At 33.4% G+C, this 72,089-nt stretch overlaps 5 protein-coding genes across 8 annotated transcripts; 2 read left to right on the top strand and 3 right to left on the bottom strand.

The window, feature by feature from the left end:
- The first annotated feature begins 20,758 nt into the window (after positions 1-20,758).
- Positions 20,759-23,862, top strand: LOC18612252 (UDP-Glycosyltransferase superfamily protein). Its single transcript, XM_018129968.2, has 2 exons — positions 20,759-21,581; positions 22,907-23,862. Exons 1-2 carry the CDS (start codon positions 21,095-21,097, stop codon positions 23,803-23,805), a joined length of 1,386 nt encoding a protein of 461 aa, XP_017985457.2. The 5' UTR covers positions 20,759-21,094; the 3' UTR covers positions 23,806-23,862.
- Positions 23,863-24,367: 505 nt separating this feature from the next.
- Positions 24,368-32,378, top strand: LOC108661232 (Cysteine proteinases superfamily protein). The gene is made up of 10 exons (XM_088807227.1): positions 24,368-24,684; positions 25,353-25,521; positions 26,571-26,644; positions 27,141-27,195; positions 27,422-27,496; positions 28,815-28,888; positions 29,002-29,050; positions 30,543-30,627; positions 31,961-32,017; positions 32,137-32,378. Exons 2-10 carry the CDS (start codon positions 25,354-25,356, stop codon positions 32,178-32,180), a joined length of 681 nt encoding a protein of 226 aa, XP_088663353.1. The 5' UTR covers positions 24,368-24,684; position 25,353; the 3' UTR covers positions 32,181-32,378.
- Positions 32,379-32,787: 409 nt separating this feature from the next.
- LOC18612251 (putative UDP-arabinose 4-epimerase 2) lies at positions 32,788-34,886 on the bottom strand. Its single transcript, XM_018129967.2, has 9 exons — positions 34,758-34,886; positions 34,386-34,499; positions 34,180-34,287; positions 33,981-34,072; positions 33,742-33,883; positions 33,561-33,655; positions 33,341-33,470; positions 33,114-33,258; positions 32,788-33,026 (listed from the first exon to the last, which is right to left on the bottom strand). The coding sequence occupies exons 1-9, from the start codon at positions 34,884-34,886 to the stop codon at positions 32,788-32,790; spliced, it is 1,194 nt and encodes a 397-aa protein (XP_017985456.2).
- A 5,922-nt stretch (positions 34,887-40,808) lies between these two features.
- On the bottom strand, positions 40,809-48,831 carry LOC18612249 (Topoisomerase II-associated protein PAT1). Its single transcript, XM_018129496.2, has 5 exons — positions 48,502-48,831; positions 47,987-48,138; positions 46,900-46,956; positions 45,215-45,287; positions 40,809-43,542 (listed from the first exon to the last, which is right to left on the bottom strand). Exons 1-5 carry the CDS (start codon positions 48,551-48,553, stop codon positions 41,480-41,482), a joined length of 2,397 nt encoding a protein of 798 aa, XP_017984985.2. The 5' UTR covers positions 48,554-48,831; the 3' UTR covers positions 40,809-41,479.
- Positions 48,832-50,200: 1,369 nt separating this feature from the next.
- Positions 50,201-60,744, bottom strand: LOC18612248 (uncharacterized). 4 transcript variants are annotated; one of them, XM_018114189.2, is made up of 18 exons: positions 60,517-60,741; positions 59,485-59,557; positions 58,459-58,502; positions 58,103-58,145; positions 57,790-58,011; positions 57,544-57,666; positions 56,581-56,652; positions 55,185-55,229; positions 54,939-55,018; positions 54,570-54,634; positions 54,418-54,484; positions 54,164-54,277; positions 53,456-53,529; positions 51,819-51,916; positions 51,668-51,727; positions 51,476-51,544; positions 51,301-51,354; positions 50,201-50,882 (listed from the first exon to the last, which is right to left on the bottom strand). In XM_018114189.2, the coding sequence occupies exons 1-18, from the start codon at positions 60,618-60,620 to the stop codon at positions 50,826-50,828; spliced, it is 1,464 nt and encodes a 487-aa protein (XP_017969678.1). In that variant the 5' UTR covers positions 60,621-60,741; the 3' UTR covers positions 50,201-50,825. The 4 variants fall into 4 exon arrangements, 3 of the variants coding, with proteins under 3 accessions (XP_017969678.1, XP_007049004.2, XP_017969679.1); XM_007048942.3 differs by having other exon boundaries at positions 57,544-57,660; XR_001926240.2 differs by lacking the exon at positions 51,819-51,916 and having other exon boundaries at positions 50,840-50,882; positions 60,517-60,744.
- Between the last annotated feature and the right edge of the window lie 11,345 nt (positions 60,745-72,089).

Below are 72,089 nucleotides of genomic sequence, written 5' to 3'. Positions count from 1 at the left end.
GAGAAATTCACATTCGCAAATTCAACGAATAATTCTCATCATCGGGGTTATCGTACGTTTTTCTTTAAAAATAATGTTTTTGTGCATAATGAACCTAATACGAGTCAAAGCCTTTTATTAAAGATGTTTCTCGAGCCCTCCCATCATACTAGTGGGACCCAAAACACCTTTTCACCTAAGGAACTTTTCGAGGAATACCCGTCTTCTCAAGATCCTCGGAAGATCCCATCATCGGGGCTTAAACTCGAAAACAAAAATGTTTATATGCAATGATGCAACATATGTATATGCTATGCTGATACAATTATCTACTTTCTTTTGTCATTTTTTTATTATTTAATTATTATTTTTAATTATTATTATTATTATTTTTACATTTTACATTTTTTTATTCTAAGTTTCTCTTGTATTTCCTGTTTATAATTAAATAAATTATTTATGGTTCCATGTTATTTTAGTGGACAAAAATTTTATTATTTTTTACATTTTTTTATATTTTTATATTATTTATTATTTTTATATTTTGATTATTATATTACTATTATTATTTTTTTTGTAAGCAATCTTTTATTCGAACCTAATGCCCAAAATTTTATTTTATATATCTATATTTAATTCTATTTTTTCTTTCTACCTTCTATCTTTTTTTTTTATTTTTTTTATTTTTTACATAACATGTTGTTAATCTATAGTTTATGCCATTAAATATTTAATGTTTAATTTTTAAATTATTTATTTATTTGGAATTTCTTTATTGATGATTTATACTATTTGTCTATTTATTTAATGTCATGGATATTAACATTTCATAAATTTATATATATATATATATTTGAATCATTGTTATTATCATTTTATTTTTTATTTATTCTTTGATTTTTTTTATTATTTGTCTATTTTTTATTTTTATTATTATTACTATTATTATTATTTTTTTGAAGATTTTGTGTTGTGATTTTTTTATTTTTATAAAAAATTTCGGGATCTCAAAATCGAGGCCCTCCCATTGTACTGGTGGAGCCTTAATTCGAATTTCGAACCTAGGGAATATGGGTTCGGGATTACAACTTCTCGCGTCCCGACCGATCATCCCATCCTCAGTACAAATTTGTATTCTTTCCGTGATTAATATTATGGTACCTTAAGGCTCACTTAATATACTATTAAAACTATTAATATTGTTCTAAAACAAATGATTTGTTGTGGTGTCTAAAAAAAATAATTAAACCTTTTTTTACGACCTTCTATTATTAACATTATTGTTTCACATTTTTCTGTCAATTTAAATCCTCTAAAATCCTTTAAAATATTATTAAAAGGATTTTAAATATCATGCTCCAACCTTTTAATTTTACTAAATACAAAGCTTAATCAAATAAAAAATGGGCTTGCCCCAAAACAACTAGTCCATCACAGATCCATACAAAAAATAAGGCCCTTTACCTGATCAGGCTTGGCTAGCCCATACTACCGCTGGATTTGACCCGTGGCCCGCTCCAAAGCCCACCGTTTGGTTCCCTGCCTAGTAGCCTCTAAATGCCCAAAATGATGTCGTTTCAACGCCTGCTTCTCCTTTCCAAAACGGTGCCGTTTAAGCTTATATCTGAGTATAAAAACATTCTTTTTTATTTTCTCTCCATTTTCTCCCTTTTGTCTCTCTCTAGAGAATCAAACGCTCTGACCTCTCTCTAAAAAAAACCTTTCTCTCCCTCATCACCTGCCGACGGCTAGTGGGGCTTTCTGTCGTCGTCGGTGACTCGACCCAACTGATCGAATTTCTCTCTTTCTTTACTCCGACGCCGGCCTGATCTCCTTCTCTCTCTCTCTCTCTCGCTTCAGTGTCGGCGTCCTTCTCTTTCTCTCTCACCTGCCGACGACTTCTCCCCAAATCTTTCAACTACCGCCGGTTGGCTCTCCCTCTACCAGTAATCGCAACCCAAAAGCCCTCACTCTCTCTCCCAAACCTCCAGCGATCAGCTCTTTCTCTCTCTCTATACTCGCTGGTCGGCTGTCTCCTCTCTTCCTTCCTTCTACTATCGCCGGTGGTAACTGAGCTCCCAAGCTTGCAGCGCCGGCTCGGTCCCCTTCTCTTTCTCTCTCTCCTACCCTTTTGCTCGACAACTTTAGATCTCTTTCTCAATGTCGCCGGTCAACCTCTTTTTCCCTTGCGCCGGCAGTTACCCGAGACCCAGCTTTGCCTTCCTTCCACCGGTAGCTAACCTTAAAACCTTCCTATCCTACCGATCCTAAAACCCTTAACTACCCATCGACGACAGTGCAAGTGCCCCCCAAAAGCCAAAAAATCAAAAATCCCCCCAAAACCCGGTTACTATCCCTTTTCCATTGTGTTCTTTCGACTAACCTTTTTGTATTTTTTTGTGTATTTTTTTTATTGTGGATGGATTTCTTGGCTGCTAGACTAAGGATTTGATTTTTGATTTATGGGTTCTGTGGCTACAAGGATTTTTTTGGTTTTCAAATGCTTTGAGGGATTTTTGGGTTCCTTCCCTCTTTTCTGGTTTTCCCCTCCGGATCCCTCTTTATACTTGATTTTTTTGCTCCTGTAGGGGTGTCTTCCTACTACTTTGCCAGACGCGAAATTCACGTTTGGCAGAGAGGAGGTGGTGCCTGGCAGGGTGCGCCCGCACCCTGCCAGTCGTACCCCTCTCTTTCTTCTATTTTTTTTATTTCATTTTTTCATTTTCATATTTTTTATTTATTATTTATTTTCGTTTATAAAATTTTATTATAAATTTTTTTAGTATCTACAACTGCCCCTCTTTGCGCATTTAGGAAATTCGAAATAGTGCAAAGACGTAGACACTATATTTGACTAAATTCTTTTAATTCTCTTTCAAAGTTTTTTTCCTCTTTGTTGTTTTTTTGTTTTTGTTTTTTGTTTTTGTTTTGTTGTTGCTTTCTTGTTGTTTTTTGTTGTTTTTTTTTTTTGAATGAGGCTCCTCAAAGTTGAGGTAACGTAACTTTAAAAACCTTGAAACTAATTACCCGGAGGTTTTAGAAGATGCACCCGAAAGATTTAAGAGAATAATGTGCCCGGAGGTCTTCAGAATGTACCCGGAGAATTTAGGAAATGTGGCTCCTCGAAAACTGAGGCAACGTAACTCAAAACTCTTGACACTAATTACCCGGAGGTTTTAGAAGATGCACCTGGAGGGTTAAAAGAATAATGTGCCCGGAGGTCTTCAGAATGTACCCAGAGGGTTTTGGAAATATGGCTCCTCGAAAACTGAGGCAACGTAACTTAAAAAATTTTGACACTAATTACCCGGAGGTTTTAGAAGATGCACCCGGAGGCTTTAAAAGAATAATGTGCCCAAAGGTCTTCAGAATGTACCCGAAGGATTTAGAAAATGTGGCTCCTCGAAAACTGAGACAACGTAACTTAAAAAATCTTGACATTCATTATCTGAAATGTTTCAAAATGGTTCTCGAATTAATCAAAGCTTGATGTCTTTGCATAATTTTTATGTTGCATGGATTTTCACCTTTTCCAATGCATAGAAATATGTGTAAATGTTGACTACTGCACGAAAAATTTTCAACTTCACTGTTTCATGGTCATGTGCATGCATGCATGATTGCATGTCAGGAGGAAAAATTACCTTTATCTCATCATTTCATTTCAGTGTCTTTCTCTATTGAAAGCCATTCTTCCTATCTTTGCACACTCTTCTATGATCTTTTCGTGCAATTGTCAATCACTTTATCACATAAGAACTTTCTTGCTAGTCTTGTCATACCATTCCCAATTCTTGCAGTTACTTCCCGAATATGGATATCCCTATGAGATCGTGTATCAATTCAAACTTGATTTCAAAGATTCCATATATCTTGATCCATGAGAAAAGATTCACAAAAATGCTTGTCTCATCTTTTAAAACTTTTGATCTTCATAATAACAGAAGTTACTTTACAAAAATGAAGAACTCTCTATTACTTTCAAAGCATCTTGAATTTTGATGAAATTGCTCCACAAAACCAAATTTTATGACTAAAGGTAATTAAAGTTTGGATCAAGACATTTTCCAACATGTGATGCTTGAATCTTTTGAAAATTGATGATTGCTGTTTGAAATGATTTTGGATGAGCCAAATGATAATCTGGTCTTTCATATGGGTTGGATGGTTTAACACATCAAGGTCTTGGTAAACAATAAAGATTTTCACCATTTCATGAGGGAAAGAAGAAAAGTTGAAGTTTCTCTGTCTAAGCTCACAAAGGTATATTGATTTTTTTTTTTGCAAAAAGATTCCTTTCAAATTACAATCAAATTCGACACTCTCTAAGCCTCATGATGTGTGGCAAGATGAGAAATGTCAAGATCAGCTGTTGCAGGCTTAAAATTGTAGAAGGCTATTTTGACAGAGATATGCTCAAAATTCAGTATGGATTTTTTTTCAAATGATCTTGAATCTTTAAGGGTGCTTGAGAGTCTTAAACCTTTAGGAAGGTGTCCAATGCATTCAACTGCCTTGGAATGGTTTATCTTTAGTGCTTCTTGTTATCACCTTAGTTGGAATCATGAGTGGCTTCATAAATTCTCATCTTCGCTCTAGACTGCCCTTTCGGGTTTTCACCCTAGAGCTTCATCTTTTTCACTCACTTTTTCTTTCTTTCTTTTTTTTTTCTTCGCTCTAGACTGCCCTTTCGGGTTTTCACCCTAGAGCTTCATCTTTCACACTTGCTTTTTGCTTTTTTTTTTTGATTGATTGTTCCATCATGCACTTGAAAAACTCAAACTTAGTCCAAAATGACTAAAGGGATTCAAGAATGTAATTTTAGCGAAGAAAAGAAGTCAAAGTTTCATCTTTCATGTGATGGTCTCTTTCTCTAAGATAGCTTTTCAATTTAAGAATCCACACTTTATCAAAATGGACTTCTTCAAGCACGTAATGTAGGCTATGGTTAAAGGTTTTGAAAGAAATGGATACACAGGCCCAAAACATGTATTTAAAGGTGATTAAACTAAGGATCATTCATTACTGCTCTAAGGACTCTTTTAAGACATTTGTCTTTTCTCAAAGCATGTTTTTTCCACCATTTCTCTTTTATGTTTTTTTTCTTTTTTTTTTAATTTTAATTTTAATTTTTTCTTTTTCATTCATTTTTTCAATCTTCATGTTGATGGATTGAGTTCGAAACTTTCAAGAACTCAACTTCGCATCTGTTCCTCATATAACAGATGTTCGTTTTTCCCTCAAACTGAATCTTCTATCATCCATGCTTTTGACAAAAATTTTCTTCAATATTGCCCCCCAATGTGGGAGGTGATCCTTGATTGAGGTGCATTTAGAGACAATGTAATAGGCTCAAAGGGGTAGCAAGTGGATAATTTCTCATTTGTGAAGGGAAAATGAAACATGACCATTTATCCTCTCAACTTTGGTTACTTATATTGAAGAGCAAATCCCTAGAAAGGAATATTTTTAAGATCAAAGGTTGATTTTTTTCTTCAATTTTTTTTTTACTCCATTCGAGTATTTCAAGTGCATAATGTCACTATCAACTTTCTTTACCATTCTCTCACTTTCTTTTTTTTCTTTTTTTCACTTCACAACTGAAGATTGAATCAACCTTTCCAAAGTGAAAGGATTCATCAAGAATGTTTTCTTTCAACCACTCAAATGAAGGCTCAGGAGACAAATCTCGACAATAAAGGTTCCATAGAAGCCTTCAAAGATCTAATATTAGAACACCTTTTCATGATAAACTCTTTCCAGAAATACTTTTGCTAAATGAAAGGGGGAAAAGAGTTATTTTTGAAGACAAGGCATCTTGGAGGTATTGGGTAATCTTGTTCTTTTGATCATCATGCCCCAAAGTAAGATCAAGGATGGTTTTGAAAGGTTCACATTTGGCATACAATTGAAAGAAATTTGAGAAGTTTTGGCATATTTGAGACTTTAGCATTGTCTTGACATTTATTAACCTTCCACATTCAGAGTCTTTACAAGCGTGCCTGATTTGCTTGATTTTTAAAAAATTTTTTTGCAAAACAATCAATTATAACATTGGTCATTGCCTAGACAAAGATCATTGTCTTTTGGTATCACATGATAAGGTTAAAAAACCTTCAAAACTTTGTTTCCTTTTGGATTCAAGTTCTTGAATATCCTTATTTGAATGGTCTTGGGCTCCAAAGTGTTTGAAGAAATGGTTAGAAAATGTTTGTAAGGACAAGTTTGTTCCAAACAGTAACCATCAATTCTTTTGAGATCATGTGCACATTTTATTGCCTAAAACCTTTTTCGTTTATGACCATTCTTTCTTTCTCTTTTTGTGAAATTTTTTTTCTCTTTTTTTTTTATGATCTTGAAAAGATGTTATAAAAACCTTTATTGAATCAATTGTATCACTTCATAAAACTTCAAACACTTTCATTCAACAAAAACATTAATGCTTCAATTACAACTCTTAACAAAATCCTACTCATGTCATGCATCTAACTACAAAATAAGAACTCCGAATCATCCATTTTTCTTACAAGTAATTTGCTTGAGACATGAGGTTTTTTCAACTTCCGAACAAGAGCCCACTCTATGGCACAACCGATTTCCAACGTTCTATAAGCTTAAGAGTCAAACTGCCATCCTTGATTAGATTTTCAATTTTCTCTTTCAATTGCCTACATTTCTCTGTTGAGTGTCCAATTGCCCCCATGTGATAGTCACATTTAGTATTAGGGTCATAATTCCTTGCCGATGGGTTTGGAACTGTCTTTACTGGCATCAGATTGAGGTATCGATTCTCAATTAGTATAGGCAAAAGTTTCGAGATTGGCATGGGCAATTGGCAAAGGTTGGGTTTTGGCAATGATTGAGGCATAAGTGGAGGTGTGGGTGCTCTTAGATGAAAAATTGGTTGCGAAATTGGTTGATAGGGACATAGGCTATGGGAAATATGATTTTGAGCGGGGTAGGAAGGTTGATATGTAGAATGAAGATGGTATGATTGATGCCCCATGGTTGCTCTTCACATGTGATAACCCATGCCTCCCCTCTCATTTTCTTTGAGGCATTACAATTTTCCATGCTATTGACACTATTCTCTTTGATTTTACCCTTCTTAATTGCATTCCCAATCATCTCTCCTGAAATCACTATGTTAGTGAAGTTCCTGATAGCATTTCCGATTAGCCTATCATGGTATGGTGGGGGTAGAGTACCAATAAAAAACATTGTTGTTTCTTTTTTAGTGAGAGGTGGTTGAACCTGTGCAGCAACATTTCTCCATCTTTGAGCATATTCCTTAAAACTCTCAGTGTCTCTCTTCTTCATGTTCTGCAAAGAAAGCCTACCCGGGGCCATGTCCAAAACATGTTTATACTGAGCTACAAACACCCGAGCCAGGTCCTTCCATGTATGGATTCGATTATGATCCAACTGGACGTACCACTTTGCTACAGCACCAGTGAGGCTGTCTTGGAAGCAGTGTATCAGGAGCTTATCATCATGTGCATGTGCAACCATCTTCTGACAATACATAGCGATATGAGCTTTTGGGCATTTGGTTCCATCATATTTCTCAAAATCTGGTACTTTGAACTTAGGTGGGATGATCACATCAAGTACCAAACACCAATCTATTGCATCAATAGAACCATAGATGTATATCCCTTAAATAGCTTTAAGGCGTTCATCCAAAAGGTCATGCTTTTATTGCATTTGCAATTCTTTCTTTAGCTCAGAAGATTCTCCTTTCAATTTTTCTTACTTTCCCAGGTTATCTAAGTCAGGAATAGGAGTTGGGTTAGAGAAATTTACCCCCGGAAGTGACACAGTTTGCCTTTTCATCGACAATTGACTTTGTCTTTGCAAACTTGATGATCCTTCAAAAGACCTATCCTCTTTACTAGTGATCATCTCCATTAACCTTTCTAACTGTTTCTTTATCTCGTCTTGGCGCTTCTCGATCTCGTCCAATTGTTTTGACTGCTCATCTCCCATGATTCTAATTTGAGTCCATGTATCACACAAACAGCCAAAGGGCTTTCTCGAGCTTTTATATTTTCACAAAATGGAAACAAATTAGATTGAGTGATAAGTTCTTCCTTACTAGAGATCTTCCTAGATGTACTCCTTCTTTATACAAAACTTGAAAAAGATCTTTCATTCCATGAAACCAATGATATTGCTGCCTTTCTTTTCATTGTATGTAGCAAAGTCAAATGATAGTACTTACAAAAAAAATGGATGAATGATAAATGCATGGGTGTCAAAATCAATGGATGCATGACAAAATGACTTATGAGTCAATAGATGATGAATAATTTGGGGCACTCTTTATGCATGATGAGATTACAACAAAATCTAAGTTGTGTAAAATATTTATTTTTCCATTAATCATCATCATTTTTTTTTGGTTTTTTTTTAATTTTTTTATATTTTATTTTATTATTATATTTTATTTTATTTTTTTTGGTGAAATCCTCCTTGTTGTTATGAAACAAAATTCAGAGTATGCTTAAATGGAATCTGAAAAGTCAATCATTGACACATTTGATCCAAATTGTGATAATTTTCTTGCATCATTCAAGGAACAAATTCATTTTCTAATAATTGTTCACTAACATAAATCCAAACTTCAAAAGAAATTAAGCACAACTATGTCTAAACATTAAATATCCTAAAACCTTAAAAACTTTTACTCAAGAAGAAAAAGTCCTAACAAAGTCCACTTCTGCCACCTAGACGCCTATTTGGACACCTCATCACGCTGCCCGACCATCTTTGCTAGATTAAACCACTTTACATCTATCAATGCTTGTACCTTATGCTTGAATGCAGTACAATCTTCAATGGAATGTCCCATGACTCCACCATGATAATCGTATCTTGCATTTGGATTGTACCACTTTGGATATGGAGGTTTCAAAGGTTCATAGGCATAGTAGCAACAAGGTGATCCTGAACCAATTGGTGAAAAAGTTCTCCATAAGAAATGGGAATGGGATCCAATTGCTTATGTTGTTTCTTTTTGGATTGTTTTTGGATGACACCTAGGCTAGGAGCAGGGGTGATAGGTGATGGTGTGAATAGTTAGGCTCGAGGAGCTTGTTGAGAAGGTGGTCGAAAGGTGCTTGGGCAAGGGTGCAAACTTGGGCCCAGACCAATGTTCATGGATTGAAAAGTTGGTTGAAAAGTGGTAGGTTGGAAGTATGTGCTCGGTGGCAAACCATTGTTTAAAGGTGGTGCATGGCTTAGAGGTCCCATCTTGGATATTGACCTCTTCAATTCCATCATCTGCATATTCAACTCGTCCATCCTTTTCATAACTTTTTTCAAACCTTGATCTTTACTTGGGTCACTGAGTGAAATGTTGGTCTTATCAATGACAAATTGGCCTTCTTTCAATGGCTGCTTGATGCGTGGTTCGGTTTGAAGCGATTGGAATTCTTGAGGGTGAATCCCATTGGTTCTGTTGAGACATTCAACCATTTCCATCAATTTTGTAATCTGCCCTTTCATCTCTCGAAGATCATGTCCAAACTCTTCTTGGTTGCGCTCTAATGCACTTATCCCTGTTTCCAATTGATGTTCCATATCCTTCAACCCCATTAACTCAAATAAATCAGAAAAGGAATTTTGAAATTTGACTAAAACATTTCTAGATGTTTTCCATAAATGTGGATTTATTCTATTTCCTTCAAACCTAATAAAACTGTGTGATTCTTTATTATGGGAATAAATGTAGCTAGAAATAAAGAAAAGATGAATGTATGGATTATGGATGCAAATATGTTATGTGTATGAATGCATGAAATGCAATAATGCTTTGATGAATGGATGAAATGATATGCAATGAAATACCCTCAAAATGTAAGAAAATTAAAACACTGTACATGCAATGTGAGTACAATAAAAACTATTTTATTAAAAATCATGTAAAGTGAGAATTGGAAGATCTATTCAAAATTAAAATCCTTTTTCCTTTTTCTCTTTTTTTTTTTGAATGTAATGAAAGAAATGAAAAACCCTTTTTATTTCTTTTTTATTCCTATTTAAATGGATGATCTTTGTTTTTCCTTTTTTTCAATTAATTAATTTTTTTTAAAGAACAATAAAAATAAAAGAAAAAACTTTGTTTGTTTTCCTTTCTTTACTTTTTCTCTTTCTTCTTTTTATTTTTTATTTCCATAATGTTATGCAAGAAGTCAAAATAGAGAGATCGAGAAATATTCCTTCATGTGTTCCTATTTGAGGGTACCTCATTCACAGTATGTTGGAATGGCTCTACCTAAAGGAAGGCTACTCACGATATTATATATGCTGGGTTGGGATTATAGACAGAGCTAAGGTTCCCAAATCGTTCCTCACTGTCGTCCACGAGGACTAGTAAGGCACCCCGGTCCTCACCCATTACAAGCTTCAAACGGACTAGATTCGATTTGAGTGGAAGTCTTCACTAACCCGTGCGGAGGTTATCACCTCACGAGAGCTAGCTACTGAACTCCCTCCTAAAAAGGACATAACTCGGGTGGAGGGTTTATGCATGAATGCAAAAATGTGCTGTGTGTGTGAAGGAAAACATCGAGTTCGGAGTAACATTCTCACATCCCTCTATCCTAAACCCCCACAATTATTAAAAGCAATAAAATAACAAATGCGAAATAAACAAATGCATTAAACAAAATATGCAGAACAAATCAACACTAAGGAAACATCAAATTATTTAAAGCCTTGGATAACCTATTATTATTTAATGGTTCGACTCTCGGGAGTCCGCAGTGGAGTCGCCATCTGTCATAACATGCGGGTCCAGGAACCCGACCGCCAGACGCGAATGTGAAAACTCTAAATAAAACTAGAAGTTGCCACCAATCTTTTTTACTAGGTGCGATTGGCCATTTATTGACTCGATTCTAATCGATGAAACCTTAAATTAATTTTAAGTCCACCGAAAAGAACCTTAAACTGGTCTACGATTTTCTAGATCTAGGCTCGGGAGTACGGTTACGCTCGGAGAAGGAATAACACCCCCGGGCTGCCAGTTCCATGAACGGTACCATTCTTAGATTATCCTTTTAGGCTTTAATTTTTTTTGAGTTCATTTTATTTCCTTAGCTATTATTCATTTATTTTATCTCCTATTCAACCTAGAATGGAATGCAAATGTGAGGCATGTATGGCGTGAGATAGAAATGTCGGACGAATAACCTTTTATCGAGGATATTTTTCGGATTTGCCCATCATACCGGTGGGATTCGGGGTATTCTCATCATCGAGGTTATCGTATGTTTTTCTTTAAAAATAATGTTTTCGTGCATAATGAACCTAATACGAGTCAAAGCCTTTTATTAAAGATGTTTCTCGAGCCCTCCCATCATATTAGTGGGACCCGGAGACACCTTTCACCTAAAGAACTTTTCGAGGAATACCCGCCTTCGCAAGATCCTCTAAAGATCCCATCATTTAGGCTTAAACTCGAAAACAAAAATATTTATATGCAATGATGCAACATATGTATATGCTATGCTGATGCAATTATCTACTTTCTTTTGTCATTTTTTTATTATTTAATTATTATTTTTATTTTATTTTTAATTATTATTATTATTTTTTTACATTTTACATTTTTTTTATTCTAAGTTTCTCTTGTATTTCCCGTTTATAATTAAATAAATTATTTATGGTTCCATGTTATTTTAGTGGACAAAAATTTTATTATTTTTTACATTTTTTTATATTTTTATATTATTTATTATTTTTATATTTTGATTATTATATTACTATTATTATTTTTTGTAAGCAATCTTTTATTCGAACCTAATGCCCAAAATTTTATTTTATATATCTATATTTAATTCTATTTTTTCTTTCTACCTTCTATCTTATTTTTTTTATTTTTTTATTTTTTACATAACATGTTGTTAATCTATTGTTTATGCCATTAAATATTTAATGTTTAATTTTTAAATTATTTATTTATTTGGAATTTCCTTATTGATGATTTATACTATTTGTCTCTTTATTTAATGTCATGGATATTAACATTTCATAAATTTATATATATATTTGAATCATTGTTATTATCATTTTATTTTTTATTTATTCTTTGATTTTTTTATTATTTGTCTATTTATTATTTTTATTATTATTACTATTATTATTATTTTTTTGAAGATTTTGTGTTGTGATTTTTTTATTTTTATAAAAAATTTCAGGACCTCAAAATCGAGGCCATCCCATCGTACTGGTGGAGCCTTAATTCGAATTCTGAGCCTAGGGAATATGGGTCCGAGATTGCGACTTCTCGGGTCCCGATCGATCATCCCATCCTCGGTACAATTTTGTATTCTTTCCGTGATTAATATTATGGTACCTTAAGGCTCACTTAATATACTATTAAAACTATTAATATTGTTCTAAAACAAAGGATTTGTTGTGGTGACTAAAAAAAAAATAATTAAACCTTTTTTTACGACCTTCTACTATTAACATTATTGTTTCACATTTTTCTGTCAATTTAAATCCTCTAAAATCCTCTAAAATATTATTAAAAGGATTTTAAATATCATGCTCCAACCATTTAATTTTACTAAATACAAAGCTTAATCAAATAAAAAATGGGCTTGCCCCAAAACAACCAGTCCATCACAGATCCATACAAAAAATAAGGCCCTTTACCTGATCAGGCTTGGCTAGCCCAGACTACTGCTGGATTTGACCCGTGGCCCGCTCCAAAGCCCACCGTTTGGTTCCCTGTCTAGTAGCCACCAAATGCCCAAAACGACGCCGTTTCAACGCCTACTTCTCCTTTCCAAAACGGTGTCATTTAAGCTTATATCTGAGTATAAAAACATTCTTTTTTATTCTCTCTCCATTTTCTCCCTTTTGTCTCTCTATCTAGAATCAAACGCTCTGACCTCTCTCTAAAAAAAACCTCTCTCTCTCTCATCACCTGCCGACGGCTAGTGGGGCTTTCTGCCGTCGCCGGCGACTCGACCCAACTGACCGAATTTCTCTCTTTCTTTACTCCAGCGCCGGCCTGATCTCCTTCTCTCTTTTTCTCGCTTCAGCGTCGGCGTCCTTCTCTTTCTCCCTCACCTGTCGGTAGCTTCTCCCCAAATCTCTCAACTACCGCCGATCGACTCTCCCTCTACCGGTAACCGCAACCCAAAAGCCCTCACTCTCTCTCCCAAACAGCCAGCGATCAGCTCTCTCTCTCTCTCTCTCTCTATACGCGCTGGTCGGCTGTCTCCTCTCTTCCTTCTTTCTGCTATCGCCGGCGGCAACTGAGCTCCCAAGCTTGCAGCGTCGGCCCTGTCCCCTTCTCTTTCTCTCTCTCCTGCCCTTTTGCCCGACAACTCTAGATCTTTTTCTCAATGTCGTCGGCCAGCCTCTCTTTCCCTTACGCCGGCAGTTACCCGAGACCCAACTTTGCCTTCCTTCCACCGGTAGCTAACCTTAAAACCTTCCTATCCTACAGATCCTAAAACCCCTAACTACCCACCGACGACAGTGCAAGTGCCCCCCAAAAGCCAAAAAATCAAAATTCCCCCCAAAACCCGGTTACTATCCCTTTTCCATTGTGTTTTTTCGATTGACCTTTTTGTATTTTTTTGTGTATTTTTTTTATTGTGGATGGATTTCTTGGCTGCTAGACTAAGGATTTGATTTTTGATTTGTGGGTTCTATGGCTACTAGGATTTTTTTGGTTTTCAGATGCTCTGAGGGATTTTTGGGTTCCTCCCCTCTTTTCTGGTTTTCCCCTCCGGATCCCTCTTTATACTTGATTTTTTTGCTCCTGTAGGGGTGTCTTCCCACTACTTTCGCGTCTGGCAGAGAGGAGGTGGTGCCTGGCAAGGTGTGTCCGCACCCTGCCAATCGTACTCTTCTCTCTCTTCTATTTTTTTTATTTCATTTTTTCATTTTCATTTTTTTTATTTATTGTTTATTTTCGTTCATAAAATTTTATTATAAATTTTTTTAGTGTCTACATAAGGTAATGATGTTCACCCTACTTAGCCTAACAAAAATCCCTATTAACATCTTCCAACACAAAACATACAAATCAAGGTGAAGAGACCCTTTGTCTTTTGGAATCGCGCTTGCTTTGCCTCTCTTCTAGAAGCTTTAGCTTGGCTTTAGTGCTTTTGATTTCTTCCTTAACTTCAACCTCTTCCCGACTCTCAGCCACCAAGTCCTTAAGCCATGAAATATCTAGACCAGCAAACTCCAAATCCTCAATACCATCCTCCATATGCTTGATATCCTCCAGGTGCACTTCTCGCGTTCTATGGTTGCCATTTTGTAGACCTCAGCCAATGTGTTCATGAAGCCATTTCTTGATGCTAGGTCGCAAACTTGAAGGCTAGATGCAATGTTAGGGTACTCTCTGAATATCTCTTGGATCATGGGGGAATTTTCCTTTAGTATCCTAAAGCCCTCGACATTCACGGTCTCATGCAATGGTGATAGCTTGGCTTCAGCAATGCTAGTCCCCCCGCCAAACGAACAACCTTCATGATTCCCAACAACCTCTAAATTAGGTTAACATAAGACATAAGCCATATGGTGAAATATTATGGTTACAAAAGTAAATACAAAAATAATTATCCTGTCAAAAAACGTTCATATCACCCACAATTATTTTCAACATACTATTAAAAGTAATACCAAAATAACAGTTACATATGCCTGAAAACATTAGAAAAAACATCTTATTATGATTAGAAATCTCAAATGTCTAATGGTGGGGTTCAGATCCTCACCAATATTATCTAATACACACATGACTACCATTCAAATATATGGAATTTATCCATAAATTGTAGATTTTAAGTAAATAATCAATAGAATTGTTATATTATTACTTCTAATGGTTTATATATTATTCCTATTACCAAAATGTTTAAAATATATATATATATATATATATAAAAGGCTTTGTCTAAGAGGGCTTCTTACTTGACTATCTAGAAATGAGTCTTTGATATTTCAAATCAAAGGAACCTTTAGTTAATTAATTCACAAATTCTTCCGGTAGCACATACCTATGGTCTCACTCCACAATGGATCTGGATAATTGGTGAAGTCTTCCAAGTTCTCCAAATTTTTGAACTAAAACAATAATTTGAAAAAGAATCACATCACCATCCAATAACACATGAATTAGTGCACAAAGCAATGAAACGGAATACCAAATCGTAATCAATTGCTATATTATTGGATTCCAAGTTCCTCACGTGGGAGTCCTGCAAATTAGGAAAATCATCAATTGCAGTGGCACATACCATCAATTTTAGAACTCCAAAGGGTGGAAGAATTACATGCTATTATTCTTGCAACTATATATGACGATGGAGGCAGCTATCATTTTAATCAAAGACTGTGTGGTATATAAATATTTAACACTATGATGTTGGATATTTTAGGCTAGAAACATAGATAATGAGTTATGAGTTGTTCCTCAAAGGTGTTAATCTGTTGAAAGGCAACAATATGTGGTATTTGAAGAGTCAAGTGCATGTGTGGACTAGCTTCAGAGTAATGTGATAAATTTGCTAAGGTCTTTAAACAAACGTATTGCAGGATTTTTAAACTCCCAGGAATGCTTTAGGAGCCTTAAGTATATAAAAAGAGGATTAGGTAACAAGGAGAACTGGAGAATCCTACCTAAGCTCCATGGCAAGTATTTACGAGATGAAGAAGGCAACAGAAATTTAGGAGGTTGAATTTCAGGTGATAGAGTGGATTACCAGGAAAGTTCAACAACAAAAGGCTGGCAGATCTAGTACTAGAAAACCCGGAGAAGGTGGTAATAGAAGGCTGACTATAGTAGTAAGAAGTCAGGAGAAGTAATGGTTGGCTGTCAGAACTAGTGGGAAGACAAAGGGGCATGATCTACATGGTAGCACTAATTTGTTAATGGTCCAGATCAGATGTTGTCACTTTTCAGTAAGTAGAGTATTAGCCATACGGTCAAGCTCTCCTGCACTAAAAAAAATGAAATTAATCAGAGTATAATCTTTTCTTGAAAAGTAAAAGAGCATTTATTAAACAATATAACAGAATTGTATGATGTTATATATGAGCCAAAACAAGGCCAATAACAAAGAAAAGGAAAAAGGCAATTAGGCAAAAATAGTGTAGGCGGTCAGTAATCAAAACCAGCAGCAAGCAGCTACAAAGAAATAGTTAAAACAGGGGTATGGGCTTGGACATGATAGAAATTTGAAGTCCATCATTGAAAGAACCATCACTTGGGAAGCAAACTTCCCGTTGACAAATCAAGACAAAGTGTCAATAAATGGTATGAAGCTTTTGACAGAAAATAATAACCTTGTGATTTGACGATAGCTATTTCCTTAAAACGAAAGAATTTGTGAGTTTGGATTTGAATGATAATTATATGAGAAAGGTGCACTCAACTCTGGTTGCATTACACAGCCAATGCATTTAAAGTATCGAAAAAGAAATTTTGACACTTGAAGTTTAGTTTGCCAAATAAAATTAAGTGGTGTGATTAGTTCACTATATCTTTGATGCCTGTGAAATAAACCAGAAAAGTTGACTTTATTAGTCGAAGAGAATCAAGGAGAGATTATATAGTTCATAACATCATTTGTATATGTGTGTGTGAACTTAATTGCTTGAAGGGTATCTACATCAAGAATGATAGTCATTATATGGTATATGTTCTCCTCCACTAGCTAAATTGATAAAGTAAAAAGCTTTAGTAGGCATGAGTACCAATATACCATAGTTAATCAAAACTCCTATACGGCGTTTGCATACCTGAACATCCTGATCGAGAAAATCTTGTTGCAGCTGTCGCATCCCAGGTTTCAGTGCTTCATTTGCCATTTTCACCACATTCATGATTTTGGATTGATCACTCAAATCTGTCTCTAATTTATTGGCTCGAGCTTTAGTCTTTAATTTGCATAACATTAAGCAAAAGTTAGAAAGGAGAAAGATTGGAAACACAGAGAGAGAGAGAGAGAGAGAGAGTGGATTGGTCTCTTGCCTCTGAAAGCTCCTTGTTCAAAGAGTTTATCTCAGACTGTTGCACCTCCATCTTAGACTGTAGCACCTCTATCTTCTCTTTCAAACTTTTATTCTCTGCCTCTGATCTTTTTGTACTCATCCTTCGTATCCGATAATTTTTGCAACATTTTATTTTATTTTCACGTTTTTTGATGTTCGCTTAGCATCGGTTTGCGACCTCCCTTTTTCGCAGGTTTGTGACCTGAAGCCTCTGCCTGCTCTTTAGCATAAAAAACCTCCATATTCATGGACATTCTTACAAAATACAAATTGACATTCTTACAAAAGCCTTTAGACGCACCTACCATGTTTCGAGTAAGAATCGCGACAGATTTATCGTCTCCATTGAAATCCTAATCTACGTGAATTAAAATACAAAACATAATGATCAGTGATAATTTATAAAATAATTACTTTTTGATGTAATTATTGTGTGTGTACTGTATATATATATATATATATATATATTTTAACAACGTATTATTAAATATATTTTTATATATTAATTATAAATATTTTATAATCTATTAATATAGTTTAATTTTTATATGTCTCAGTTATAAGAAAAGAAAGAGCAAGAGCAAAGAAAATGCATAAAGGGTTTATATTAGTGGATTAAAGCAATATAGAACTTTATTGTTGAAATTTATCAACAAGTTAATCAATTAATATATGTTATTAATCATCTAAACTCGGGTCTCAACTTCAAAGTTTGCCTCTAGAATAAGTTAATGGATTCATCGATTAAGTGAACATTAATTTTTAAAAAATATGAATTAATGGATTAAATTTTGCGTGAACCAAATTAAAATGTGAATGAATTTATAAAATTTGAAAGATTAAAAGGACTTTTTATTTTTTAAAGTTATAATTTTTGAGAAAAGATGTATTTATTTATGAACCGGGTGTCTAAAGCACATTTTGAATCCTATAAATGCTTCCTAGAAGCTTTAAAAACAACATGTAACAATTAAATCATTCAAAAACTCTTGCATTCATCATCTTAGCATATATTTTTTTGAATTATATTCAATTAAGTTAAAGAGAATGTTATAATACAATTTTTGATTTCCTATTCTTTTTAACATTTCATCTTGAAGATAACAAATTTAAGTGTACATTTTCATCTTGACAGAGAAACTAATATTTTTAAAGGCAATTTATTTAGGAAAAAAATTGTCATTTAACCTTATATTCTTTTCTTTTACCCATTTACTCTTTTTTTTAACTATTACCAATGCAAAATACTTACACAATTATATTTATCTTTAACAAAATATTTAAACTCTACTCAACATTTAATTTCAATAATATGCCATATAAATTTTGTATCACAAATTCAGTATTTGAAATCTTTCGAATTAAAAATTCAATATTTAATTTCCCATCCTTAACTTTTTTTTTCAATTTATCGAACATAATATCTTGATGTATAAGGTTCATGGAAAAAAAGTTGATAGATTTTTTAATCATTATTTTTTTGGTACATGATGTTTTAATCATTATAATAATAACGTAATATATTTTAATACTACTCTCAACCTTTAAAAAAAAATAATGTAACATACATATTATTCCAATAAAATGAACATACCATTATAATTGAATGCACGTGTCATTTAAATTAAATTAAATACAAGGTACATGAATTCTCAAAGGGTAATTTGGTCTTAACAGCTTGAACATGATTATACAGAAGTAAAAGTTATCCTCTTACACTCAATCCAATTTATTTTTTTAGAAAACCGCTAATTATTAACTATTATGATATGTTGCATTGAACTGTAATTTTCCCCTTTAAAACTTTAAAGTAGGCTTCCCGTTTGGAAATATAATTGGAAAGAATGTCATTATCATGTTGGGTAGGGCAAATTCTTAGTAATGTTTAGATTCTCATGGTATCACTTTCCCTTCACTCGTGTCATCCTTATGCGGCGGTGGGAATTTTACATTCCCTGCTACTTCGGGAAAGTAATTATTTTTTTTTAACTGAAAGATTAAGTATCCTATGATCCATAATTATATTAACTAAGTACAACTTACAAGTTTTAGTTTGAAAAGTTAACATGGATGGTATTAATAAACATCCCTAATACACTGATCACTTTTCCAAATTGGCACAAACATGATTTATTACTACTATAGTACTAAAGCCATTTTATAATTGATAACGATTTTTTACTATTTCATGAATGCCATATTCATATTTAAACTTTATTTAGAGCGAAAAAGAATTGAAAAAAAATATATTCGCAGATATGTAAAACTTATTCATAAATTATGAAGATGGACTGAAAAAGAATGAACAAAAAACATAATAGAAGAAGCCGAGCCCTCCTTCCTCTCCTTCTCCATTGCCTCTCCTCCCTTGTCTGTAATTCTAAAAAGTATCTCCCTGAAAGGATTTTCCATGGTCAAGCCGAGCGGGCCGTGAGGCCTCAAACTTTCGAGCCATTTGGGCTCCAGTAGTAGGCTGAGTTATTTTCCTTTCTTTTTTGGTCTAGTGCAGAGAGTTTTATTAAGGGATAACAAAAAGGGGCAAATTGAGGATTGTATAGGAGTTGGGTTTGACTGCCAATTGCAAAAACGAATCGCATCATGGAACCAGAATTAAATGCGCTGTGAAGTTGAGCCACCGACTTCGTTCCTAAATAGGGCCTTAGCTAGCAGTACGGGACCCCATCAAATCGAGACCATTGAATATTTTTAGATAGTTATTAGTCGCTTTAATGGTTGGGTGCTTGGTGTTTAAATCCCTGCCACACTGCATTCCACCAAATTCACAAAGCTGTTACAATCAGTATTTTTAATACCTTCATTCATATCTATATAGAAGAAGCAAATTCACATATGTTTTGTATATGTATACCTTTTGAGTCACATTTGGTCTGCCATTAATTTCAGCAACTTCCCTAAGGATCACCCTTTACTTGCATGTGCGAATTGAAGTCGGCAGCAGGAAAGAAATGGAAAGGGGATATGTGCCTCTGCCACTAGCTAGGAAAGAAATGAAAAGTATTCCTTGTGTTTGGTGAGGGAGAAAGAAGAAGAAAAAAAAGGAAAAGGAGTGAAAGGCAAAATTTATTTTCTTCCCACCTTTTCAAACCGGAGAAGGGAAGGAAAATAAGTGGATTTGATTTTTTTTTTTGTTTTTTTCCCCCAAATCCCATTCTCCCAAAAGTATTAAGGAAAACACTAATTCAACTTAGATTAACAATGTCTATAAGGAAAGGATGAAAAAGAACACTAGGAAGGTGAAAGGGAAAGCAAGAAATAGCATATTGAAGGCACAACTATAGTACTTGATGGATAAAGTTATCTTCATTTTCATTTATATAGTTCAAGTTCGATGTACTCTCTCATATATATATATATATATGAATGACAATAATCCTAGTAATTAGTGCTAGAAGGCAACAAATTAGCTGAGGAGTGTTTGGCATGTAGCATGAAAAATCAATCCTGTGCGTTAATCAACACACCTCGTGCTCCAATCGGAATCGAAGTGTCACAACCAAAAGCGAAAGCACAAATAATTGTTGGTGCCTATTAACCTAACTTCCACACCATCTCCACTGCACATTAACGAAAAGGAAAAGGAGGTAATATCTAGCAATATTTCTTTTGGCGGATAGCTAGAGACCATAGTTTACAACATGCATGCTCTTCTTGACCCACCACCTTTAACCGGTTTAAATAAAGACCCACTCTCTTAGAGATTGTTGCCATACATACAACAATTCAAACCCGAGAAAATAAAGAACGAAAAAACAGGAGGAAAAAAGTACTTATAGTTGCCCTTTTTCATGTATATATCCATCCCAGCTGTATCCTGTACGATTGATTTCCTGCAAGGAAATGGATAGGCCATGATCTTTGTTTCCGTTTTAAAATGTGTTGGGAAAAGGAGTGGCCATGGAATTTAGCCACTATGAGGACTAAGGTGTATATCTTGAGCACGTGCTTTGGTTGACTGACTCTCTCTAGCTTCATCTCCCCTCCCTTATAAAAGGGCTACTCTTGTTTAGAATTGAATGCACAGAAAAAAACAAACAAACAAACAAACAAAAAACAAAAGGAAATGGGAGCTAAGTGTGCTCTGAAGATGCCTAAAATCATACTGGTTCCATATCCAGCACAGGGCCATGTGACTCCCATGCTTAAGCTAGGTTCAGCCTTCCTCGGCCAGGGGTTCCAACCCATCATTGTAACCCCAGAGTTCATTCACCATCGGATCACTGCAAACATGGACCCCATCGATGAAATAAGGTTCCTGTCAATACCAGATGGCCTAAGCGAAGAGGGTCCTCATGATTTCTTTGCCATAGAGAAAGCTATGGAGAATACCATGCCAACACATTTGGAGGGCCTCATTCATAGAGTTGATGAAGAAGAAGAAGATGGAAGAGTAGCTTGTGTTGTCATTGATTTATTGGCTTCATGGGCCATTCAAGTTGCCTACAGATGTCGGATCCCTGCCGCCGGCTTCTGGCCCAATATGCAAATTACTTACCGGTTGATCACCGCCATTCCGGACATGCTCCGTTCCAGCCTGATTTCTAAAACAGGTAAACTGCAAACACATGAAACATGGAAATTTCTTTTACATCTAAATATAATGAAGTGTTTTATTTTTCAATATTCCCATGATTTTAGATATAAATATTTTGTGTCAACTATATATTTTAAATTATATGGTATATTATAAATATAATAATGTATTGCTTTATGAAGTAAATATATATATAAATATAAATTTGTTGCATCGCAAATTATTATTGGTTTTTTTATATGTAAGATCATGTTGTATAAAAGACTTGAATTCCTACATACAAGTTAGGATTGGAATCCAACTGAAAGTAAAGAAACAACAAGTTTACAAATATACACTTACTGGTTGATCCCATAATTAAAGGCGACAGACCATTATGATTGCCTCGCGGTTTGGTCTAGATGATGTTGCACATGGGAAAATGTTTTCCGATGCCGCGGAATTTGCAAATTTTAAATTACATGTACCAATGGCTGAGAAATAGATGTCAATGGGTTGACCCCAATACAAAACAAAAAGAAATCTTCAACGGGTATCATTCATTTTATTAAAATATAATATACATGCACATCTGTCTATTGTATGAATAAGTGGTATATTAGATTTTCCAAGTTGGGATCTCCTTTATGATTTTTTATTTTGCTTATTTTATTGTTAAATATATTTATCCTGACATTACTTTTTAATGAATACATTATAAATTTTAATTATGATTTGTGAAATCATAAATGTGAATAGTGATAATAGATATATTAAAAAATAATAAATAGAATCAAACTTTTTTCGTCACAATTCGTGTAGGTAAAATTTTGTCATTGATTTTAAAAATATAAACAATGATTGTAAAGATTTTCAAAAGTAATAGGTAAAAAGCAAATAGAAATTAAAAGTTTACAATTCTTCTTTATTATAACGCTCACGAAGAGATTATGTCATTATTATGTTAAAATTATGGAGACCAATAAATTACTTTTTTAAATTGTATGGGTGCGTTAAATGATATGCATTTGAGAATCACAAGTGTAATTTACTCAAGGTGTGCCATTATGACATATATTACATATAAGATCTGTTTATTAACACAATTATGGCATTTATTACATATATGATCTGTTTATGAACTTATCATTGAGCAGTTATAAGAGTTTAAGACTTTTCTTTGAAGATGTCTCATATTTGGAAGGACTTGGAGGAAAGGACAGAGGGTTATATCTTCTTATGTAACTCAAGCTCAATCCATATACTTTAAAATGAAAGTAATTTAACTTGTTCTTGAATTTGGATTTGCAACCTATTTGGCATGCATGGGCTTTTCTTCATTAATTTAAGGGCATGTCGCAGGATGTCCCCAACGTCAAGGTACTGTATGCTGCCTTCCCGGCCAGCCTATGCTATCAACCGAAGATCTTCCATGGTTAATTGGAACTCAAGCTGCAAGGAATGCAAGATTCAAGTTTTGGACTAGAACCTTAGAACGTTCTAGATCTCTTCGATGGCTGCTCGTGAATTCCTTTCCCCACGAGTTCACCGGTGATGATCATAACTCTACAGATCATGACAATCCTATCGTTTTTCCAGTTGGACCTTTGAGTAAACCTGCAATAGTGAAGAATCCTAGCTTTTGGGAAGAAGATAGTAGCTGCATAGATTGGTTGGACAAGCAAAAGCCTAACTCAGTGCTCTACATTTCGTTTGGGAGTTGGGTTAGTCCCATCGGAGACGCCAAAATCAAAACCCTGGCATTGACACTGGAGGCATTGAGGCGACCATTTATTTGGGTGCTAGCGCATGCATGGCGCCAGGGTTTACCAAATAGGTATTTGGAGAGAGTTTCAAAGCAAGGCAAAGTGGTTTCATGGGCACCACAATTGCAAGTGCTGCAACACAAGGCCGTGGGGTTGTACCTCACACACTGTGGGTGGAACTCTACCGTGGAAGCCATACAATGCCAAAAGCGACTTTTGTGCTTTCCGATCGCGGGAGATCAATTCGTCAATTGTAAATACATTGTCAAGGTTTGGAAAATTGGAGTGAAGATTAATGGATTTGGACAGAAAGACGTGGAAGACGCTCTGAGAAAGGTGACGGAGGATGGTGAAATGAAGGAGAGATTAATGAAGCTATACGAGAGGACCATGGGAGAAGAGGCTACTTCTAGAGCTGTGGCTGATCTCAAGGCTTTTCTTTTGGACTCAACCACCAAACAGTTCAACTCCCTAAAAGATGTGTACATGTACTAAAATGAAAGTGAGATAATTAATGCAATAATATAACTACTACCAAAACTTTGTTCAAAATGTGCCTTTAAATGATCGTTTTTTCATTTGGTGCAATAGAGTTTAGTTAAGTTAGTACTATTGCAATACAATTATACTATAAAATTCAATAAATTAGTGCAAAGCAAGGCCCCTTATTCCTTTTTCTATATTAATATTTTGAATTAAATTTAGATACAATTATTTAATAAATTCACAATTCGCTCTGAGCTTAAAAATCCTAAGCTAAGTTTGATCCAAAAATTTCAATTTAGTTTAGTAACATAAGTTACTTAACATTAACAAAATATTTCAATTTTGTTATTTTTATACAAAAGTTAATATTAAATGTTAATGCAAAGACAAATAAGCAACCGGACTTCAATCTTAACATCCAAACAAGAAATCTGAATCTCCCTGTTCAATGCCTGCAGGGAAAGGAAGCAAAGTATGGGTTTCTTGTCGGGGATTAAGACAGAATGACGTTTGGTCCAACTCTCCAAATACCCCCAAAAGCCCAAAAGACTCCTCAAAATTTTCTTCCTTATCACATTTCCCCCACGCGAACTGTTCAGTAATCCAAATCCAATTACGCTTCCTTCTCCCCTACTTTTCCTTCCTTTGGTCAAGTTTATATACTCTAGTGAGAGGAGGAATAATAATAACGTACACCTTTTTCTTATATAAGTAGTATTGACCATTCCATGTTTTCATATTATTTCTGTGAACTTGATTCCTGGAAAGTATAGAAAAACAAAATAAGAAAAAAGAAAGCTTGATATTTCAGCTTCAGCTGAGAAGATCAAACAAATATTCAATCCTACAGCAACAAATCCTCAAAAGTCCTTCGTTTTTTTAATCTGGGTATTCTCTATTTCTTTGGTTTTATGTGGCTATGGCTATTTCTTTTTTTGTCCTTTAGTTTTGTCCATTCCTTTGCCCCCTGTCTTGCTGGGATAACTTATGCTCTGTTTGGTTGGTGAGAAACTGGAAGGAAAAATGATAATTAAAGGAAATTCATTGTTAATTTGATTCATCTGCTTCTGCTTAGTAGAAACTTCTCTCAATTCAGTTCAGCTAAGAGTTTTGAGCATCAGTCAAACAATCCTACTTTTTTTTACTCTTTCATATGTTTATATTGGATATAAGAACAGCTATTAAAGGAACCATATTTGGTCTTTTATTTTTCTGGGTTTTTTAGGTTATGGATATTTCTAACATACCCCGTGGAGGATCTGGATTGCTTGGATTTTTTAAGTCATTCTTTTAGGGATTTCTTTTTTGTTTTGATGATTTGATGTTATGCTTTATATAGTTGTAAGCAATAATTTATTCTTGTAGTATGAGAGAGATTGAAGTTGTCCGGTCATGGATGATTATCAGCTTTTGATTAACCCGCTCATGTTTCTGATATTCTGTTTACCCGTTTGGAAGCTTATCAACCTTTTTCATATTAGTATATATTCGATGGCTTAATATACTGAATTCTTGTAACCTCATATTTTCTTGGCTATATGTTATTGTTGAGATAGTATGAGTGAAGGCTACAGAAATGCAAGTGCAAGCTCCAGCTCAAGTTTGAATAGCAGTTTCCAAGATACAGAGGATGATCAAACCATAGCAAGCATCTTAGCAGAAGAGGAAAACTTGCACAAAGATGGCAGGCTTGCAAAAAGACTCTCCCATCTGGATTCTATACCGGTATAATCATCTCTACCTCTTATTTGTTGGTTGGTCATTTTCTCGCAAAGAAAAATTTTACATTGTTTTACATTTAATTGTTTCTATGATATCCTTTTATGCCTGCCTTGTTGGTTTAAAAATGTAAGAAGTGCCTGTTTGACATGGGGTACACATAATAGTTTTGGTGTCTAAAAGCATTGTATGTCCTTCTCTTTGGTTCCATGAGGACTATGTTATAATGAGTAAGATGCTACCCTTTTGGAAACTTTGGGAATTATTATAATTTGTGCTGATGATTGTTGAGAGATTGGATATGTTGCCAGAAGCATGGTCCTTCGGGAAAACAATTGTTTTTCATCATTTCTCTTCTGAGATCCCAGCATTGTTTTATCTCTTCTTTACTTGTTATCAATTCAATTACTTCATTTTAAAGTTTTCTTTTTTCCATTATATAATGTATTCTTGGTTCATCATTTGTATGTATTATCATTGCTTATTCACTGTGGAGTGAAGCAGAGTTTCTAATATTATGATATAGATTCTACAGAGCATTAAAATCGCTAACAACATGTTCTTCATCCATCGTTTTTTCTGTTGTAATCTTATGCCAACTCAGAGTACAAGTGTAGCATCACTCTCACGTTATGATCTTTTTGTAACTTTTCATACTAAATGTACATTTGTACCATAGAGCACACTTTGCATTTGTAAGCCTCATAGGAGTATTATCTAAGTAGGGTAATATTGTCCTTTTGTCTGTTCATGTCTCTTTCCATAGATATAGGAGTTACCAAGAATAAGTTAGTGCCCTAATGTTTCCCTTTTATCTCTCTCTTGACCGTAGGAAACTATCTAATTCAATCCAACACGGTTTTCTTGAAACCATAATGCCTCTTTTTGCTCCTATGTTTTACGATTAATATATTGTTTCTTTTCACCTGCATTACTTGCTAATTGACGAGCATGTGCTAGAAAAAGTTGCAAATTTTCCTTATTTTCTCTTCTGCAAGCAGGATAGTCTTAGTTTTATTGATGTCTAAGCACTCACATGATCATTTTGTTGACAGCACACTCCTCGTGTCAATGGGGAAATACCTGATGTGAATGATGCTACCTTAGATCATGAACGACTGTCTGAAAGGTTGTGATCTTATCATGCATACTATATCAATTTCTTGCCGATTGTTTTCTTTTAAGTTGTTCACTAGTTATAGTCTGCTCCAATATAGAATTTTTTTTTTAATAAATTTTGGTTTGGACTTCAATTTAGTCTTTAATTCTGTGGTTAGTTATGCTATGATGTTTTCTTTATCTGTTTTTTTTTTTAACGAAAACTTTGTGGTTTCTTTCCATTTTTCCACAAGGTCTCTTGAATTTCGTTCCTCTTAATTGGCATCATGTTAAAAAATTATTTTTGAGCTTGTGATGTTAATAATCTGGTTCAGAATATGGCTCCTAAAACATCATTTCCATCCTTATTTGATCCTTAGAGCTCAAATATGGCATAAAGACAAACTCCCTGGCATGATGGTTGAAGATTTGGCATTTGAAATCTGGCCTTTCATACTCAACATCTCATTTATGCATATATATTGGTTTGTATTTATTTGGTTATGATGGTTTTGTTTTTCATTCAGGTTGGCCACTTATGGTTTAGCTGAATTGCAAATTGAGGGTGATGGAAATTGCCAGGTTTTAATTTTTGTACTTTAGTTGTTCTTTCTCTACCATCACCTTTTATACCTGTATTTATCATGCATAATATACCTATTTCTGTTTCCACATACAGATGTAGATATATGCAACAATGAGATTTCAATATGAAAGTCACTGTGATTCTTGGCATAATTTCTGTTTTCTTTGTTTACATCTGCTCTTTTCTTGATAAATATTCTATCATGGTGTGCTTTTTGGATAGTTTCGGGCGTTAGCAGATCAGCTGTTCCGCAATCCAGACTACCACAAACATGTTAGGAGGCAGATAGTCAAGCAGGTAAGGTTTATGTTGCTCCATAAATGCAGACATTTCCTGTTACCTTGTTTTCAGATATAATCCCATTGGATAAAAATTAGCTATAGCATTAAGTACAGGAGAATTCTTCAGATTTTAGGCATTTTTTCCCTTGCTTTTGTTTGTGCGATTTATTATGTCTGTAAGTATGGTCAAACATGAACACACTAAAAAAAAATAATATTAGTCCGACTTTGATATCTGCATTGTTTTGTAACATTGTCTCAGGAATAAAAGGTTTCTTGTAGTAACTTGAATTATAATACACATCGATAGAAGGTTACAAGTTCAAAGTCTAAAACATTTCCATGTATGTATGTATGTATGTATGTATGTAGGTATGTATATGTGTACCTACACATGTATGATGCCTATGTTTCTGGTGAGAGAACGAGAGCATATCATGTTTGCCGATAATATATATAATTCAGCATCAAATCTTTCTTATGTTGAACTTTTATCAAGATGCATTTATTTTTGTTATTACGGAGAATATTTTAGAAGATTAAAATATAGATATCAACATGTTGTCTACTTTTTATCATAAGGAACAGATGTATGTCTCCACTTTTCAACTTCATGGGATAAAATGTTTGTCTGACAAGATACTTAAGCCTGTCTAAATTCTTAATTTGACACCAAAAATAATTTTCTGTGTAACTTTGTATGATTTCTTCTAGAAGAATTTAAAGCCAATTAGTAATTATGCTTTTAAAAAGTTGGCATTTTCCGGAGCAATATATTTGGTGGAGTATATTGCATGAAAGTGGATATTGAATGAGTTAAAATCAGTTTCACATGTTCTAATTTCTCTAACAGACAATTTTGTGGTCATCCCAGCCTTTAGTTTAGTTTCTCATGATTTCTGGTCATTAATTATTTTGTTCCCCCCCCCCCCCCCCCCCCTTTTTTTTTTTTTTTGTTGAGGGTTAGTTTCTCATGAACTTTAATACACATATATGTTAGTGCCCTATTTTTGTTTCAAGTTGACTATCACCTCTTTCCCAACAAGTGTCGTGCCATTTCACAATATGGGCTGGATAAGCAATAAATGAAGTGAAATTAGAACATTGTTTTCTATGGTTATATTGACTCTCTATTATTCTTTTCTTTTTATTTATATGTTAGTGCCCTATTTTTGTTTCAACTTGACTATCACCTCTTTCCCAACAAGTGTCATGCCATTTCACAATATGGGCTGGATAAGCAATAAATGAAGTGAAATTAGAACGTTGTTTTCTATGGTTATATTGACTATCTATTATTCTTTTCTTTTTAATTTTAATTTCTTGATTTTCAGCTAAAACATTCCAGAAAGTTGTATGAAGGTTATGTCCCAATGAAGTACAAAGGCTACCTGAAGAAGATGAAAAGGTTAGATATTGATTCTTGTGGAATTTAACTCCTGAAGAACTAGAAAAGATTTTTTAATGATCTCAAATGAGTAAATACTAACTTATTTAGTGCAAAATTTTCTGTTCCACTAGATCTGGGGAATGGGGAGATCATGTTACTCTGCAAGCAGCTGCTGACCGAGTAAGTTGAAATTTAACCCTTCTGACTCCTTAGACTGACTTGTTGTTAGTACCCCCTAGAGATACATTTTTTCCAAGCTATTGTCTATTGTTTGTTTCATCTTACTAATGGCTTGGGTTTTCCACTATATTTTAAATTTGAAGAGTTATGCTGAGCCTAAAACAGCTAAAATCAAGCTGACACAAGCCATGTAATGAATCACTACTTTGTCATCAACCTTTTTAGAACAAATCCTTTTCTACCATATTTAACCTGCAGATTCTGCTCTTATTTTGAACTCATAAAAAACATGTTATATTAGTATATTAAATGGCATTATAGTTTTTCCATCCTTAAAACTAAATCAATTCCCAGGTAGTTTTGTCATTAAGAGTTTCCTCTTTTGCTGGACTTTTAAATTTCTCATGCTACTTACTTTCAAAATGACATTGACTTAAAAGTCCTTTTTCGATAAACATGTCAGAGAAATGACTCTGTGAATTACTATTATGTGTCTTCTTTAAAATCTTTTAATGAGCTAATGGTTCAGCATTGTTGTTATCATCGCATACAAGTTGATGTCTTTTACAGATATGAGCAAAGATACTCACTGTCATTTTTAAGCTATATTTGTGATTTCGTATTTAAGTAAGGGCTTTATTGGCTATCCTATAACTAATTTGATATGTATATTTTCATTAGCTTTTTGATCATTTGTCTTATTAGAATTTTCTCTTCCTAAATTGTTCTGTACTTCCTCTCTCTCTCTCTCTCTCTCTCTCTCTACTCTTTTTTCCCTCCCCTGTTTCTATTTTCTTCCTTCATTCTTCCCCTTCCTCTCGTCATTCTCCCTTTACACTCCTTTTCTCTCTTCATCCCATCTTTCAAACCCATTCTACATCAATTTTTGTATTAGTGCTCTGTGGAGCTTAAGTTTACAGTGGAAATTCATATTTATATTCGGGTTCTATGAGTATGCTTGCTGTAAATGCTAAATACTTTGGCTTATATTTTTGAAGCAGCTTTTGGACTATTGGAATGTTGAAACCTAGAATTCTCTCCCTAAAGTATTCCATCTTTCTTCCTCTTTTCTCTTCTCTGTCAATTTCTTGACCCATTCTTCCCTGTTCTCCCTATTTCTCTGCTTATCCTCCGTTTCTTTCTCTATCCTATCTTCTCAAACCTGTTTTTCATCAAGTGGCTGACGGAGATAGATAAAATTAGTTGCACACCCACGAGAATATGGTGTTTAATCTATAATATTTGCTGTGAGATAGATATGAAAGTTAAAAGAAAAGGCCTTTCCTTTTGTGTCTGGGTTCTGTAATCCTACTGTAAAACTCGTTGAAATGCTTGCATGCTATTGTTTAACATTTTTTAAGTAAACTTTATGCATATATGTTTAATTCGGAAAAGTCCCCTGTACAGTATTTGCTTATTTTTCTATTCTATCTATTAGCTATTTGTTCAAGTTTTCAGCTTTTAATGTTGACCTTTGTGGTATCAACTGCAGTTTGGAGCCAAAATTTGTCTTGTCACCTCTTTTCGTGACACTTGCTATATTGAGATCATGCCCAAAGAAACAAGTCCTACTAGAGGTAAATATTATTTCTATATCTTGCCTGAATTCTCTTGCGGCTATCCGTTCTATTACTTGGTAAAAAATTTATTTCTTATTAACTTTTAAATCCAGCTTGTTGTCTTCTCTTATAGTAGTTCTACTTTGAGTAGTGGTAATGACAATTGTTAAATGAGTGAAGCAGCTAACAATAAGAAATTGTCTTTTTATGTGACCATCAGTAGTTATAGCACGTAGAAGATATGGTTAACCTATCGCACAGCCAAAGGTTTGTATGCTTTCTTTTAGTTTTTAATCAAGCTGAAGCTGCTCAAACAGGTTTTTCCTGCTGTCAAGCCTACACAAGCTTTTACTAGCTCGGGCTTAGTAGAAGTTAAAATAATATTCATTTGGTAGAAATATTTTAACATCATTTTGAAATAATATCAATCAATGTTGATTATCTGAATGTGTTGGGTGTCCACCCCATAATTTATTCAAATACCACATCAAAAGGAATGCAAGCCAGACCCTAGCAGTTTGTGGACCCTACCCTGACTATCTGAGCGTGTTGACCCTACCCTTGCATCAAGGATAGGAGGTTAGTCCCCATCCAAAGAGCTGTGGCAACCATAAATATTGCACTTCTGGTCTTTGTTTATGGAAGATGCTAGATACTTGAAATTATAAAAACTTCAACTAGTTTTCAAGACTAAGTAATCAATGCTACAAACACTAGTAATGAACTGCAGGAATTTTCGGAAAAAGTTCACAGTAGGTACATCAATATGGCACAAAATGACTGCAGAGAAGAGCAAATCCTGAGAAAGAAACTGGCAAATGCTCAACAAAGAGGGTAGAGGTGTGCTTTATTAAGTTCCATTAATAAACCAGGCATACAGGGGTTATGATACCTATTAAATGAGTGCTTAAATATATGTTCAATCAGCACATCAAATTCAAACTCGACAAATTTTCAAAAGTTTGAAAGTACAGGATGGATAAATATCAAGCAATAATAGGAACTGCTGTAGGTGATACTCTGCTGTGTTGCTTTGACATGCATGTCCTTAGTCAACCATATCAATTAATAAAATTGGTGGTATTCAATTGTTGGTTGGATTTGTTTGGAACCTTGTTAATCTTTTGCATAAAAACTATATACTAGTGCTATCTTAGCAATCATGCCTTCTTTTGTTCTCTGATCAGAAGTCCCAACTACTGATCCAGTATCTATACACAGCTGTCTGACTTTTTATCAGCTGATGCTAATGTTTTAAAAGAGTAGTCTTTATCTAAGTTGCTTGTTTTTCATTTAATTTATTTGTTTTTTACATTTCTGTGGGGCAATAAACCATTGTTGTGTATTTCAGAAGTTTGGCTGAGCTTCTGGAGTGAAGTACATTACAATTCATTATATGCAAGTGGAGGTGAGTCCATTTTTCTAGTTTCATTTGTTTTTCTTTTCTAGACTTTACCATTAACTTTATTGTTTCTAAGGCATTAGCCAAATTAACAAACTCTATCCCTACACTGATTATGTTTACAGATGTTCCCACCAGAGCACCAAGAAAAAAGCATTGGCTTTTTTAGGTTTAAGGCACATTCAGACCATTTGTGTATCTGCTGTATCTACAATCACTTTACCTATATACTACCTTAAGAACTACAGTCTGTTATTGTAATTTTATAACAATATGATTCACATCTAGCTCTTTGATAACTAAAATTTTTCTTTGTATACAAATAATTGGCGATCATGATGATATAGGAAGTATTGATTGTGCAGTCTCTTGGCATGTATCCTAATTTTGTGGCACTAGCAATTAGTTCAAAGTGGTAAGCCAGAATGCAAAGATGGGGCTTGGATCGAAACTATATTTTTCTGATATGATAGGGTAGCTGATACCAATTATATCCTGATTTAGAAGGTACCTCCCCCTATACTGATGCTGAAAGTAATGTAGAAACTAATTCTGATATAGTATGGTAGATACTAAAGAGTGCTCATGATTTTTCGTTCTGTATGTGGACAAAATGACATGCTGTGGCCTCAAATTATTATTGAGATATTAGACAAATTATGCATTTTGGTCAAGCGTCAACATAGCACTAATTTGCAACCTTCATTCATATTTTCCAAGTTGTACAGAAATGGTAGAAACCCCTAAAGATGAATTGTCCCTAAATGTCATGAATTTTAACTCACAATGGTAGGAGGGCCATAGCCATTGACATGTGACTTTTGCCATCTCCATGCAATCTGTAAACTGATCTGAAGGTTGGTATGTTGGGCTGTCCAGTTAAGCTCACGCCTTATTTTCGAAGGATCACTGTAAACTTCAGCAGAATCTCCTGGTCGCCGGCTCAGATATTCAACATTGATATCTTTGCCTATGGCCCTCTTACATGCCTCCACAAACTCTTTCACTGATTTACCTGTGAAAGAAACCATTACTTTATAGTGATAAAAGAAAGGCAACAACAATATTGAACAAAACGGGAATTGTGTAATTTAACAGCAACCTTGTCCTGTGCCAACATTGTAAATGCCAAGTTTCCCAAGTTGGGCATGGGCCAGAGCTTTGACATGAGCATCGACCAAGTCAGTAACATCTATATAGTCCCGTATGCAAGTTCCATCAGGTGTTTTGTAGTCAGTTCCTCTTATCTAAAACCATTTCCATCACCAGAGTGAGTTACATTTTGTATTTTTGATGTTGAGGCAGCATGGCTTTGAAAAAGAAATTCACCTTGAGTCCTGGAATAATCCCTCTCCCAGCATCAAAACAAGCACCAGAAATCCAGCCATGCTCATGCAGTTCAGCTCGGGGGGCTTCGCCTAATCTTCCTTCTGGGTCTGATCCAATCACATTGAAGTACCTGAGAACAGTTATATTACTATCTAGCAGCTGTCTATACTTCTGGAATGCACGATGATGAACATTGCAGAGAAGGAAATTGACTGCCTACCGTAAGATCATGACAGCCATGCTGGTGGTTTTGGAGAAGTCGATGATGATATCTTCTGCCATCTTCTTAGCTTTTCCATATGGATTAATTGGAAACTGAACCAAGTATGGTTAAAGATACAACACACATGCTTAAAGTAAACTATTAATTACACCAAGAATTTGGTAAATGAAGATTTTACTTGAGGAGTTTCTTCTGTAATGGGCATCTTTTCAGGCTCTCCATAGGTTGCGCAAGTGCTTGAATATATAAGTGTGTTCACATTGTGTCTCGCCATTGCCTCTAAGATGAGCAAAGTATTTGATGTAATATTATGATAATACCTGCATCATGCGATCAATCTATCCTTGTTAATACTTTTGCTCCCATTAAGTACTATATCATTTACATTTGGATCTCAAGTAACAAAACAAAGAATACCGAAGAGGTTCAACAGTACTTTCACCAACATAAGCAACTGCAGCAAAATGCATTACAGCATTGAAGGCATTTTCCCTGAAAATTCTATTGACCTGATCATATGGGCTCAAGGAAAACGTCTTGCAAGCTTATATATTCCTATAAATATTAAACCTTATTAATTTACAATCATGACCAAGCGAATTAGATTCATCGATACGGCTTTTGCATTCCCAAGGTCTACATGTATGAACTGAAGTCGTCCCAACTCTGGAAAAAGATCTTGCAGAATTTTAATAGCACCCATATTTCCTCGTGAAAGATTATCCTACATATTTTTGAGTCAATAATCAAGAAATTAGAAAAATTCATGAGCAGTATAATTTCATTAAAGTGTATATATATATGTAACATGCATGGGCATACCACTATTGTGACACGGTGTCCATCTTTGAGTAGTCGAAGTGCAGCATGAGAACCGATATAGCCAGCTCCTCCAGTCACCAGCACATGCGTTACCCCTAATACATGACGAGAGAACTGGACATGTAAGGAAATACCACTTGCTACAATTAGTTCAATCTACAAAGGAAAAATGCTTACAACATAGTAAAAGTGATGATGAATGAGATCCATATAACAAGGAAGAAAACAAAACAAGCAAATGATATGCCCCCAAGATGATGATTTATAATACAATTGAGTGGTAAGTATACTGTTATGATACTCGTTAGCAAATTTTATGAAAAAAATAAATAAATAAATAGACCTAATTAATTTCGATAATCATAAACGTACATATTTGGCCTTAGGATCCATAAAACCAGCTGACTCCCTCAGTAGGATGATGCAAAACGTCATGAGGACAAGGGCCATGAGAATTCTACTAGAAAGATCATTTTTAACTTTTTCATCCATATAATCCATGCTTCAACAATAACCTGCAAAACCCAAAGATGTTTTTGGTTAGAAGAAAAGAAAATAACTAGTTAGAGTTATATTATAATACTGCTAGTTAGAGTTAGGTTATGAATAGGATTAATCTATATATATATATATCATTTAGATTTGTTTGATCTATACACGTTTATAATATAAGAGTTCTCTCCTTCTAAGACTTTCAATCATCATCCTTCACATCAACCCCAAGTATTTAAACCTAAAGCTTTTACCAATAAATAAGTATGAGAGAGTGGAAAAAAGGGATAAAAAATATATGGATGGTTTCAAACCAAGGTAACCCTTTTAATTTAGGGTTTAATTAAATAGCATTTAAAATGCAGGATCATAATCAAATTTGAAACTAAGTTTACTAACATCAAATGAAAATAGTATGGTAAAGTACTTATTTTACGTTGTTTCTCTATCAGTATTTCCTGCATGCATATATGAGCAAATGGAATTGATCCTGTACAAGGGTATAAAGAAAATATTCAACTTGTCATCTAGTTAAATATTCCTGTGCAGTATCTTCAATTTTCTACAACCTAAAACTCAAATAAAGCACGGAAAGAGTGTGAAAAGAGTAAGACTCTTAAACTTGTTTACCTCACTGATTGTATAAAAGAAATGAGAGAGTAAAGTAAAGCTAGGAACAAGCTCTCTTTAGAAACTGATCAAGTAGAACCAAAAACATGAAAGAAAAACGAAGAAGAATATGGGGAAAGGCTTCAGTCGGAAAGAATGGAGTAATTAAACTTGAAAAAGAAACAAGTAGGATTTTATTAATAGTGTCTAAAAATAGACGATATTCGAAAACAAAAGCAAAACTTGAAAAGTTCATCGCTGAATCAATGAGTTGGGACAGCGACAGCAATTGAAAGGCCTTGGAAACCACCATTTTTGATCAGTAAGAGTGGAAAGAGGAGAAATTCTGGTCCAAATTAAGCCCTGGCCTCAGGGGTGTGTTCGAATTGATAGGAAAAAGGAGGGTTAGCTTAGGCGGCTGTGACTCGCATGCATATATATATGCCTAGTCACCTTCTACCACACCCACCTCCTTTTCCCATGTTTTCGGCCAACATATGGCTTTTTTTCTTTTTCCTTCCATGCGTTTTCTATTTCTCCATTCTCATTGTCTTTCTATAATTTCTTTTTCTTTTTTCTTTAATTGAGAGGGGGATTGGGTTAATTTCTTTTTCTTTTTTCTTTAATTGAGAGGGGGATTGGGTTAATCTTCTCCCAAAAGAAAATTGCTCTATCAATCGAATTATCTCATAAAATAAAAATAATATGCTTATTAAAGAAATTTTGCCTAATATTCTGTTCAAATTAGGTGAAGATGTCATGTGATTATTACTTTTTCTCTAAAAAGTTAATTTAATGTGATATGTGGTCAAAGATGGCTTATCTTGATAACCAAGGGTTATTATTTTAGTTTTACATGTAATTAATTTTTTTTTAATTTTTTTAACTTGGCCTCAAAATATTGTGAAACTTATAATACTTATTAATTAAACCTAGTGTCATGAGCCAATCTTGTATAGGGTCATAATAGGGTAAAATTGTTTAGGAGATTAATTCTTTTGTGCCCTCATAGAGATGTCCCCTTTTAAACATTTTTTTTTTTGAAGATTAAAGTCATTTTCATTGAAGCAGGGTGAAATCCCCTATGTACACAAAAAGGAGGGGACTTGGCTATGGGAAACTTGGTCCAAGTGCCCTTCCTGAAGCTTGGCGTACAAAAAAGCCAGTTGAAGTCAGAATACTATACAACAACAAAATATATACATTAGTCAGACTTAGAAAGTTAAAGCCACCCTCAAACAGCCTGAAAGGGCGAAGGGAGAGCAAGAGTGAGAAACATTACCATTTTGGATGTTTCTCCCTCTTACAAATCCATACACAAACAGAACAACCCAATAAAGCTGACAGGCCTTAACATGCAAAAGGATCTGCACCAACAACATAACAGCAAACTGAATTCAACATAGTCAAAAGCGTACTTAATCACTTAAGCAGTTATGGGTACACACAAAGCAGATCGTGGGCTCTATCAATCCCTGATTTGGCAAAGTTATCAGCTACCACATTACCCGACCTTGGAGTGTGTTGAATTATCCAGTCAGCAACTTTGTCTTTAAGGGAAACCATCTGAAAGATGAGTTGCCGTAGCTTCCATCGGGTTTTCTCGAGGTGTGTCATCCACAAGGCCACATTCTTGGAGTCTGATTCAATGATAATACCAACAGAGTTCGCCCATGAAGAGGCAGTAAACAAAACCATAGCCTCTCTCACTGTAAGGATTTTGGCAAGGTTAGCATCTCCCCAACCTGCAAGTCCCCTTTTAAACATTGTAATGGCATTTGGTGACATCTTGGTAAACACTTGTTAAGTCTTTAGGGGAAGACCCTGTCTCACACAAAGTTCCACATAAAAAAAAAAAAAAAAACTCCCAACGAGGAGTAAGGGAGGATGTCATATTCTTAAGGAGGGGAGTCATAAATCCTACATCAACTATATACTAGAATGATATTGTGCATATAAAAGTTCACATCACTTTCAACCTGTGAAGCGCCTTTTGTAAAACAAAATCGTGAGGCCAACGGACCAGTTGATGTGAACCGTGACACATAGTATATAAATTTTAATCGAGTCTACTAACCCGAACCCATTAAATCTTAAATTTATCGATTTGGTTTTCTTGATTCATGTCATGGCTACATGTGGTTTTAGTGTAACTACTTTTCTTATTTTTCAGGTGACAATTACCCATTCTAGATAGTCAAAATGTGTTCTTCAGCTTCACCAATTTTTCTAGAAAAGTTTCTTTCAAAACTTCTTCATAGTATTAGTACTTTGAACAACTTCCATACCCAAAAAACAAGTCATTAGGCCCAAATCAATCATTTAAAATACTCTCATTATCTGAGACTTGAACTCCATTACTGATTTTTCTTCTAGACCAATCATTAAAAAATCATCCACATATAAAGCAACAATAATAGCTACTAGACCCTTCACTTGTTTCACATAGAAAGTGGACTCATTCATACTTCTTTTGAATCCTTGGTCCCTAAAATACTCATCAATTCTGGTGTACTAGGCTCTCGAAGCCTATTTTAAGCCATACAACGCTTAAGTTAACTTGCATACTTTGTTTTCAAACCTTACCTGCACATATCCTCTGGTTGTTCAACATAGATATCTTGACCTTAACCCACTAAATTTTAAAATAAATTTAAGCCTATCATAACATGTTATATCTTAGTAGATCAACCCAATAACCCAATATTGCTAATTAGCAATTGAATATAACATGTTATATCTCAGCTGTCCAGCCCAATAACCCAATATTGCTAATTAGCAATTGAAGTAATAAATAGAAAATAAGAAGAAAGCTTCCTCAGGAAGCTAAAAAGGTATTTCATTTGAGTTTGAAAAATTGTTTTCCCTTTCACTCTTTCCATTTGCCCTCCTCTGTCCCTTATTTGTAGCTTCATGTTTATAAACTTTTCAAAATCTTCTTATTTATCTAATGTGAGATTAAAATATCTTGTCTATCTTTTATTGAAGCATTGACATGACAAATACATTTCGACGGTTTTATTTGAAGATGTTAATTTGAAAATGATTATAGTTTTGATTATGATAAAATGATCAAATTTGCTTGAACATTATCTGAATGATTCTTTACAAGTTTTTTAAATAATTCAACTCTTATACATTTATTCTTACATAATTACAAGTTTGATTCTTGAAGTTATTAAACTATATCGATAAGCTTGTATGAGTTTATAATCCCTCTAACATTTATTCTTGAGATGTTAAAATTGCAAGTTAGGTTCACAAATGGTGGAATTTATCTCAGCGTATTCAAAGATCATCAATCTACACTACACCAAGCTTGCTTTAAATCAAGAAACTCAATCATTACTCAACATTTGATCACAAAGAAGATATGACCAAAGAAACATGTTAAAATGTCAAGGAATCTTGAAGAAATAAAGCTCCAATTGATCTTAGAGCAAGCCAAGTCAATCTTATGGCAAGACGGACAAGAATGGACAAGAAAACTTGAAGAACACAAAGCCATAGTCAACCTTGGCACACCTATAGTCGACCCTAAGTTAGAGAGTTTGTGGAAATGAAGTTCTTCAAAATCATAGTCGACCTTGGCACATGTGTATCGACCCTGATGAGCTAATTGCGTGAAAATGAAACTTTTCAAAGCCATAGTCAACCTTGACAAAGCTATAGTTAACCTTCTAAGCTATGATGTCAAAAATACAAGTTTTTTGAAAGTTAATCGACTAGAGAACTTCTATACTCAACTATAAATGACTGTTAAACATAAAATTCAAAAAGAAAACAACTAGTTTCTCGACTTAATCACCTTCAACGGCTCCAAGATTCCTTCAACTATAAAAAAGATTATTTGGAAGCATTTCCAAGTGAGAAAGAAGAAAGAAAAAGTACCAAACTCTTGAAGATCATGACCTTGAAAAGAAAAGAGAGAAAACCAAGCACAACTAAGTCTACTTGAGCTAAAATTCTTTGTGCTTACACTCTAATCTTTTTATCCATTGTTAAGCATTCTTCCTCCATTGTATCAAACTAGCAAAATCCACCTTTTATAGACAGAATTGTTATTCCTTGTAAAGGTTCTAACTCATCTTTGAAAAGTTCGTGTGCTGTTTTGGTTGAGCCCATTAAAAACTATGGATTGTGCTTGCTCTTGGTAAAAAGCATTTGTAAGGTTTGTGGTTGAACCCGTTAAAAACCATGGGTTATATTTGCTCCAGTTAAAAGGCATTTGTAAGGGTTGTGATTGATTCCATTAAAAAGCATGTTTCTTTAAGTAGATTTGAAACTTCTTAACTTGTTAAGGGAGAGGACGTAGACATGTAAGAAAGTTGAATCTTTACAAATTTCTTGTGTATTTATTTTTATTTTTGCCTCAAATTGCTACACTTGATTTCAAGAAAACCCATCTCATAAATTACTTATGCCCTGATTTATACTCTTCATATTTTGCTTCTCTTCTTTGTTAAAAACCATTTTGCTATCATTACTTATTCACTTCTTGTTGAAAAGATTACTTGAAACATATTTCTTAAAATTATTCTTGTTTCACTTGAAAATATTTTTAAGCTATTCAAAAGTAATCATTTGCTTATGTTTGATTCAGTGGATTTGACTAAAATTTATATATTCATCAATCTTTTTTGAAATTCTTCTTATGAGATTCCAAAACAAGTTTTTGATCTGAGATAGATTATCAAGCTTTCATAGTCGACTACACATTTGTTTAAAGAGTTTTTGAAAAAGTTTTACTGAAGAGAAATGCACCCATAGTTGACTAGAACTTCTCCATAATCAAGTATAATTGTTTATTTTAAGAACCCTAAAAATTTTAACATCCAATTCTCCCTATTGGATGTTCTTGTTCCTTTATTCATAAGCTAACATTTTTAATAGAAGAATATTACGGGTGCTTATCATTTATTTATATAAAAATAAAGTGTTATTTATCAAAAACTTTTTTTAATAAATATCTTATTCAATCTCGACCATGACCATACATTTTTTTAAAAAACGAAAGCATATTGTTTTGAGTTGTTCTAAATAAGGTGATATTTATCTTGTAAGCAGGAGCATACAACATAAAACAATGCCTTGATCGGAAGTAGCACTTTACGTGAGCATCTTATATTTGAGTTGTTGCCCATTTCAATTTGTGAATTAGGGCAGATTACTATTTTGAAATATCATACCCACCGTTGCTTTCTTGATCAAGAACAGTTGAGGCCATGCCTTGTTTGTCTCGGGGAAGACAAGTACCTTTTCCATTGAATGCTGATCGGTACCTGAAAATAATCACACATTTAAACAATAATGCAAAAGAACTGATAGAATGATACTAGCAGCGCCTGATTACATAAACATCTTAAAAAGGACTTTTCAATTATTACAGGATTCTGATTGCTCAGAGAAGCCCCTTGAATAACTTGTCAGTTTTCCAACAAATAGATTAAAAAAAACGAAAAAAAAAAAAAAAAAAAGCACTACACCAACTTGGACATATCATCAGATTCCCCCAGAACTAACGTAATGAAACAGTATAAAAAGGAGTTTCCAAGGTTCTGTAAAGACCACCTGTACATTCTAACCCACTACGCTTCCACTTGTATTGGAGTCTCAAAGCAGAGCACCAAAATAAAGCTCCCCAGAAGGTTAAACTTCCAGTCACCAACTCCCATCATAACATCCATCATAATACACATTCATGCGTTACTACAAAGTTCATCAAGTTGCCAATCTCGGATTCCTTCTCAGGAAGGATATTTTTTCAATAAAAAGAAAATAAAAAGAGGAGGAGATTGGGAAGGGGAGATGGCTGGAGGCGTTTAAGAGAGGGGAGGGGGGACATAGACCAAAACCAAAGTGTAAGGCAGATGATGCTTGCCCCTCTAAACCAGACTCCTAAAGCAAATACACACCCCTTGCTTCTGCTCTCCCGATCTACATTCCACCTAGGTGCAGTTTTCAGGACATTTTCACACTACCCTTGTCCTTTATTAACCCCTCACTGATTCAGAGTTTATTTGGCTAGTATTCCCAGCATGCGAATTGGATCCATTCATGGGCACAGAACGCTGAGAAAAGTCCATTAAAAGCTTCCTCTGGGCTTCATTTGTGTGAGGAAGACTAGCACGTAGAAGCTCACAAGGCATTTCACGCCTTATAGCCTCTGAACCAATTACTTCCGTGGTTGGCTGAGTCTGGGTATGCATTGACTGCATTATAGTCTCATATTTACTCACACAATACTTGGTAAGAAGTGCGAAGAATTCATCAAACGAAGCCCTCCAGAAAGCATAATTAGGCATACTGCAATTTCCAGAAGGATGACTTAATAGTTGTGTGGCCCTTTCAAGGACTGATTTTAAAATAACAGAAGCACCATCCCCAGCAGGGCTTCCAAGGGGCCGAAGTGGTGGCTGCTCAGAAGAACAAACAACTGCAACAAGGCAAGCACTAAGTGCACGAAGATCCATGCCATTAACACACATAGAAACTGTCTTTGCAAGATTGGTAGTTGTCTCGGCTGCTCCCGTATCAGCAGAAAGACCACCAAACAAGATTCTCAAGTGACGGAAAATAGCCATGCACACTATTCGAATAAGCTCACTTCCAGGGATGAGAAGCTGAAGGAACCTGGTGAGGAGCTTACGGCCCTTCGGAAGAGAGACTAATCTTAGGAACACGATGTCATCCTTGGGAGCACAGTTAACTGCATGCCCACCTTTGCTAAGTGGATCAACAAGCTGAAGTGATGCTGCCATACCTTCAAGCAGGATCTGCCGCCTCCGTCTGAGCTGAGCCCCACCATCTTGGGGTTGACTAAATTGTATGAGCCGATCAATATCATCTACATCAAGAAGAAGACAAAGACCATCTTCAATGGTTATTCTAGCAGCAAGCATTGGTTCCTGCTCCAGGGGCTTCTCAGTTTTCTGTTCAGAACCTCCATCACCTGAACCTAAGGGAGGATCAACTTCAAGCAGCGGGCGAGGCCTACGAATGGAAGAGAGGGGTACCTTCCCAAGTGCATCAACATGGAGATGCAAATGCTGCTCTCCACTGTTACGAGATCGAGAATGTAATTCCTTCAGGTGAGATGGGCAAAAATGATGTTTAGCCCTGGATCCAGAAGATCTTTTGGCAAGACAAGCTTGGTGGTAATAATCATCTACATAGGGATCATTGCTATGCGTGGCAGCATGCTGCATCTTAAGAATACTCTCTATCTCTTCAGCAGTCATATACTTGGATCTGAATTGCACCAACCCACTCTCACTTTTCTGGCTACCATTATCAGAGCTTTGCTGAGAAAAACGCATGCTCTGCCTATTTCTTTGTGATGATTTTGTTCGTTGATCCCTATGATCGCCCAGTCCAAGCATCATTTTATGAGATGGAGGATGGGCATTATACAGCTGAGACTGCAATGCTGCAAAATGTGCCAAAGATGGTTGAACTGAATGGTGCAGTCTCTGCTGTTGTGGTGAAATTAACTGTGGGGAGATTAGGCCATTTTGATGAGGCATTTGATGTTGCAACATACTCTGTAAAAGGCCAGCATGATCTCCATGTAATAGCCCAGAGTGGTTAACCCAGTGATTTTGGGACCTGCTACTAAAAGATAGGCCAGGAGAGGTTAACTGGGACATATTACCACTGTAATGCAATCCATGAGATAGACCAGCCAGATGAAGACTGGAGTTGGACAAAGGAGAGAGGCTGGCTGCAGAGAAGGGTGACTGAGATCCACTGGTAAGAGCAGGAATTTTTAGGTGGGCAGGTGAAGACTGCTGGCCTCTGCTACCAGGAGGAGGGAAAGATGTGAAGGTTGATTTGGGTCCAACAATTGGTTCACTTGAGAAGTGATGTGGCTGTGGTTGCTGCTGGGGATATGAAGAAGTTCTATATAAAGGCTTTGATTCTGCAACACGAGCAGAAGAAGGTTGTGGCTGTGAGGACCATCTCTTGCCTTCTTGAGCATCTTCTGCATCAAACATATGCTGATCCAACCAGTTTACATACTCTCCATCTTGAGCCCAGTCAGCAGTAGATGAACCTGAAAAAAATTGTTCACATCATGAAACATAAGCAATTAAATATATAAAAGATATCAACCACTGTTGAAAAGAATAAAATCATACTAATCCATTACTCAACAAATTGGCACAGCTCAGTAACGAGGAATTTCTAGTTTACAATTTATACATTTTAGACAAATTACAAACTCTTTGCTGTTATCTTAAAGGATGAGGAGGTTTAAATTAAAGAAAGGAAGTTGAGAAAGAGTAACTGCAATATCATACTTAAGTCAAATCTTTTAGTTCACAGCCTTCCACATAGAAATACTAAAGAAATAGGAAAAAAAAACAAAAACTTCCAACATTAACATAATTCACCATTAAACCATGTTGGGCATGTGCACGCAACTTAAGGGAGAAAAAAAAGAAACCAAAGTCATCTGGAAGAGAGGCACCAATGAATAAAGCATGTGCTTCAAAAGTAGCAACACCAAAAGGCAAGGCTAATTGCAGTACTTCAGAAAAACAAAACAAGACGAACAATTTAACCAAATGTAAACTCTGTACCAAGATACAATAAGAAACTGATAGAAAGAAAAACAGGAAAAAGTAAAAGAAAATATAAAAAAACACTACCAAGAAACATTTAAAGACAAATAGCAACAAAAAAAGTTGCACTACTTAATATAATGAACTACTGGGGTGGTTAAGGGCATTTTCCAGGAAAGCAGCAAGGATGACAGGAGTTAAGGCTAAAGTTGCCTTCTTTACAAAGTAGCATCTAGGAAAATCTTTAGCCATGGATAGCCTACAAAAGAGGAGAATTCCTTTAAAATAGATGCTATCTACATCAAAATTTTTATCCTTTAGTTACCAAAATTTAGTAACATAAATTAAATTGAAAATTTCTAATATAACAAACCAGATTAACAAAACTTTGTAATGATGCAAATGCACTGTAAGAGAAATACCAAACCTGTTTCCATCAAAAGCATCACCAACATAGAAATAATTACCATCAACAAGTCCATTCTGTTAAGTGGTACTGAAATAAATCTCACATTAATTATTATGGTATCTTCAATTCTTAAGTATAAGGGACCCCTCCATTACTGTTTTTGTTTCTTTACATGGTATCAACCTCCAAGTTGTTTGTTATTCATTGTTTACTACCCATATTTATTGCCTCCATAGTAGGCACATTTGTTTGAGTTATTATTATTAAGCCTACAAACAAGGGAGGGTGTTACGTGGTGTTATTTCACATGGATTACGTTAAAACTAGTTGCAGCTTTATCCAATTGTCATTTGGTATTAGTACAGATACATTTCTATGTAAAAGATTATTACATCCAAATAAAACAAATAAAGAATGTCTCAAAATTTGTTCCAAAAAAGAAATGCCTCATAGATTGGCAATATGTAAGAATTCCAGACCAACAATCAAGTCTTCAGCAGAAAAGCCCCGTTTCAAGTCCTACTCAGTGAATAAAAAATTTTGAGGGTCAAAAGAACAAAAGAAATAAAAAAACTATTATAAAGGGTGGCACTGCCGTTCCAGGGAGAGGGGGTGAGGGGTGCTTGGGTTGGAAAATTTCAAGCAAAAAAGTGTAATAAAAATTCTATTGTTTTTCAAATATCAATCAATATTACCTTGTTCATTCATTAATAAAGATTATAACTGCAACATAATGGCATAATTCTACTTACTTTCCCTTGAAAAAGATCCAGATCTATCACCAATAACTCCTGGATTTCTTGGTCCTGTAACAACCCTATTCAACTGTGGAAAAAAGAGAACTGTATTAAAATCCAACCAACATGAAAAGACAATGAAAACAAAACAGCAATGGTAGCAAGAGAACAACAGAAAACAAACAAATATGTGCATTTGGAGATTAATAATTACATGCATGCTAAGATATTCAATCTTCCAACATCAGGGAAAAACAATGGCCTTTGAGGCAGTCTTTATAAAACAAAAAAATAAATAAATAAATCAATAAACAATGAAACATCATCTTATTCAAACCACCAAATATGAACTCCCCACTCTCCCATTTAACACTTGTACATACAAGGAGAAAAGAGCTTTCACATCTCAACCCATAAATATTGGGTAGAGGAAAAATTCCTTTTTTCTAAGGTAGTCCTACAAACAGATCCAGCAGAGACAAAGTGGGACCTAGGGCTCAAAAGGATCAAATCACCTGGCTATAAACCATGAGTTTTAATCCTATCCAATCATCCCCATCATTCTTATTTTAAAAATAAAATTTTTATCATTCTAATTTGAAATTTTAGACATATTAAAAGAGCTACTCTTATAATGGGACAGATAAGGACAAAATATTGAGTGTATTTATCAAGCATTTTTTGCTCATAAAACAAGATAACAAGTTGAAAATCCTTAAAATGCAATAGGTCTAACGTTTTTAGCAGCTTTTAAGCTTTCAACTATAGTTACAAGTAAAACCCAAAAGCAAAGTCTCCAACAAGTCAAAATGGTGATCAACAACAAAAAATATAAAGACCAGTCTAAGGATTAGAAACAGCTATAAACCCTATTAACCTCGGGGCAAGACCTTAATAAGACTTAACAAGAACACATGCAACTTGCACTAGTCTCAAGTCAATTACCCCTTAGACCAGTTTGAGTTGGTCATAAGCTTAATGTATTGTAGTACTACTCAAAGACCAAAGATGATCCCAGCTATACCCAACCTTGTCTGATTCACCCAGCATTCCCACTTGTCTGACCATTACTAAGCAATTTTCTGGATATCAAACAGACCTATCCCAAAGATACACAGAAAATAAGATCGTTTATTAATTTAATTCTACTCACAACTAAAATATCAGAAACATCATCTGAAGGAAAATACATCAAATAATTGATCAATGGAAGGAAACTACATCCAACAATCTTCTTTCAGTTTTTTTCTAATGTCTAAGACTTCAGAAATCATGATAGGTGTTCACATCATAATAATTGATCAATGGAAGGAAACCATATCCAAGAATCTAAGATCACAAATCACAACTGATAAGTTTCTAATTATTTAGTGTCCGCATCATAATAGGTTATGCAAGAAAATTAGGCACAGATCACAAACTACCCACAATTAACATTCTTGACCCCAAGTTAAGCAGTAACTTTTAACACAAACTCCTCTACGCGATACACAACAAAGTCAACATTACATAACTAACTATATTCAAATATATTAAACATCAATTAAACATTTAAAGAAAAACAAAAATCCTACTATATTAGCTAAAAGTTCAATTACTTATAATAGCCACCAGCACTCATGAAACAAGTATATAATGCCTTACAAGGAACAGATATTGAGAAACGCTAACACTGCAACATTTACAATCAGAAAACTGACCTTTGCAAAAGTACTAGCCAGATCATCCATGTCAGATAAAGAACCTAAACCTACAACCTGCAAATTAAATAACAGGAAAATTAGAGCTGAAATAGTCATATATCAAATCCCAGATATAAGGAAGTTGAAACCAAGATTTGAGTTTAGCACATGATTGATTAATGCATATAGGTGAAGGGATGGGCAGCAAAACCACTAACTAAAAATTAGAATTAAGACAAAAACTAAAATCAACATGAATGAGTGCAGAAAACAATTGCATAAATTCCTTTACAACATGAACAAAATGCAACAGAAAGTTAATCAAATAACTGCCTCACTTGAGACGTGAAACAATATAAATATGAGCGCATCTTTCTGCTTCTGGAAATCTTTTATCAACAATTAAAGCAATTATATCTTTTATCTCTACCCTTAGTTTCAAAATTCAACATAAAATCATAATGCTTTTAAAAGGACACATTTGCAGAATACATATCTATCGTAAGATGCTTTCATGCATCTTAATGGCCTCAAATCAATCACACATTTACAAATGGGAGACATCAAATGGATTGAGAAAGTAAATGATTTTCAAATCCACAGTTCCTTTCACTTGGCCAACAAAGCTTTGGTAACACATGCCAAGTGCGGAAACTTCGAAATGTAATCATTGTCTACTACCTTAAACAATTAGCAATTTTGAAATTTCCAGACTGACAGGTATAATCTTCCTGTCAGGCCCTTTAAAAATTTTATTTTAAAAATGATCAAGGAATAAATCTTTTAATCCTTCAATGACATGCATAATTTGAATTATATGCACCATCCTCTAAAAGCCATAAAGCATACTAAGGCAAGTTCCTATCACCAAGTCTTAATTTGACACATCTTAAGTTAAGGAACAACTTAGACCACAGCTGCAGTGGCAAAATATTAGACTCTATGCAAACAAACTCCATTGAATTTTACCATTTTAGGGTCATAAAACAGCATTATCATATCATGGAATGAAAAGGGAACCATGGATACAAACAAATGCAGAAGGATCACTGCAAAGCAACTTGGATTCCAGGCAAGCTGCAGAATCAGCGAAACAAAATCTCACCTCTCCTCTATCAAACAAATGGTACTCATCATCTTCAGCGGATGCAAACACAGGAGCATCCTGTTCACCATCATCTAGACCCCCCAACTCCACCTCTTCCATAGCATTTTGACCAAAAAATTCGTATTGGGATGCATCAAAAAGCTCATTACCTGCGAAATCATTAACGAATTAGCAATTAAGCAATACCACGAAAGCCAATCAATTGACATATAGCTAAACAATCCATCAACTCCCAACTAACCCAAACCAAAAAACAAAAAAATAAAGAAGCACTAAAAGCAAACCCTAGAATTAAAACTTAGGGAAAAATAAAATCTTTCTTTTTGAAGGTAAACGAGTGATCAACCAAAGAAAATGAAGCTAGTGGGTTAACAGTTAAGACCTCGTTTGGTAGCTGCGAAAATAAAGTAAAGATCCAAACTTTCGAGAACCATTTTTTTCTCTTGCATCATAAAAACAAGCTATTAACTGAGGGGAAAAGATCGAAAAAGAAATATTGAAACGAAAGAAACCTGAGGAAGTTTGAGAGAAGTTGTTGGGAAGTTTGCCATCGGATCTATCCATATTTACAAAACCAACCTAAAAAAGAAAACCCTAGATACAGAGGAAGAAGATAGCCAAACAAAAGAAAAAAAAAAACGCTTAGGGTTTGTTTATTGCTATAATTAAGAGGTAGGCATGATGAGGGAGAGTGGCAGGTTGTGTAAATAAAGGGATTGAGAGGGTTTTTATTTTGGACGGGGGAGGTAGAAGGAAGGAAGAAATCTCTCTCAGAGAGAGAGAGATAGAGAGAGAGGGGGGAGGGGGGGAGAGATTGGAGCAAGAAGAATCAAAGGGGGGTTTTGGTTTTCGTATTGGTATTGGGGATTTTTTTTAAAAAGAAATAAAAAAAAGGTAAAAATTGATTAAAATTGTGTGTTTTTGAGTGCACGCCGAGATTGAAGAGAGACACATGTGCACGCTGAGAAAATGACGGTGATGAGATAGCGAAACCATTAAATAGGGCCCCCCCTCCCCTTCCCCTTCCCCACCGGTATAATTTTAAACAAATAAAGAAAAGAAACCAAAGCATATTTCTAAAGTAAAGATTCCTCCCCCAAAGTTATATTCTTTTGCTTCCCTTTCACAGGTTTTTTATCACTACGGTGAAAAGATTTTAAATTCAAACCTCATCATTATTTTATGGATTTAGGGTCAAATCTTAATTACTTTTTATCTAACTATATTCTAGTTGGCCAATTATTTCTTTAATTGATTCACCAATTTCGGTGTATCTATATATATATATATATATTGGTGATTATTTATTTTTAATTATAATTTTTTTTGTTCAACGTAATCTAAAAAGATTTTTCTTAGTTCGAATTGAATAAGGAGTCTGAAATAAAAACAATTTTCTTTGAAACTGATTGGTCAAATATTAAAAAATCAAAACCCTTCGTAGAAACCATTTTTCCCTTTATTTGCCATGTCATTGAATTTTCTTTATTTTATTTATTTTAATGTCACTTGGACACCTGATACAAAATGATGACCTAAAATGATAACATTAAAATCTGTTCAGTGTATGATGACAGAGTGACAAAAAATGTACCACATGTTAATAATTAAAATGTTATTTTTCAAAATTAAGTGACTAAAATCAAAACTCTGAAAATTTAAGTGATCAACAAGTAATTTAATTTAGCCTTTATAATAAGTATGTTTCTCTATCCAATAAACAGTAATAAGGCTCTATTTTTGTATTTTTTTTTTTTTACTTTAGGAAAAGTTGCTATAAGGCAAAAATACAAAATAAAAAAAAGTCATAATCAATTATCAATAGACAAATAATTAAAATGTAATACTAACTATAACATAATTAATTTATGTAAAAATAAAATCATGTAATTTATCTATTAATAAAATTATATATATATATATATATAAAATTTCATATAATTTGTTTTAGTGTACAAGGCTTTTGTTCAAAACAGAAAAAGGTGAAATGAGTTTCTTTGATGCTTAGTACAATAATGTTATTAACTTCCAAGATTTTACACAACTACAAAAATGTTTTTATAAAAAGAAAAATAGTTTTCATAAGATATTTTATATCACTAATTTATTTACTACTAACTAAACAAAATTTACATAAAGTTATTCTTTATATAATTAAACTTACCCTAACAAAATCATAATGTTAAATTTGTTATTTCCTCACACAAATAATAGAACAAGTCTCACTTACCAACATTATATAACACATGACAATATATCCAACTAATTATATAGTTTATAGTACTAAGTTTCCCAAATAATACACAGAGTAGAGGCTTTGCAGCAAAGTTGAACACAACAAATTAATCAATTTAGACATCAGCTTTCATGTTTGTTTCCTTTGTTTCTTTTTCTTACCATATTTGGTGAAACATTACACTTTAACCTCCTTTCCAGCTGACGAGATTTCCCACCTGCCCTCTCGTTCACTTTTCCTTTCTTTTAGACCAAATCCAAAAGCCAAAATAACAAACAAAGGAGACTGAATATTTTGACTCAGCATAAACCAATCTGTTCTAAGTTGTAACCCCCTGGACACAACATTTTAGTTCTAAACAGAATTCGCCAGTCGCTTAAAACTATAATTTGATCAAATAACTCATCACGGAAAATTTGACAGTTTTATGCTTTGTAATACTGCAAAATTACAAGAAATCTTTTGAGGTGCTACTCCCCGATTTGGCCAGAAGCATTGCAAAAATAGAGAAAGAAAAAGTGTGGGGGCAGGGGAAGAATCCAAATGAGAAAAAACACCTGAGGGTATATTAATACGGGGATACATATCATCTCCCGCATACTATGTTGTAGAAGTTCTTTTCTTTCGCAATGTCCAAAACACAGCAAAGTAATGATTCTGCAAAGAACATAATCAGAAAGTAACATTTTAGCAGACACCATATTAGCTCCCTCAAACTTCAAAATACAACTATATGAATAGCATTAGACAGCTGGTACAACCAACACCTAAGCTCAACACTCAGGAATAAATGTTTCCCTTGTGCCCTTGACTGACACATCATCAACCAGCTCAGCACATGTAAGCATAGGAAAACAGACACTGATGAACTGTTTGATTAAGAACATGAGAGCTTGATGTTTCATTAGGAGAACAATTTTGGAATTATACCCCATTTTGATGGAGATCTATAAATCGCAATATGCATTGATATTGACATGGCATTACCGAAGAAAGTATAGCACCGTTTCCATTTAGATCTAATAAGGTTGAACACGAAAATGAAAATTTACCAGAGAACAGGATTTAAACTTACTTGCATCATGGATCGAGGATTTGTAGTATAGGTTGTTTCAATGGTCTGTTCTTTCTGCAGTCCATGAATATTTTACACTATCAATCATAGCTGTTCCAAGACATACTTGGCCATATATAAGTGGACAAAAATTGTAAAGTACGAAGAAAAACTAAAAGGTGCAGGCAAATGTTACCTCAAACTGAAATCCATATCGTAAAGCAACCTTCTTTACATCTTCCAAACTTAACTCTATTGACATCTCCTGAAAGGAAGAGAAAAGAGAAGGAAAAGGGGCAAGGGTGGAAGACAAGGGAGGTGAGTGGAGCAACAATAATATCAGACAAGAAGTGCGCTAGGGCATAAAAGTGATTGCAATAGAACTTACATCTTCCTGCCCATACACATCTGCAAAGTGATACAGTAGAGGTCCCAAGTTTATCCAAACCTGTTATCCAACCAACTGTTTAAGCCAATCCAGAAACAATGTGAAAGAATGAAATGAACCTAATAAAACAATGTGCAACTAAGGAACTCACTCCCCCTTCTTTCAAAATTTTTGATATAATTTCAATGTACTCAATGATGTTGTGTGCTGTGTCAATAAAGAAACAAGTCACAACAGCATCCCAGACTCCTGCAGACAGCATAAATACACTCCATAAGGTTTTAATCCAGAATACATATGGTCTAGCTAATATACATCTAGATCAGCATCTCTACAAGAGGATGAGTATTGCAAGTCAGAATTGTATTTTCAAACCGAACTCACTGATATCAGTGCAAAAAAATAACAAAACATTTTATCCAATTAAGCATGCATCACAAGCCAGCAAACTCAGGCTAACTTACCAAGCAATGTTCTTTGCCTAAAATAAAAACTTAAATCTGGTTCGTGAACTTCCTAGCTTCAAAAACTTCATACAAGTTGCATCCGCACTATATATATATATAGCACAGCAGTCGTAATCGGTTTGGTTTTGGTCAACTTCTTTCCTATGTTGCTCCCACTCACTTTTCTTTAAGTACCCATGTCAGACTCATATCATCACCTCAAAGTATGTACGGAAAAGAGAATATGACCCTCTAAGTACAAGGGAAAACTTAGGAACAACTGAATGCACATGTCCCAAACACATAACCATGTCCAACATTTAAACGAAATTTCAAGAAAACATAAGAACAATTGAACAGAGGGCTTCCAGAGGCATTTAAACGTTTGCTCCCAGAGGGCTCTTATAGTTAAGTAAAATAGAGATTTCACTAACTCTACACACAAATGCTAAATTATACGTGCATTAGCCTTGCATATTTATATGCAATTCTATAAATTTACATATGGAGTCAATTCTTAGGTGGTAAGTTTACTGCACACCTTAGCTTGTCCAACTTTAGTAGGTTCTACTCCAAAATTAGGTGCAAAGCCAATGTTTATATTGGCTTTGACATCAGCTCACAGTGAAGCAAAGGATGTGAACCTACTCAAATATTGAGATCTATGCTATGAATATGTTTTACAGGATATCCAAGAGGACTCTCAAAATGTGCAATATTCGTCTATCAACATCAGGGTGGAAAAAAACTAACACCATGGACTTTTCCACAAATATGTAGGAAATTAGGTTCACTGAATCAATATATATACCAAAAAATTTCCATACTGCAGCCCCGGCGTGGAATGTAGCCAACTCATGACAATCTCCTCCATTTAAGGACTAGTGCCATCATCAGATGGGTATCAATAAAAAGACAGATTGCAAATCCAACCATAGGGTCATCGTTAGTCCCCAAACCTCACCACTGGCTTGAGATTAGCCAGAAAATGGCCTAAGTTATGGTACCATATGTGACATACAAATTATCCACTAAAGAGCTAGCTAAGTGTTGTCAATAAGGTACACCAGACCATCATGTACAGTTTGATGTTGGATGTGCATAATTTATAAAAATCTCCCATTAATAGCAGTTAAGAAGTAAAAAAATTAAGCATCTCAAGATGGCCATAATGATAAATAAAAAAAAATGAAATGCAGATAGGGCAAACTGACTATATATGATCTAAGTTTTTCTGTGTTTATCTACTTTAATTATTCAATACAGCAACAACCACAATATGTAGGGAACAAAAAATTGTAGGGAAAATGAGTAAGATATAATTAAGTGACAGTAGTTTTACCAATCTGGCTGGAATCATTATAGACTTCAACAAAATCCCCACCACACATAGAAAAACCTTCAGTAATCCCTGCACTGCTAAGAACCATAAAAGCCAATGACAACTGAGAAATTAAAGTCAAATAAACATTGTTGAAAAAAAAAAAAAAACAATTGAATCAAAATAAGCTTTATAAGCAGCAATAAAAAGATTTGTCCATTAAAGATTTAGTAGGCTGATAGGTTTATAAACAATACACTAAGCCTTCGCTACTTGTAGGCTCGACTATATAGATCATTTTTGCCACTAGAAATATCATAAAGAATAAAAATTCAAATAAAAAAAAATTGACCATCAAGGCACAAAACATCTCCTAAGCACTGGAGTTGAAAAAAAAAGCTTTGGAAGGTCGCAAAAAGATTTGTCCATTAAAGATTTTGTAGGCCGATAGGTTTATAAACAATAGTCTAAGCCTTTGTTACTCATAGGCTCGACTATATAGATCATTTTCGCCACTAGAAATATCATAAAGAATAAAAATTATAAAAAAAAAAAAAAGAAAGAAAAAAAACAATTGACCATCATGGCACAAAACATCTCCTAAGCACTGGAGTTGAAAAAAAAGCCTAGGAAAGTCATATTGTGCAGAATAGGTTCAATACAAGAAAACGACATAAACACGTAAAGCTTTTTCAGGGCAAAAAACAGAAGCAAGCGGCAGCTTAATACCTTGCCGGATGAATATCAGGTATTGAAACTGGACGAAGTTGATCATTATCTGAAAGCGAATTGCAATTGCTGTGGATCCAAGGATATATTGTCCATTCTCCAGTTGTTTGAGTACTGGAAAAAAATAGAACAAATAAATAATGCAGGGTGGTTTATGCCTCTTGGGAGCATGAAAAGGATAGATGTACCAGAAACTCCATCTGTACCTAGAAATTCTACTTTGTATAACTGCACAAGTGAGGTAAAGTTCTTACTGATTAAGAATAAAACTAGAACATATCATCATGTAGTATGAAAATTCGTTTCCCTGACTTATGAAACCTGTTTTATGAAATGAGAAATGTTAAACACCATATACTAGTCTCTGTCAAGTTATAGTAATAACAGGTTGACATAACATACATACCTAGGCATGAAATCTCTAGGGCTAGCCGCCCAAGTCCAGCACCAGGAACTAAACATGCAGGAGGGCTGTTACAACAAAATATATGGTTTTATTACACTAGGAAAACATAGACACATATCACATAACAAAATAATTTTATCACAGTCATTAGATTCTTAAACAAGCAGCAAGTTTTGCTGTCTAAAACGATACTACTTCCAAATAACCACAATATTAATTGTTTACTACACTAGCAAAACAAAATGCATTTCCATACCACATTGAAAAATAATGTTATCTTCACAATCAATAGATAAGAAAAAAGCACGAAGTTTTTGCAGTGTATCATAGGACTATGTCCAAAATAACAAATTAGAAGATAAATTGTACCTCTCCTTGGAGCGATTTGGAAACAGGGCATCAAGTTCTTCAAGAATGGGCTTGTAACACTGATCACGTTCTTTCTCTCCCTGTAATAAAGTAATAATTCCACGGATATCAAAATAACCATAGACTAAGGAACACATACAAGCTTGTCCTAAAACCATTAGAATAGAGAACTCATACAAGTTTGCCCTGAAACCATACATAATGACTCCAAAACTGAAAATCAATTAAAACAGATAAAAGCAATACCTCTGCTGCCCAGTCTCTAACTATATTCCTTATTATACAACGGACCTGAAAAATAACAGAGACAAGAATTACGACTTTTATTTTGTATCAATACAGTGAGTTTCTGAAATATTAGAAAAGCAAAAACAAGAGTAAAGACATTACAGATCCAGTAATACCCCCGAAAAACATATCACATTTAGTTATTGACTACAAAACTTTTGAAAATATCTATATTATTTATCTCGTTTAGTAACGTGAGCTAAAAAGTTATGTCAATGGTTGACTAGGTCTACTCATTACCCTGCCAAAAAAACATTAGGCAACTAGCAATAGGAGGATATCACCCAGTAAGCACTTACTAGCTAGTGCTAGCAAAATTCCCACTATGGAAATTGAATTTTGTGAAATGTACCTCAAAAACTGACCAACACAATGCATACAGAGCAAAAGGATCACTGCTAAAATGCTAACATGGTAGTTGAGCAATACGCTGATGCAACAAGTAATGCAAGGTTAAGGTGAAAAAAGAGCTGCTGCAAAACAGACAACAGCAGATAACTATCAAAATCCGGTGGAGCCTGGACCACACAAGTAGGGCCATATGAAAAGCGTGTGCATGAATAGATGTGAATGAGCACATAAGATGCACACAACTGGCTGGGTCTTTTGCTCACATGGTGCGTGGATCTGTGGTGCAGAAGGTTGTAGATATGTAGGGTGTTTGACATCTGTTAGTATGGACGGCGGCAAAACAGGATGCTAGCAAGTGGTTGGACAATGCTTGGAACAAAGATTGGTCACTGGAAAATAAATTGGTTTCCCATAATCTAAATTAACACAAAATGTGGTCTGGCTGAGTTCTTTGGCTGCACACGGTGCATGGATCTGCAGTGCAAAAGCTTTTGTAGTTATGTTGGGACACATGCAAGGTTTTTCTGACATCTTGTTCGGCGGATCACAATTTTGCACCTGATTTGCGAACTAGTAGCGTGGTGAGAGAAAAGGAAGCTGGCAAGTGTTCGGACAATGCTCAGAAAAGGATTTGTAACGGGAAATGAAGTGTGTTTGCTCTAATAGCAATCAAATGCTATTTGGGTAGGGGAGTGGAGGAGGGTTAAAGGAAGAAAAGAGAAAAAGAGGTAGGAGAGTAAAGAGCAAGAAAAAGAAGTAAATTAGAGACAGCAAGTTCTCATATTATTCTCTTCCTCCAGACAACTTAACCTATTTAATGCTAAGAAATTTCAAATCCAAATTTCTAATTATGGCAGCATAGTGCAAGTTAGAATAAGACCAATTATGAAACCTTTTCACAATCTTTTAAGAGAAAAAAACAGTAGATTTTACTTGAGGCTGCGCAAAAATTCTGAAGACTAACAATTCAATTCAATACTCAACAGCCAGAGCACCTACATACCTTATCAACATCAACCAATGGAACATTCAACTGCAATGATGGATCCAACCAGTCATGTGGAGATGAAAAAACCTGAATTTAAACCAGAGACACAGAAAGAGTTAGCATAAAATAGTAAAAAATAAAAAAGTCGGTATACCATACTTGAACAAATTAGAGGTGTCTGTGACAAAGAAAGTGAAGGGAATGCTTGTTTTGGATCTAGCAAAAAACAAGAACTTAAAGGAAATTAAAAATATCATTGTGTTTTCTTTCTTTCTCTCCTTCAAATACAGCAACATTACAGCATTCTGTATGTGAGAAACTACTAACCACAGTTGGCAAAAACATGAGGGAAAGGGCAAAACACATAAAAACATTTTTTCATAAGACTCTTTAACAAGGGGCACCATGCAGCCCCAGTCATATCTCATATATCCAGCCTCAACTCGTCCCCTGATGGTAGTTAAGAAATTATAAATTTATTTCTAACATTACTTCCCTTTAGAAAGGGAAACATCCTATCAATGATCTCAAAGTTGTGTCTGTATAAACATTTGTACGCATGGAACAAATGCATTTTATTTAAATAAACAGTCAACTATTCCAGACAAGAACTAGTTTGTGAAGTTTATACACAAAAAAATGGATTGCATGTCTTCTAACATAGGAAGAAAAAAAAGGGGACAGTTGGGGATGGCCCAAGATAGTAAAGCAACATAAAGTTCTCTGACTGTAAATATCATCGAAATATAGAACCCTGGAATTTTGGAAATCAGGATGTATCAGAAGACACCATCCCCACCCCACCCCCTTTCTTTTTTTTTTTTTTGGTACAAAAACCACACCTTATTAACCAAGGGCTTGTTGCATCTCTAAGCACTTGTTTACAAATACAAAACTGAATTTTCATCTAGTCAACATCCAACATCTGATTTTTCTCGGTGAAAGATAAAGGGTATGAAAAGAATCAAACAGTATTACATTCCCATTAGAATCAGTGACATCATTTCCACAACATTCAGCTATCTCTTTGTCATTGCCCACTTCTCCAGCACAGCTTCCAGAAATGGTTTCATGTTGATGTCCACTTTGCACCTCCTGCAGCTATCTACAAAAGTCAAATTTCTAAATGAAAAAGAAATAAATCAAAAACCAACGAAACATTGGAGTTTAAAAACTTTTTATCCGTTCAACAAGCAAATATGATTAACTATAAGTTGCAAAGACCTCATGAGTAGTCTCTGCTGTTGGATTACTTATTATGTTGCTCCTTTCCTGAGAACAAGCTTGAGCAAGGTTGGAACAACACATCCTTCCACTGGTTGATGCAGACTGACAAAAGCAAGCATTTCTCTCCTCAGAGTGGCAATGCTCATGTTGAAAGTTTTCTAGGTGTGGATCCTCACAAATATCCACATCCTGGCTCATATCTAAAGGAGGTTCAAATGACTGCCAAAAAGATTACAAATGTGACATTTCAAATTATCTAACCTCATGAGAGAGTGAACTAGTGGAGTAACAGAAATGTACTATGACGCACCTGAAGCATGTTAAATATGAAATATGAATTCACTGAAATACACCTGCAGCATTAAATGTGAGAAATTATATTTTGTCAAGATGTCAGAACAAATTTTAATTTGGATACAGTACAACAGTTTAGTTTTACAGTAAAGGTTTTAAGTATGAATATAGTCCTGGCACTTATACAAATTGTTTAGAAGAAGCAACTCTAGACCTTGTACTTTCCCAAGGTTTCAGTAAGGTATAATTTGGACCAATCAATTGAAAATAAGTTTCAAGTTAAGATTTAGCAGAAGACAGTTCTCAATTAAGGCATCATAAACTGAAACCATGACTCCTAAACCAAAACGAAGAAAGTAAATACAAAATCACCTTCTCAGCCTTTGGAACTTTAAAGGATAGTGAGACAATAAAGCCTGAAAAAGTACAAAAACAACTTGAGTACATCAAAAAAGGCAGGATAAGAAAGGTAACCACTTAAGAGAGGAACAGTTTGTGCAAAAAGTTGCTGTTCTACTGAAGATTTTGCAGCATATAAGAACATTTACTGACAATGTCATCTTTAGAGGAGGCCAGTACATTTCTAAGCAATATTAAAGGTACAGTTTGATGAAGTCATTAGCAAAAAACCCAATTGGCATACTGAGACAGAAAAATAGACATTTATTCTCCATAGGTGTGCCTGGTTATATTTTTACTCCAAATGAGGAGATTAGTCAAACATTTCCTCTTTCTCTTTCTTCCTTTTCGCCCCTTCTTTTTTGACAATTAGCATAGTAGCAAGAATCTTTCCCTTAAACCATGACATCATTCAGGAGAAGTATCCAAAAATTTTCAGCTTTCGCTTCTTGGATTAAAAAATACCCCTTGCTTTCACCCTTGACAACAGCAACGACTATGACAACAGCCAAGTTCCCTTTGCTTTTCCTCGCATGATGGCACAAGTGTCAGTTATGGCTAGATAGAACATTATACCAAGCTGTTACAAGCACTTTTATCAGTTTCTGAGCCATGGCACCGCATTTATAAAATGTTTCCTAATGGAAAATTCTCGTGTCCATTACTACAGTTTCACAAATGTGAAGCACACCATCTCCCATCTCAGAAGGATTTATTAATAGCAATTTCAATAAAAATTCATCTTTGGTTTGCTTTAGATTCAAAGGTGAGGGTTACTCCTCATTAACAACTATAAAGATCTAATGGCAATATTGAAAGAAGAAAGGTACTATTGTTTCAGACTCCTCCTTTTCTCATAATATAATGGCTAATCACCATGATGAACTTGGCCTAGAGCATGTAATTGTGCTAAAAGATGATAGTTAACAGTACACAAATTTCTAGAGATACCTTGCAGCGAAAAATAAATTTAACCATTAGTCAAGCGCGAAAGAGCACCTTGTGAGCAGGTGAAAGCTTCTTAAAAGATCTTTCAAATCTTCTGACATCCTCTTCTGCAGCCTCAGGATAACTGCATAAATTGTCCATGCAAAAAAAAGGGGAAAAATACCATGAATAGAGAGAAAGAGGGTTGGCATAGAAACTGTCAAAAAAATGTCCAAAATAAAACAGGAAAAGGATCATTGGAAAAGAGAAAAGCCAAAGAACTTCAGATTCTGTGAAGCAGCAGGCACCAATGAATTAAACACAGCAGATATGGCATGTTACCTGTGACCTCACTAGTGGAAAAAATGAATACAAGAGATTGAAACCTTTCAAGGCTCTGTTTGGTCATTCCTTTTAATACTTGCTTTAGCCTCAGGAAACAAAAGGCAAAAGGGGCATTTGAAATATAGAAGTAGATAATATAGTTGAAAAATCAAATTTTATGATTTTACTTTTATATGAAGCAATTATGAATGAATGTGTCCAACACTTTAGTCATTTTCTCATTTTAATCAAATATATCAAATTTTCCATTTACAACTTTCTCTAAGAAGTAAAAAGCAAATAACAAAAAGCAAGTAGAAAAACTGCAAAAGTAACAACCAAATGGAGGCTAGAAAAACAACCAGCATCGCACCGAAATGCATGTATAATAACCTACTGCAGATTATAAACCGAGAATCGAAATACAGAACAACAACAACAAAATTTGTCATCAAATAACTAAAAAGCGCTTCAAATCACATTAGTCAACTATATCTCACCTTCATTTTAAGCTTAATTTACACCACTAAATTCATGCATGCTTGTATTATTCAGTTTACCCTTCAAATTTAAAATTTAATTTTTATTTTACAGATTTCACTCGACTACATTTCACTTTCAGAGCAAGGGAGCTTTAAACGAAATTCGAAAAAAAAATCTACAGTAAATTTTTTTTATTATTTAATTTTAAAAGAAAACGAACTTACTCAAAATTTGATCGAGGACTTCCGAGAGACAAAACACACAAAAAAATAGAAAAGAAAGGATTGGAAAACGTACTTGAGGTAGGCACTAATGATACGGCGAAGGGATTTGACTTCAAGAACTTCTTCAAGCTTTCTTTGACGACGTCGTTCTTCGTCTTCTTCAACCTCCCCAGACATTTTTTTCCTTTTCTCTCTTTCTTTTTCTTACTGATCGCTAAAAATCCTTCCTTTTAGAGCAGAGGCCAAAATTGTTTACATGTAAACGTGCGGTTTGCCCCGGTAACTAAGTACTGCTACTGTGTAATGTCATTTTTAGACCTAGTAGGAAATTGGCTCAATTTCTTTTTAACTCCTTAAATAGAATTTTTAACTTGAAATAAGGTTCCGTTTTACAATTAAAAAAATAGAATTTCATGTAAAATGTTTTTTAAAAAGTTTAATATTTTTTATTATTTTATAATTATTAAAAATATTTTTTATTATTTGGATTTTACATCATCACTGATAGAGTTAGTTGGGTGTCAAAGTGATAAATAAGAGCATTACAAAACAATTAAGAATGAAAATAAAAATAAATAATAATATTTTTTAAAACATTTTACTACATATTTATAATGAAAGTAAACTCTAATTTTTAAATAAATTTCCATCTTGTATTTTTTTTACAATAATATAATAAAAATATCGATATTTATCAATTATGTAAAATATTCAAAATTTATAATTATAAATGTATATTCATTAAGTGACCATGATTGAAATATTTTTTATTATAATTATTAATAAGATTTATTCAATTTTTAAATAAAAATTTTAATTAAATTGAATGATTTCATTAAATTTTTTTAATATTTTGATAGTATTGAATAATTTAAATATTAATATTTTAAGTTAAAATTTTTTAATTAAATATTAATATTTTTAAATTTTTAATATTTTAAGTTAAATATTAATTTTTTTAATATTTTAATTTAAATATTAATATTTATCAAACTTATGCTAGTAGGTTTAGTATAAGAGTGTTTTTCCAGTTTTTTGAAAAATGTCTTACACCTCTTAAAAGTGTAAGATATTTTACATGGTTAATAGTTATTTTTTTGTTGGCCCTTCAAATTTAAAGATCTAATTAAAAAATGTCTCTTTATGTATAATACCATACTAAATATAAAAAGGTTTTTATGCTTATAAAATTTTATATTAAATGTAATTACAATTTAAAATTTCTCATTGGTAGATATGAACTTACATAAATTTAATTTTTTTAAATAATATATAAAATCTTTATTCTCAAATGCAAACTATTAATCTTATTAGAGTATGCCTGTGCGATACACTTGTGTGGTATAGGTAAAACAATAATTGTTAAAATATATCTACATTTTAATAATATATAGTACTCACTTTACATAAATATTCATAAAGCTATTTGTCAATTACAATGTGTATAGAAAAAGTCAATTACAATGTGTACTTGGTCAAAAGTTACATAATTATTTAAGTGATAATCTATTTAAGAGTTATAAATTTAAATTGTAGTATACAACTTAGGAACATACAAAATACATAATAAGTGACTTTACTCGGTGAGTTTATGGACCCAAATATTTGGTCTCCATGAAACTTCTTTCTCAATAGTGACAATATGCATTTCATCTTCCATAAAACTCTAAATCTGATAAGTCTAAGTAGTGAATGATTATTAAGGTGGAATCAAAATAAAAAATAAAAATTATAATTAATTATAAAGTAATATTTGGATAGCTTTTACCTTCACCACACTTGAAGGTACATTAACTATCAAACAATTAAGTTTGAAAGTAAAAAAACAAATAATAGAGTCAACCATTTTTTGTTATGAAGGTAAAATGCAGATTAAGAGAAAGGTCTTAGCAATTAGCAAAATTTCATTTGACATGTCAAGAGAGAGAACCTAATCACAAAATCTCAACAATTATAATCAATAGGAAACTCAAGTTGGAAACATGGTGGATGAAAATTCAGGTCTAACAATACAAATTAATTACAATAATGCAATAGAAGGAGAAGCAAAAATGTCATGGTAGTTGTATATCATGTTAAAAAGATAGAGGTACTAACATAAATACTATAAAAACTACAAACTATGATAAGCTACTACACATTAGTTTTTTTGTAAGTTCATTTCGTTTATGATTCCCATAAAAACTTGCATGAAGTTCTAAATTATGCTAAAAACACATAATTCAACAAAAATATCATAAAAATTGCATGTCAAAATGATAAAAATAGAAATCTCAATAGGTTCTCCACAGTTTCTGTAAAACCCGATCCTATAAATATATGTCATGACATACATGCATTGAGTAGCATGTTATTACGCTAGAAAAGCACCTAAGAATAGACGAAACTCGGTATTGTACCTAATGGTACACTTGAGTTGATTTAACCTCGAACTAGTTCAAATAGGAATTGTATGATGAAATTTAATATTTTATAGTCAAGAAATGACTAAAAAATGATTGTTCAGAGTTTGAGGGTTAATTTGGGGTAAAATTAGAAATTTTGATATTCAAGGGCAAAATCGTCATTTTGCCACCTAAGATAATAATTTGATCATGGAGTGAAATTTTGGACCAAGATTAACTATTTGGAGTATAATTTAATGATAGGAAGTGAAAAAGTTTAATTCTGGTGATTTTTGGAGTGTAGGAGCAAAATCGTAATTTTACCATCCACGGACCAAATTTGAGATTTTGAGAGAATTTAGATCAAATTTGACAAATTGGAGAATGGTATGAGTATAAGGGATGAAAATATGTCTATGGGCAATTTTTCAATTTTTGGGGCAAAAATGTAATTTTTGACTTTTACGGGGGTAAAAGTGTAAATTTCAAAAATTACTCCACCGAGACTTTGGATGAGTCTGAGAATTTTATCTAAGCTATGAATATATGAGACAAGTGTATGGTGAAAATTTGGAAACAAATGGATGAAATTTTAAAAATGGGCCAATGGGAAAGTGACATGTGGCATTTTTTTAATGATATAATATTATTTTAATGAAAAATCAGCTCATTTAAACCCAAATTTTAAGTGCTGGCCAGCCATAAGGAAGAACAAGAGAGGAAATAGAGAGGAAAGGAAGAAAAAAAGAAAAACCAAAGAGAAACAAGAAAATTCAAAGGGAAATTCGTGATTTTCGACCGTTTACGCGTCTAACGGTAAGATTTTTCGATTTTAGCTTGATTTTTACCTTTCCTATGCCTTTATTTCCATTTAGCATGCTTGAGGAGAGAGATCAAAAAGTGATATCAAGGTCTGGACGAAATTCTAGGGGAGAGAAATTGAAATTTTTAGGTTTTGATTTTTAGTTAAATTGATAGTTTTAGTTAGTTAAATGTGTTTAGAACTTAAATTGGGCAAGAAATCATTAAATTTTCACAATACCCACTCTTGGCTGGATGCTCAATGCTGTACAATGATGATGAATTGATTTTATTCTAAGGGAAATGAAGAGAAAATGATGAAAAACGATTAAACGTGATAGAAAAACAAAGTAGAAAATTAACCGAGTTAATGTCCCATTTTTGGCCGAATTTTTCAAGGAAGGGAGTGAGCTGATTTTGTTGTTTTCAGAAGGTTATTGGCTGATATTTAATGGTTAGAAATGTTGGAGAGAGAATGGGATGATTTAAAGCTAAAATGGAGCGCGTTAGCAATTTATCGAGAAAAGTGCCAAAAATAGGTTAATACTGCATTTAAGCCGTTTTAGGCTATTGCATTTCATACCATGCATTAGTATAGGATTTAAGTTAATTATATAGTGATTTAGCATCAATGTGATGAATTGTGTAAATTTTGTAATGTGTCTAGGAGGAGAGACTTCCGGAAAAGGCAAAGAAGTCGTACCCGACGAGTAGTGATCGGGGCGCTTAGAAAGCTTTTAGTTTGTACAAACGGTGAGTAAACTTATTATTATTGTAAATTATCTAGAGTTTATTTTAAATGCCCTTTATGTATTTTATGAAATGAGAACGAGATTAAAACGGGATTTTTGATGTTTTAGGAATAAATGTGACAAATAAAAATATATTGTATTGATTATGAAATTGAGTAATTGGAGGCTGCAAATTGACTTGAAAAATATATATTTTCCTAGGAATGGCTTATGAGAAATGAGTATATGTGGCTATATTTTGTGAGTGCATTTGAGAAATTTATGTAAGTTGATTTTACTATGCAGGCTGGATAAATAAATAAAAGCCACGTTATACTGTCGAAATTTTATTAAAATTGGTGGGTTAGTCACTGCAGTGACGGGTTTCCGTGGACTGCCTATTAGAGGGGCACGGTAAACCCAGTTACATAGTTACTCCGGTTGTAGAGACGAGGAGGGTAACTCCTGGGGTAGTATTAGAGCTCACTTCACGTCGAACCCCCACGTGAATGTGTAACTCGGTCAACGCCAAGGAACGGCTGGTTTTAAAAATAAAAATGTGTTTCACGTGTGAATATTTTAACACCATTGGCGGACTTGGTTAGATGCCTCGGCCAAGGTATCCCCGAGGATTAGTTTTGGCTTGAGCCTTGTTTTAATAAAAGACATAAGCCTTAACAACTGTTTTGGTAAATTACAAATATTTTATGGTTTAAGAAATAAATTGGAAACATTATGAAATGGGTTGAAATTTGTTGTTTAAACTTGCCTCCATTTTACTCGCTTTTAGATATTTATGATAATGTCTGTTTACTCATTGGGATTGCAAAATCTCACCCAACTCCTTTCCACCCATTTCAGGTTCAGTATAGACTGTAGATAGCTGATCTCATCGAGGACTACCATTGGATCTGCATTTTTCAAACCGTAGGTTCACAGTCCTCTTTACTTTTGTTTATTCGGGGGTCCTCTTGTTATTGTAAATTAAATTAAATATTTTGGCTTACTGTATTTCAGTATGTATAAATTTATTTAGCTTTTACGCTATAAAAATTATTCACGTATAACTCTATAAATATTATTTTATAAGAAAATAGAATATTTCCCTTAATATTTCTTTTATTTTCTTATTATATTCAAATAGCCGTAATTTCGTTTTAAATGAAGATTTTAGACTTTTAAACTCATTTTGAATATGAATTATGTGTTTTGTACTTGTATATTACGTTTTAGCCAATTTCGAAATTTTTGAGAAAAAAATTACCAAAATACCCCTATGTGGCGAAAATTTTATTTTGATTGTTTTTGATCTAAAATAGTACATATTCTCTAAAAACTCAATATTTAACAATGATTGCTCACAGGAAAGGAAAGAAACTGATATGTAAGCCTTGTGGGGTTCCGGTTGGCATTCCGGATAATGAGTGTCAATCGAGACGTCGCGACGATTGTCATGGGCCTGAGGGAGGTTCCGGGTCGTGACAGTTTCTATCAACAGCAAACTTAAATTAATTTTTGTAAGTTCATTTAGTTTATGGTTCCTATTAGAAATGCCATAGAAGCTGCAGACTATGCTTAAAACTCAACATTTCAATGGAAACATCAAAAAAATTGCACGTCATTGTAAAAAAATAAAAATACATTCATAAAGTAAAAACCAAATAATAGATATATTTGCAACAAAAATAACATAAAAAGTACAAATCACACTAAAAAGATAAAGTTACCCTCACAATGTTATAAAACTTCCAAAATGGTGTCGATAATGTAATCAATAGCAAACTCAAATTCCAGAGATGGTGGATGAAAATATAGGTTTAGGAAGTTAGATCAAATATCACAATCCAAACTAATTGTGACAATGAAATACAAGAAACATAACGAAACTGTTACAAACAAAGCAAAAATGCTATAGATTGTTATTTACAATAAAAAAGTATAACCACACACTTAATTAAATGAGATAAAAAGAAAGAAAAATTTTAAAACTTACCCAAAAGTTTTCTAATTTCTATATGGAAATAATAACATTATAAAAATAAAAGTAATAAAGAATCCAAATAATAAAAGCTTGAATAAACAAATCAAATGAAATAAAAAGAAAAGAAATTAGAAACTTACACCAAAAGTTTCTGATTTTTGTATAGAAACAATAACATTATAAAAGACATAATAAAAACTGAATAAATAGAAAATCATGGAATTAATTATTCAATTAATTATTTTATTTTTATTCTTAAAATTTTTTAAACTATTTTCATAAATTTGAATTAATGCACAAATTAAAATTAAATAAATAAAAATAAATAATTAAAATGTAAAACAATGGGCGAGGACATAAGATGAAGAAGAAGAAAGGAGAAAAATAAGAGAGAGAAGCCAGTTTATCTCTATCTAATCTGTTTAATTAATTAAAAAATAAAAAATTTGAATTTTGTTATGAAATATAACTGAAAGAACAACTATAAGAGAAATATAAAAGAAAGTATTTAGAGGGAGTAAGAAAATTGAAGTGAATAGACTTATTTATAGGCTAATAACCTTTTATCTAGATTAAATTTACAAGATGATAATAATATAAAGGGATTTGATGGATTAAATTCTAATGTTGATCCAATCTAATTTACATTCAAGTATAGATATAGATAATATAAATGGATATTCACAAAAATATTCATAACATTCTCCCTTGAATATCCATTGTATCAAGAGTATGCCTCATTAAAACCTTAGGAAAAAACCTCATAGGAAAAAAATTTGAATTAAGGAAAAAGAGTACATAATTCTTTTCAAGAATTTGCTTTTGAAATACTGCCTTATTAAAAACCTTATCAAGAAAAATCCAGCGGGAAAAACTTTGATGAAGGAAAAGAACACGGTGCATATTTTACTTCCCATGATGACTGCATTATAGAGATATTTAAAATGATACATTTCAATCGGTTATACCAACTTTTCAAATATTGCAATAAGAATGACTTTAGTAAACAAATCTGTTAGATTGTCACTTGTCTGAATTTGTTAAACATTAATATCACCATTTTCTTGGAGATTATTAAAAAAGATTTTTGATGAAATATGTTTTATCTTATTGCCTTTAATGTATCCTTCTTTTAATTGGACTATGTAAACAGCATTATCTTCATAAAATGTTGTTAGCATTTCCTTCTTAGTTGACGAGCTACATGTTTCTCGTATTGTTGAGTTATAGATCTGAACACATTTATAATTTGCCTCGTGAATTACTAAAATTTTTGTATGGTTATAAGGAGTAGCAACTATAGTTTGTTTTACAGAACACTATGAAATAGTCATAACTCCACATATGAATAAGAAACCTATCTGGGATCGAGCTTTGTATGGATTAGATGAATATTCTGTATATACACAACTAGTTAAATTTGATTTTAACGCATTTGAATAATATAAGCCCGTATCTATTGTTTCTCAAAGATATCAAAGTATATGTTTAATTTCGTTTTAATGTCTTTGAGTTGGAAAAGAACTATATCTTGCTAATAAATTCACAGCAAATGATATCAGGTCGTGTATAGCTAGCAAATACATCAATGCTCCAATTGCACTGAAATATGATATTTTAAGACCACGAAATTCTTCATTATTCTTATGAGGTCGGAAAGGGTCTTGTTTCACCTCTAGTAATCTTACAACCATTGGTGAACTCAATGGATGTGCTTTATCCATATAGAATCGTTTTAGCACTTTTGCTATATAATTAGATTGATGGACAAAAATTTTATTTGTCAAGTGTTCAATATGAAAGCCCAAATAAAACTTTGTTTTTTCAAGGTCTTTCACCTCAAATTCTTTTTTTAAGTAATCCACGACTTTTTATAACTCTTCAGGAGTTCCAATAATGTTTAGGTTATCAACATAAACAACAATTATCACAAATTCAAATCTGAATCTTTTTATAAAAACACATGGGCATATAAGGTTATTTCTATAACTTTCTTTTAACAAATATTCACTAAGGTGATTATATCATATGTGTCTCAATGGCTTTAATCCATATATATATATATATATATATATATATATATATATATATATATATATATATATATATATATATTTAATTTAATGGTGTAAATTTTTCAAAAATTCAAATTTTGTGCTTCATGCAATTTAAACCCTTCATGATTTTTCATATAAATATTGATATTAAATGAGCCATATAAATAGGTTGTAACTACATCCATTAGACGCATTTTAATCTTCTCATATATTATCAGACTCGTTAATATAGAATTGTAATTACATCCACTATAGAGAATATATCTCTTAATATTCAATACCAGATTTTTGGGTAAAACCTTGTGTGATAAGTCGTTCTTTATATATCATAATCTCAATTTTCTCATTTCATATTTACACACATACCTATTTATATCGCACTGGTTTTACACCATTTGAGTACGGACTGCAAATCCAAAAACTTCATGGTTTGCAAGTAAATTCACTTCCTCCTTAATTGCATCTTTCTATATTAGCCAATAATTTCTATGTCTACATTCTTCAATAAATATAAGTTCCAGATCCTCATTTTTTTTTTCATAATATTGAGTGGTATATTATACACAAAAATATCATTGACGTTCATTTATCGATTCCATCTTTTCTCATTATGATATAATTTATTGAAATCTCTTTATTTTCACTGAAATTAGATACCTAAATTTCTTCTGAAATTTTTATTAATTATGTCAAGGGTTTCTTCTAGAGTTTCTACTTCCTCTTTCTGACCATCTTGAATATTTGTTTCTTTTCTTTTTCGAAGATTTTATCTTTAGAACCGATTGGTCTCTATGCTTTTAGTGTCCCTTGTTCTACAGGGACATCGATGCTAATATGAGCATTTACAGCTGGTATATAAGATTTAGTTATTCTCTTTAGGACAATAAACATATCTGACAATTGATTTACTATATTTTGCAAAAAAATTATCTTTTAAACTTCAAATTCAAATTGATTTGTGCAAGGATTAAAACTAGATAATGATAATTCATTTTAAAAAATTTCTTTTTCCAATTGCTTATTTTTACCCCCCTAATGTTGGAAAAATTGTTTAATCAAAATGACAATTGATAAACTTTTCCATAAATAAATATTCTATTGATAATTCTAAATATTAATTACAAATGGAGATTCGTATTTAATATATATTCTTAATCTCCTTTGAGGACTCATCTTTGTGCATTATGGTGGGGCTATTGAAACATATACCACACACCCAAAAATTCTTTAATGAGAAATATTTGATTCATGACCATAAACCAATCGTATAGGAGAGAATTTATAATAACTCGTTTGGCCTAATGCATATAAATGCTGCTGCATCCAAAATGACATGCCCTCAAACAAAAATTGAGAGTTTAAATTTCATAAGTAATGGCCTTACAATTAGTTGGAAGTATTTAATAAACGATTCTACTAGATTGTTATGTGTATGAACATAAGCAACAGATTCCTCAATAGTTATTCCAACTAATATGCAATATTAAAGATTTAAAATGTAAATTCACCAGCATTGTTAAGACTAATTGTTTTGATTACGTAATCAGAAAAATATGCTTCCAAAACAAATGATTTGAACGATTAATCTTGCAAATGTCAAATTGCAAGTTAATAATAAGTACACATTGACCATTTAATCGATGCATCAATTAAAACCATAGAATTTCTAAATGGTTCACATGGTGGATGCATGAATCCACATATAATTGTGAATATATTTCAAAAACGTAAGAAATTCAGTCTCAACTTTAGCTAGTGATAGCCTTATAATTTATTTGCCTTGAGAGCAAGTAGCACATTAGAGAAATATAAAACAAAGTATTTAGAGAAAGAGAAAGTATTTAGAGAGAGTAAGAAGATCTTATTCAAGTGTATATTTACAAATGAAGTGAAAAAGTCTATTTATAAGCTAAAAACCCCTTATCTGGATTGAATTTACAAGATGATAATAATATTAAGGGATTAGATGGATTAAATCCTAATTTTGATCTAATTTAATTTACATTCAAATCTAAATATAGATAATAAAAATAGATATTCACAAAAATATTCATAACAAATTTATATTTGTATTTCTAGTTTTGACCCTTAACTTTCTCTCGTGCTTGATCTCTCCTTTCCTTTCTCTCTTCTTTCCTCATTCTTTCATTCTTAAAGCAAGAAAACACTCCAGTGAAAAGAAAATTTTTTTGGATCCATGACATTAGTAAAAAAGGGAAATGCCATGGCCTCTGAAAAAACACAAAAACCTTTAAAAAACCTCATAATAAAAAAAAAAAAAAAACTTAAAAGTAAAAAAATACATAAGAATAAATAAAAGAAAAATCAAATTTGGAAAATAACAATGAAATAGAAGTCGAACAATAGAACCTGTAGGAAAAAAAAATCAAACCATGAGCATATGAAAGGGAAAAATCGAAAGTAAAATACAACTTGAAGAACCAAAACATAAAGCAAATTGACACAGTCAAACCAAAGCAACACAAAAACCACGAATCAAAACAAAATGAAAATCACAAAATAAAGAAAGATTCATACAACAACCAAAACGCAATGCAAAAAACAAAAAAAAAAAAATACAAATCACAAATCAAAATAAAAAATAAAGTAACCAAGAAAAACAGTGGTTGAACAAATCAAAGATTAAACAAAACAAAGAAAAACAGCAAAATAAACAAAGAAAGCCAAAGAAAAAAAAGTAAAAAACGAAAAAAGCTGTAAACAATAGAAAAAAATGGTGAAAAAAAAGGAAAAGTAAAAGAAGAGAAAAGGTGGAGAAATCCAAGGGAGAAGCCAAAAATTAAAATGAAGAAAGCAAAAGAAGAAACGGTGGAGAAACCTGGGAAATGGAAAAATGGCCAAAATACCATGCTCACAAAAAAAAAAAAAACTTTCTACGAGACGACTCTCACTCAATTAGAACACTACATGTCAACCAGTTGAATTGTTGATATGATGCTGTAATTGAGCTCAATTGTCCCGTCCAGAGGACAACTTTTAATATATATAGATTTATTTCAGGCCATGAAAGATTTAGAAGGTAACGGAGTTTGCAATTAAAATGTGCATGGTGAATCCAATTCGCCATAATGCAGTTGATTCGATACCACAAATGCTGTCAGTTTAATATTAACGTGTTTTTAAGTAGATCTGTACACTTATTGAGTGGCCTTTCAAGTTTGTGCTCAAGTTAGTTCATGAGATTATTTTATTATGGTCTAATATCTAAAAAAGTTATTAAATTATTTTAAAAAATTAATTTTTTTTTTATATTTTTATTATGTTCAATGATGTCTTTATATTTTTATTTTGAACCAAATAAATTTTTATATTTTTATTTTAAGTCAAATAAGTTCTTACAATTAATGATTGATTTAGTAAAAATATCATTTGTCATTTTATATCATGTGATACTGATGTGACATATTAACATATCATAATTGATGATGATATGGTATGTTAATATATCATAATTAATGAAAACGTCGTATGTTAATATGACATGATAACATAACCATGTAGTATTTTTCAATTTTCACATTAACGTCATGTCAGTACTATGTGAATGTAAAATGACAAAAGGTATTTTGACTAATGATAATTAGTCAATTATTAATTATAATGACTTATTTGATTCAACATAAAAGTATAGGAGTTTGATTGAACGCAATAAAAAAAAAACTTATTGAAAT

The sequence above is a fragment of the Theobroma cacao genome, chromosome 1, assembly GCF_053813885.1.
Source record: "Theobroma cacao isolate CCN51 chromosome 1, ASM5381388v1, whole genome shotgun sequence".
NCBI classification, from domain to species: Eukaryota; Viridiplantae; Streptophyta; class Magnoliopsida; order Malvales; family Malvaceae; genus Theobroma; species Theobroma cacao.
Note: the sequence above shows the minus strand (reverse complement) of the source record. Positions and strands in the feature narration are given on the sequence as shown.

What these genes read in the sequence shown, in the direction of transcription:
- LOC18612249 (XM_018129496.2), bottom strand. Translation starts at nt 48,553, where the DNA reads ATGGATAGATCCGATGGCAAACTTCCCAACAACTTCTCTCAAACTTCC. An exon ending in CTTCTCTCAAACTTCCTCAG is followed by an intron (nt 48,139 to 48,501) that starts GTTTCTTTCGTT and finishes ATGATTTCGCAG; the next exon opens with GTAATGAGCTTTTTGATGCA. An exon ending in TGGATCTTTTTCAAGGGAAA is followed by an intron (nt 43,543 to 45,214) that starts GTAAGTAGAATT and finishes AATTTTTTTCAG; the next exon opens with GTTCATCTACTGCTGACTGG.
- LOC18612248 (XM_018114189.2), bottom strand. Translation starts at nt 60,620, where the DNA reads ATGTCTGGGGAGGTTGAAGAAGACGAAGAACGACGTCGTCAAAGAAAG. An exon ending in GATATGGATTTCAGTTTGAG is followed by an intron (nt 51,355 to 51,475) that starts GTAACATTTGCC and finishes CATGGACTGCAG; the next exon opens with AAAGAACAGACCATTGAAAC. An exon ending in ATCCTCGATCCATGATGCAA is followed by an intron (nt 50,883 to 51,300) that starts GTAAGTTTAAAT and finishes TGTTCTTTGCAG; the next exon opens with AATCATTACTTTGCTGTGTT.
- LOC108661232 (XM_088807227.1), top strand. Translation starts at nt 25,354, where the DNA reads ATGAGTGAAGGCTACAGAAATGCAAGTGCAAGCTCCAGCTCAAGTTTG. An exon ending in CCCATCTGGATTCTATACCG is followed by an intron (nt 25,522 to 26,570) that starts GTATAATCATCT and finishes TTTTGTTGACAG; the next exon opens with CACACTCCTCGTGTCAATGG. An exon ending in GGAGGCAGATAGTCAAGCAG is followed by an intron (nt 27,497 to 28,814) that starts GTAAGGTTTATG and finishes CTTGATTTTCAG; the next exon opens with CTAAAACATTCCAGAAAGTT.
- LOC18612251 (XM_018129967.2), bottom strand. Translation starts at nt 34,886, where the DNA reads ATGGATTATATGGATGAAAAAGTTAAAAATGATCTTTCTAGTAGAATT. An exon ending in TTACAGAAGAAACTCCTCAA is followed by an intron (nt 33,656 to 33,741) that starts GTAAAATCTTCA and finishes TACTTGGTTCAG; the next exon opens with TTTCCAATTAATCCATATGG. An exon ending in GGATTATTCCAGGACTCAAG is followed by an intron (nt 33,259 to 33,340) that starts GTGAATTTCTTT and finishes AAATGGTTTTAG; the next exon opens with ATAAGAGGAACTGACTACAA.
- LOC18612252 (XM_018129968.2), top strand. Translation starts at nt 21,095, where the DNA reads ATGGGAGCTAAGTGTGCTCTGAAGATGCCTAAAATCATACTGGTTCCA. An exon ending in CAGCCTGATTTCTAAAACAG is followed by an intron (nt 21,582 to 22,906) that starts GTAAACTGCAAA and finishes GGCATGTCGCAG; the next exon opens with GATGTCCCCAACGTCAAGGT.